At 38.4% G+C, this 72,089-nt stretch overlaps 1 protein-coding gene and 1 pseudogene across 1 annotated transcript; both read right to left on the reverse strand.

The window, feature by feature from the left end:
- Positions 1-9,937: 9,937 nt before the first annotated feature.
- LOC123927134 (sulfotransferase 1C4-like) lies at positions 9,938-27,604 on the reverse strand. The gene is made up of 7 exons (XM_045981654.1): positions 27,242-27,604; positions 24,229-24,354; positions 23,378-23,475; positions 22,750-22,876; positions 22,446-22,540; positions 12,282-12,462; positions 9,938-11,335 (listed from the first exon to the last, which is right to left on the reverse strand). The coding sequence occupies exons 1-7, from the start codon at positions 27,408-27,410 to the stop codon at positions 11,220-11,222; spliced, it is 912 nt and encodes a 303-aa protein (XP_045837610.1). The 5' UTR covers positions 27,411-27,604; the 3' UTR covers positions 9,938-11,219.
- A 19,110-nt stretch (positions 27,605-46,714) lies between these two features.
- Positions 46,715-47,700, reverse strand: LOC123927005 (annotated as a pseudogene).
- Positions 47,701-72,089: the final 24,389 nt, after the last annotated feature.

Genomic DNA, 72,089 nt, shown 5'->3' on the forward strand with positions numbered 1-72,089 from the left:
TGGAAATAAACTCATGTAGATACGGTTAACTAACATTTGACAATGAAGCCAAGAAAACTCAATAGGGAATGTATATTCTTTTCAATAAATGGCTTAGGGAAAACTGGATATCCACATGCAAAAGAATGAGATTGGACCCCTATCTTATACCACTCACAAACATTACCTTGAAATGGATTAAGCGCTTATACCTTAGATCTGAAACCATAAAATTCCTATGAAAAAATAGACAAAAAGCTCCTTGACATTGGTCTTGACAATGCTATTTAGGATACGACACCTGGAGCATAACCCAAATCAATAAATGGGACTACATTAAATTAAAAAGCTTCTGCACAGCAAAAGGAACAATTAACAAAATACAAAGGCAACCTACAGAATGGGAGACAATATTTGCAAAAGGTATATCTTATAAGGGGTTAATATCTAAAATATATAAGGAACTTATAGAACTCAACAATGAACAACACTAAACAAAACCAAACAAAGAATAAAACCCAAGTAATTCACAACTGAATACTGGCAAGAGGACTCGAATAGACATTTTTTTAAAGAAGACACACAAATGGCCAACAAGTACATGAAAAGGAGCTAAACTTCACCAATCATTAGAGAAATGCAAATCAAAACCACAATGATCACTTCATGTCTGTTAAAATACCCATTATCAGAAAGACAAGAGATAATGAATGCTGGTGAGGTTGTTTACAGCCGTTATGAAAAACAGTATCGAGGTCTCTCAAAAAATTAAAAATAGAACTATCATGGAGTCCTCTCATTTAAATAACAAGACAAATAAAAAAAAAGTTCTGCAATCACTGGGAAAAAAAACCAAAAAGAATTACCATACGATCCAGCAATTCCACTTTTGGGCATTTATCCAAAGGAAATGAAATTATTATCTGAAACAGATATCTGGTTCCCATTCTCATTGCAACATAATTTATAGAAGTCAAGGCATGAACACAGTCTAATTGTCCATCAACGGATAAGTGTAATATATATGTCATATGAATATTATATATTTATATTTTTTCCCCCACCACTGTCTCCCTACTCCCCTCCCTTCTGGCAACCCTCAGGTTGTTTTGTGAGATTAAGAGTCTCTTATGGTTTGTCTTCCTCCCGATCCCATCTTGTTTCATTTATTCTTTTCCTACCCTCCATACCCCCCACATTGCATGTCCACTTCCTCATATCAGGGAGATCATATGATAGTTGTCTTTCTCCAATTGACTTATTTTGCTAAGCATAATACCCTCTAGTTCCATCCATGTCATTGCAAATGGCAAGATTTCATTTCTTTTGATGGCTGCATAGTATTCCATTGTATATATATATACCACCTCTTCTTTATCCATTCATCTGCTGATGGACATCCAGGTTCTTTCCATAGTTTGACTATTGTGGACATTGATGCTATAAATATTCGGGTGCATGTTCCCCTTCAGATCACTACATTTTTATCTTTAGGGTAAATACCCAGTAGTGCAATTTCTGGGTAGCTCTATTTTCAGCTTTTTGAGGAACCTCCATGCTGTTTTCCAGAGTGGCTGCACCAGCTTGCATTTCCACCAACAATGTAGGAAGGTTCCTATTTCTCCACATCCTCGCCAGCATCTGTCATTTTCTGTCTTGTTAATTATAGCCATTCTTACTGGTGTGAGGTGGTATCTCACTGTGTTTTTGATTTGTATTTCCCTGATGCTGAGTGATATAGAGCACTCTTTCATGTGTCTGTTGGCCATCTCGATGTCTTCTTAAAAGAAATGTTTGTTCATGTCCTCTGCTCATTTCTTGATTGGATTGTTTGTTCTTTGGGTGTTGAGTTTGATAAGTTCTTTATAGATTTTGGGTACTAGCCCTTTATCTGATATGTTGTTTGCAATATCTTCTCCCATTCTGTCATTTGTCTTTTGATTTTGTTAACTGTTCCTTTGCTGTGCAAAAGCTTTTGATCTTGATGAAATCTCAATAGTTCATTTTTGCCCTTACTTCCCTTGCCTTTGCTGTTGTTCCTAGGAAGATGTTGCTACGGCTGAGGTCGAAGAGGTTGCTGCCTGCGTTCTCCTCAAGGATTTTGATGGATTCCTTTCTCACATTGAGGTCCTTCATCCATTTTGAGTCTATTTTCGTGTGTGGTGTAAGGAAGTGGTCCAATTTCATTTTTCTGCATGTGGCTGTCCAATTTTCCCAGCACTATTTATTGAAGAGGCTGTCTTTTTTCCATTGGACATTCTTTCCTGCTTTGTCGAAGATTAGTTGACCATAGAGTTGAAGGTCCATTTCTGTTCTCTCTCTTTGGTTCCATTGATCTATGTGTCTGTTTTTGTGCCATTACCATACTCTCTTGATGATGACAGCTTTGTAATAGAGCTTGAAGTCTGAAATTGTGATGCCACCAACTTTGGCTTTCTTTTTCAACATTCCTCTGGCTATTTGGGGTCTTTTCTGGTTCCATATAAATTTTAGGATTATTTGTTTCATTTCTTTGAAAAAAAAAGGATGGTATTTTGATAGGGATTTCATTAAATGTGTAGATTGCTTTAGGTAGCATAGACATTTTCACAATATTTGTTCTTCCAATCCAAGAGCATGGAACATTTTTCCATTTCTTTGTGTCTTCCTCAATTTCTTTCATGAGTACTTTATAGTTTTCTGAGTACAGATTTTTTGCCTCTTTGGTTAGGTTTATTCCTAGGTCTCTTATGATTTTCGGTGCAATTGTAAATGGAATCCACTCCTTAATTTCTCTTTCTTCTGTCTTGTTGGTGTAGAGAAATGCAACTGATTTCTGTGCATTGATTTTATATCCTGACAATTTATTGAATTCCTGTACAAGTTCTAGCAGATTTGGAGTGGAGTCTTTTGGGTTTTCCACATAATGTATCATATCATCTGCGAAGAGTGATAGTTTGACTTCTTCTTTGCCGATTTGGATGCATTTAATTTCTTTTTGTTGTCTGATTGTTGAGGCTAGGACTTCTAGTACTATGTTGAATAGTAGTGGTGATAACTGATATCCCTGCCATGTTCCTGACCTTAGCAGAAAAGCTCTCAGTTTTTCTCCATTTAGAATGACATTCACGGTGGGTTTTTCATAGATGACTTTGATGATATTGAGGTATGTGCTCTCTATCCCTACACTTTGAAGAGTTTTGATCAGGAAGGGATGCTGTACTTTGTCAAATGCTTTTTCAGCGTCTATTGAGAGTTTCATATGGTTCTTGTTCTTTTATCACATTGATTGATTTGTGGATGTTGAACCAACCTTGCAGCCCTGGAATAAATCCCACTTGGTCATGGTGAATAATCCTTTTAATGTACTGTTGGATCCTATTGGGTAGTATTTTGGTGAAAATTTTCGCATCTGTGTTCATCAAGGATATTGGTCTGTAATTCTCTTTTTCGGTGGGATCCTTGTCTGGTTTTGGGATCAAGGTGATGCTGGCCTCATAAAATGAGTTTGGAAGTTTCCCTTACATTTCTATTTTTGGAACAGTTTCAGGAGAATAGGAATTAGTTCTTCTTTAAATGTTTGGTAGAATTCCCCTGGGAAGCCGTCTGGCCCTGGGCTCTTGTTTGTTGGGAGATTTTTTGATGACTGCTTCAATCTCCTTACTAGTTATGGGTCTGTTCAGGTTTTCTATTTCTTTCTGGTTCAGTTATGATAGTTTATATGTCTCTAGGAATGCATCCATTTCTTCCAGATTGTCAAATTTGCTGGCATATAGTTGCTCATAATATGTTCTTATAATTGTTTATATTTTTTTGTTGTTGGTTGTGATCTCTCCTCTTTTATTCATGATTTTATTAATTTGCATCCTTTCTATTTTCTTTTTGATAAGTCTGGCAAGGGGTTTATCAATCTTACTAATTCTTTCAAAGAACCAGCTCCTAGTTTTGTTGATTTGTTCTATTGTTTTTTTGGTTTCTACTTCATTGATTTCTGCTCTGATCTTTATGATTTCTCCTGCTGGGTTTAGGCTTTCTTTGCTGTTCTTTCTCCAGCTCCTTTAGGTGTAGGTTTAAGTTGTGTATTTGAGACCTTTCTTGTTTCTTGAGAAATCCTTGTATCGCTATATATTTTCCTCTCAGGACTGCTTTTGCTGTGTCCCATAGATTTTGAACCATTGTATTTTCATTATCATTTGTTTCCATGAATTTTTTCTATTCTTCTTTAATTTCCTGGTTGACCCATTCATTTTTTTTTTTTTTTTTTTTTTTAGAGCTGAGATTCAACCTAGAGTTTCTGGATCCAGAGTCCAGCGCTTTTTTTTTTTTTTTAAGATTTTATTTATTTATTTGACAGAGAGAGATCACAAATAGTCAGAGAGTCAGGCAGAGAGAGAGAGAGAGAGAGAGAGGAGGAAGCCCGACGCGGGGCTCGATCCCAGGACCCTGAGATCATGACCTGAGCTGAAGGCAGCGGCTTAACCCACTGAGCCACCCAGGTGCCCCAACCCATTCATTTTTAGATGGATGCTCTTTAGTCTCCATGTATTTGGGTTCTTTCCAAATTTCCTCTTGTGATTGAGTTCTAGCTTCAGAGCATTGTGGTCTGAAAATATGCAGGGAATGATCCAAATTTTTTGATACCAGTTGAGACCTGATTTATGGCCCAGGGTGTGATCAATTCTGGAGAATATTCCATGTGCACTAGAGAAGAATATGTATCCTGTTGCTTTGGGATGGAATGTTCTGAAGATATCTGTGATGTCCATCTGGTTCAGTGCATCATTTAGGGCCTTTATTTTCTTGATGATCTTTAGCTTGAATGAACTGTGCATTTGAGTGAGGGGGGTGTTAAAGTCCCCTACTATTTTAGTATTATTGTCAATGTGTTTCTTCAATTTTGTTATTAATCGGTTTATATAGTTGGCTGCTCCCATGTAAGGGGCATAGATATTTAAAATTTTTAGATCTTCTTGTTGGAGAGAACCTTTGAGTATGATATAGTGTCCTTCCTCATGTCTCATTAATGTCTTTGGGTTAAAATCTAATTTATCTGATATAAGGTTTGCCACCGCAGCTTTCTTTTGATGTCCATTAGCATGATAAATTGTTTTCCACCCCTGACTTTAATTCTGGACGTGTCCTTGGGTCTAAAGTGAGTTTCTTGCAGACAGCACATTGACGGTTTTTTTTTTTTTTTAATCCATTCTGATACCCTGTGTCTTTTGATTGGGGCATTTAGCCCATTTACATTCAGAGTAAGTATTGAGAGATATGAATTTAGTGCCATTGTATTGCCTGTAAGGTGACCGTTACTGTATATTGTCTCTGTTCCTTTCTGGTCTACTACTTTTAGGTTCTCTCTTTGTTTAGAGGACCCCTTTCAATATTTCCTGTATGGCTGGTTTGGTGTTTAGAAACTCTTTTAGTTTTTGTTTGTCCGGGAAGCTTTTTATCTCTCTTCTGTTTTGACAGATAGCCTAGCTGGATATAGTATTCTTGGCTGCATATTTTTCTCATTTTGTGCTCTGAGTGTATCATGCCAGTTCTTTCTGGCCTGCCAGGTCTCTGTGGATAAGTCTGCTGCCAATCTAATATTTTTACCATTGTATGTTATAAGCTTCTTGTCCCGAGCTGCTTTCAGGATTTTCTCATTATCACTAAGACTTGTAAATTTTACTATTAGATAATGGGGTGGGGCCCTATTTTTATTGATTTTGAGGGGAGTTCTCTGTGCCTCATGGATTTTGATGCTTGTTCTGTTTGCCATGTTCAGGAAATTCTCTACTATAATTCTCTCCAATATACCTTCTGCTCCCTCTCTCTTTCTTCTTCTTCCAGAATTTCAGTTATTCTAATATTGTTTCATCTTATGGTATCACTTATGTCTCGAATTCTCCCCTCATGGTCCAGTAGTTGTTTGTCTCTCTTTTGCTCAGCATCTTTATTCTCTGTTATTTGGTCTTCTGTATCACTAATTCTCTCTTCTGCTTCATTTATCCTAACAGTAAGAGCCTCCATTTTTGATTGCACCTCATTAATAGCTTTTTTGATTTCAGCTTGGTTAGATTTTTAGTTCTTTTATTTCTCCAGAAAGGGCTTTTATTTCTCCAGACAGGGTTTCTCTCATATCTTCCATGCCTTTTTTGAGCCCAGCTAGCACCTTGAGAATCATCATTCTGAATTCTAGATCTGACATATTACCAATGTCCGTATTGTGTAGGTTCCTAGCCTTCGGTACTGCCTCTTGTTCTTTTTCTTGTGGCGAGTCTTTTCACCTTGTCGTTTTATCCAGTTAAGAATATATGAAGAAGTGAATAAAATGCTAAAAGGGTGGCAAAGACCCCAGGAAAATGTACGCTAACCAAATCAGAAGGGACACCAAATTGGGGGGAGAAAAAAGGGTTAAAAAAGAAGTTAAAAAAATTAAAAAATATAACATATATATATTTTAGACTGGTGAATAGGACAGAGTCACCTACTTGATTTTGGGTGTATTTTGGTCTCTTAGAACAAACTACCTCCCATAATTTTAAAGAAAGAAAAACATATATATATATATATATGTTATATATATATATATGTATGTTATATATATATATGTTTTATATATATATGTATGTTATATATATATATACACACACACACACATATGTATATATATATATATATATATATATATATATATATATATACAAAAAATAAGGGCAAACATGATGAAGGGATGGAATATGAGTGTAATGATGAAAATTTAAAAAAAATTCTAAGAAAGGAATTGATAAGATAAGTTAGTTGGAAAAAGAAAAAAAAAGAATGTGAAGAGAATTTGCTGAGGCTGGAGACTAGAAGAAAGCTCTGTGCTAGATTTAGGGTATATTTTGATCTATTAGAAGAAATTGTATCTCAAAAAATTTTCTTAGAAGAAAAAACCCTATATGTATACAAAAAATAAAGTTAGATACAATGAAGGATAAGATATGACTAAAATAATGAAGATTTAAAGAGATTTTTTAAAGAAAGGTATTATTAAGATAAACTAATTAAAAATGTTAAAAAAGGAAAGAGAAAAAGTTAAAGAATTAGAATAAGAATAAAATAAAATTAAAAAAATTTAATTAACTTTGCAGGGCTAAAGAATCATGGGAAGAAAGCCATGAATTCCATGCTTTGCTTTCTCTTCCTCTGGAATTCTGCTGTTCTCCTTGATCAGGGAACTTGGTCTTGGCTGGATGTTCTTGCTGATCTTCTGGAGGAGGGGCCTGTTGTAGTGATTCTCAAATGTCTTTGCCCGAGGCAGAATTGCAATGCCTTTGCCAGGGGCCGGGCTAAGTATTCTTCTCCAATTCATTCTTGGGACTTCCCTGAATGCTTTCCATAGATCTCTGGAGGCTGGGAATGAAAATGGCGGCCTCCCAATCTCCGGCCCAGAGGAGCTGAGAGCTTGGGGCCCCACTCCTTAGTGCACCCTCTGAGAAAATGGGCCAATCACTCCCATCTCCCTGGTCTCTGGCCATGCTCTGGGCTCATCTGGCCTGTGACCGAGCATTTCTGTCTCTGATGCACAGCCTTGCCTGGAGTCTCGAAACCCAGCAGATTCCTGCCTCCATAGGAGGAAGGTGAGTCTCCCTGAATCTACCACTTGTGGGGTCCCTGCCCAAAGAGCAGTGGCCCAAATGTGCTGCAGATCATAGTTTATGGTAACCTGAGGTGAGACCTCACTCCTTGGCTTTCTGTAGTTGCCTTCCGCACTCTGATACTTGGGAGCTCTGCCATACTCAGACACCCCCGATCTTCCATGACCCCATGAGACCTGAGACCACAGTGTCCCTGGGAAGGCTCCACCCCCACTTGGCCTCTGGAGTGATGTCCCTCTGTGGAACAGACTTCTTAAAGTTTGGATTTTGTGCTCTGTTGCTCCACCACTTGCCAGGAGCCAGCCCCTTCCCCACAGTCTATCTTCTGATCACCTCAGATTCACTTCTCTGCACATTCTACCTTTCAGAAAGTGGTTGATTTTCTGTTCCTAGAATTGCTGCTCTTCTCTTTGATCTCCTGTCAAGTTTGTAGGTGTTCAGAATGGTTTGATAGCTTTCTAGCTGAACTCCTGTGACCTGATGTCATTTCAGTCTGCTACTTTTCTGCCATCTTGCCTCTCTCCTTTAATATTTTCTTGATTCAAACCTAAACTTCCTCCACAGTTGTTAAAGGTTATTGCTCACATGTGCTAAAACAGAATGTGTGGGGTGGCTGGGTGGATCCATTGGTTAAGTGTCCAGCTCTTGATTTTGGCTCAGGTCATGATCTCAGGGTTGTGAGCTCAAATATCACACTGGGTGTGGAGTCTGCTTAAGATTCTTTCTCTCCTTGTGTCCTCCCCCCACACTCTCTCCCCCTCAAACAAAACAAAACATAACAAAACAACATAGAATGTGCATTCCATTGGTAGATTCTATATATCAGAAGGATTACGAAGCTTAAGTACCTTATTGTAATTTTATGCTGAAATGGAAATAATGCTGACTAGGTCTAGAATATAATATGCTAATCACTAGTTTTGAAAGACCAAAGGGGAGAGGCTAAGTTAAGGTGAGTTTGAGTTGGTTTGTTTGGAGATAGGGCTAAGTAACCAAAATATACAGATTGGGTTTGCTCGTCAAGATTATATAGGTAGTTTGGAGGCAAGTAAGAGGTAGAAACTTGAGTCCAAGGTGAAATGTCTAAGAGCCATGGGCTGAGCATAATCACCCTTCCCCTGAGTTGTCTATGTTAGGCAGAAGGGCAGGGTGTGGATTTTGGTGTCCTGGAGGATTGTTGGTATGTGAGGGAGAGCTGAACACAGTCACAGAAGGCACTGCATTCAGATAAGGGCCTGCAGAAATTTTACTTCATTTTAGGGGGAACCTTAGAGATATAAAGGCATAAAGGACAGATTTCAGACTGGACACATGAGGTGGATGCCAAGTGGGAGGCTGTTCTTGGCTTAGGACTCTGTCTACTTCAGAGCATGTAGTCAGTGGGAAAGCTATTCAGCAGACTATTGTTAAGCTTCACCTGATCATGTTGGGGAATGGCTGACAGTTTGATGCCAGTCTGGTTGGTTTTTGGATCAGGGTCTGAGTTGGGCAGCCTTTAGTTAGTGGTGATCATGATGAAACTGTGATGAGACTGTGTCAGGAACAGGAAGGGAAAAGCTCTATTTTAAGCAGTTAAAAAGGCAGATTTTGGAACCATTGGTGCTATGTTCGAAGCTAAATGCCAATATTTCTTATTTGAGTTAACTAATATCTCTGAAGTTTATTTATTTATTAAAAAAATTTATTTATTTATTAGAGAAAGAGCACAAACCAAGGCTATAGCAGGCAGAAGGAGAAGGAGGCCTTCTGCTGAGCAAGGAGCCTGATGTGGAACTTGATCTCAGGACCCTGGGACCATGAGCTGAGCTGAAGGCAGACACTTAACTGACTGAGCCACCCAGGCATCCCATATCTCTGAACTTTAGTTTTAGTTTTCTCTTTGGGATAATAATGCCATATTCAAAGGATGGTTGTAAAAATAAAATGTCTTATCCAATAAAACTTTCTCTGATGATAGAAATGTTTTATAATGTCCAAGTGATAGCTACTAGTCATATGTGGCTACTGTGCACTTGAAATTTAACTAGTAAAAACCAATAACTGAATTTTATTTAGTTTTAATTAATTTAAATAGCCACATTTAGCTAGTAGCTAGTATATTGGACAATAGCTATAAATGATAGCTATTATCAGGACTACTTAAAATATAAAAAGTTAGCTTTTTAGAATTTCCTTGACATTTTCTTTCAGTTACTTATTTTTGTGTTTGTCATATTTTGTTTGGTGTGCAATGAAATATATAACAATGTTTCTATCTTGGAGAAAAAAACAAATGAAAATTTTAATAAACATACAAGAGACCATACATGTAAGATATATAATATACTTTAATCTTAATCACAAAATAATTATACCAAGTGTAGAGGACTTCAGAAAAGCAAATGTTTGTGTTGTAATGAGCACTAGGTGTTATACACAGCTAATGAATCATTGAGCACTACATCAAAAACTAATGATGTACTATATGCTGGCTAACTGAACATAATAAAAAAAAAGAAAAGCAAATGCTCCCTTCAGCTCTCAGTATTTTCAGGATGAATGAACCACTTGCATTGGTCATTGAAGCATATTACATGTTTTGAACCGGTAGAAAGAAAAGAAAGGAAATTTCAGATGGCGAAAATAAAACTAGTAGAATAGGAACCTGCAAGATGTGATCAGAGCTCAGTGGGTAGGCTTATTTGCTGAAGTATGGAGGTGGTTTAGAAGGTGAAATTAAGCTAGGAAAGTGGTTTGGAAGATGATACCCACCATATCATATCAATATAGTTGCCTTTGAATTGATAGCTAAAAATTGTGGGATTTATCTTTCAGGCAGTAAAAATTAAGAATTACTGATGTATTTAGAGCCAAAGAGAAATATAATCAAAATCTTGTTTTAAGAAAGTAACCCTGGTAGATGTGGAAGAAACAGAGATATGAGTTAGGAAGCTTATACTAGTATGGACAAGAGGTAAAAGGTTTCTGAACTGGAAGGGTAGCCATACAAATGACACCCCAAGCAGGTAAAACTGACAGATAATGCTGTGGATGCATTGGAAGGAGTGAGTCAAGACTCAGTCATAGCATTGGCTGGAGTGAGAAAGAGACTTAAGTATAAAGGATGTGATAAGAGATAGGGATAGATGTATTATAGCAAGAATACCGAGGTGAATTGTAACGTTTCATGGAGAAACAAAGTGACTTGATGGTTACTTGACTACCAAGAAATTTCTAGGGGAAATAGTCACTATCTATATATTTTTGTGATGCATTGAAAAATCAGTCTGAACCAACACTTTGAAAACATTAGTTTTTTTTTAATATAAAGAATGAAGCACTTTTAATATGTCAACAAACACATGATCTGTAGAAAACTCAAATATAATGATAATCAACAATGACGCCATGATTATAATTAGTAACTCCAATTACTAGTTTGTAACTCCAGATTGTAACTAGTAACTCCAACTCTCTGCCTTGTCTCCAATCTCTGTTAGCTTTATCCCTAATTTTTTTAGAGTGAACAAAAGCAGACACAATAAACAACTAGTCTGAGAACTTGAATCCAGTATCATGTGGTCTGGGTAATAATTGATTATTACCAATAAGTTGGTAATAGACTAAAAAAATTTTTGGTTCTTTTCTTTTTTACGAGAATTGGAAGTGGAAAGTTATATTGGTATCAGCCATTTTCTTCTCGTAGTCTTCATTAAATCTCTCATTCTGAGCAACAGTAAAGTGATTCTTCCAGTCTCCAACTGTCCCTGAAATTGTCATGTGGGAGAGAGTCAGTTTAAATTTCTCTACTCTACTGTTTCTGTGTGAATTGTTCTACTCTACCTTTCAAGGAGCGCAATATTGGACAAAACATTTCTGTTGCTAACCTATCAATTTCATTCTGAAGGGAAGAAGAATTTCTTATCTGATTTGTGGGAGAGGGAGAGCCCATTATCTACTGATGCACATTAATGGGGGAAATAAAACTACCACAATTAAAACAGCAAGCCTGTGGGGATTTCTTGTCTTTTTCTCCTACCCTCTTTGGACATCAAAGCGTGGTAGGTGCTTATGCCTGTAGTTTCCATTTATAGGCCCACTGAGAGGGTCTTGTATGTGGGAGAATTCAAGGTAAATACCAAAAGTATTTTGGTTCTGAGTTCTGAGGAAGAAAACCAAAAAAGTAGACCCCCCATATTCTCCAATTGCAATCCTTGTTACCTTTCCACAGACTTTTTCTTCCCCCTTAGTGCTTACCATCCTCTGTTATCCTGGGTATAATTGTTTATTTTGTTTATGGCTATAATGTAACATTCATGAGGGTAGAAATTTCTGTGTTTTATTCACTGCTCTGAGCCTTACTTAGAACAGTGCCTGACACATATTAGCTCCTCAGTAAGTATTTTTGAATGAATAAATCTGATAGCATAGAGCCCTTATAAACACATTATAAAATGGATTCTTTGCCCCATCTGACTTAATTCAGTGTTTTCACCTTATCAGCCAGATCTCTGGAGAGAAAGGGAGGATAAGGAGTTGGATGTACACACCACACCTCACTCTCCAATGTTTTCATTTCATTCCTGGTTTTCTACTTCTTTTTCCAGAATTATTTATTATAGATCTTATTTTTCTTAGCCACAGAAAACGCCCTCAAATCTGTGAAATATTGGACAATTCTTTAGGATTCTGACCAAAAAAAAAAAAAAATACCTTTTCTCATGAATGGAGAAACAGAGTGGTTCATGATTGTCATAGGAATTGATGAATAGTTTGCCATTGGATTCTGCTTCATCACATCAAATGAAGTGTGAAGGACAATTTTATCTAGGACTTCATCATCTAGGTTTTTCCCAATAAATTCTGCCAACTTCTGAATTTCGTGCTTTGGATTCTTTGATGAGAGTCAAAAGAAAAGTGAAGATTTGATATAAGATAATTGGTTTAAAAATATTGAAATGAATTAATAACAGTAATCAGTAACATGTCATGAGTTAAAATTTAAACAAAAATCTTAGGGATAGAGGGGGGAGTCAAGATGGCGTGGAAGTAGGAGGAGGCACCATTTCAACCTGTACCCTAAAGTGAGCTGATTACCTACCAAAGAACTCCGACCACCCATGAAATCAGCCTGAGATCAGAATTATACACGTCTGGATCTCTACAGGAGCAGAAGACGCCAGTGGCAGGTAAAGCAGACTGGGAACGTCCGAAGATAAACAAAAGGGGGAGGGAGCCACCAGAGGTGACCGATCGGAAAGTAACACCCCAACACGAGAGTGCTCTGCGTCTGGGGACCAGCATTAACTTGGAGTCTGGTTGAAAGCCTCAAAAAACAAAGAGCAAAGGATCGCGGGGGGGTAATAGTGGGAACCTGGGCGGTTAGGGTCAGGGACCTAAGTCCCTGGACCCAGGACAGCCTCCCCTGGCGCGGAGCCAGAGAGAGTGCGGCGGAGAAATCAGGTCTCCGTCCCTGAGCGGCCACTGTATCTGAACACCAGCGTGCCCGAGAACGAGTGGGGTCTGGCTCCCGTGAGGGGCTGGGAGCCTGGCCAGACGGCAATCCTGAAACGCGCGCGTCCCACACCCTCCCTTGGGAAAGGTGCTCATAGGCGCTAGCCTGGAGCTCTGGCAGCCAGAAAAACCAGACATTCCCAGCCCGGGACAGCGGGAAAATCTCAGTGCGCGATCTCTGCTCGGAACCTCTCTGGCGGTCTGGAGCTGCCTAGACAGCCACCGCTGCCCTGGTTTTGGGTACAACGAGGAGCTCCTGCATCCCCAGGGACAGTGACTCAGAACCGACTCTGCCAGCAGCTTTTGCAAAACAGTCTGAGGCTTCTCTCTGAGAGGGAGGTTGGGGTGCTGTTTGCTCTCCTCTAAACCTCCAAAAACCATCAAAAGCTGTCAAGGCGAGAGAAAGCAGATGAAAGAACATAAAAACCCCCAGAGAACAAAAGGCTGAAAAAAAAACAGTTTCCTGAAAAAAAAAAAGAGCTCACCCCCTTGAGGGGAGCGGGAGGACCTAACTCAGGGAACATCATTGTCTGAAAACCCACGTGGCAGGCCCCTCCCCCAGAAAACCAACCAGGAAGGAAGAAGAAAAAAAAAAAAAAAGACTACAAGAGAACAATCACCACTACTTCATAAATACAACTTTTATTTTTAACTCTTTACCAATATTCTGGTTCTTTTTAAATTTTTTAACCTATTTTTTATACTTTTTATAATTTTTTAACCTATTTACCATCACACTGAGATGTCCAGTACATCAAATTCTTTAATAACCTTCTAACCTGAACTTTTTGATACATATACCCGTGTTTTTCTTTTGTTTTTCTATTTTTTTAATTCTTTTTAATTTTAACTTAGTTTAGTCTAGTTTATTCTTTTTTAATTTTTATTTTCTACTATACATATAGAGTTAAACTTCAAGGTAATCTCCTTTCCCCAATCAATGCTACCCCTATAAGCAAACCAGTTTCTAATCCCCCTGTAACTTAGGAAAGTTGAGTCCCTTAACAAAAACATCAAGATACCTTCAGGAAGAATCAAAATAACCTTCCTCACCCACACTGAGAATCTATAACCATTCTCCCAATTTTTCCTTCTGTCAGTGTTTCTGTGAATTTGTGTTTGTCCTAATAATATATAAACCTTATACTTGGGGTTCTTTCTGATGAGGTTCTTCCCTTTTTTTTGCTTATATATACATATTTTTTTCTCTTGTCATATACTTTTATCACTCTTTTTGTCTGTCTGTTTTTGTTTGTATACTCCACAAATCTTACCTTGTGGCCCATTTGGGCTGAGCCTTCTCTTTTATCTTCCCTTTTTTTCCTATCTCTCTCTCTCTTTTTTTTTTCCTTTTTTTTCCCTTTTTTTCCCTCTTTTCTTTCCCCCTTTTTTTTCTTTCTTCTTCTCTATTTCTTTTTCTTTTCTTTTTTCTCTCATTTGGGTGGGGAATCCTGATTGCACAGAAGCGTTCCAGGGTGAACATTGACTGCACCACAATCGATAAGTCCAGCTGCATCTGTTTAGTCATCTCTTACCAAAATGACTAGGAGGAGGAATACCCAACAGAAGAAAAATACAGAGGATGGGCCTTCTGCAACAGAGCTAATGGCTATCGACATAGACAATATGTCAGAAAAGGAATTCAGACTAACAATTATCCAGGAAATAGCTAGGTTGGAGAAAGCCATGGATGACCAAACAGAATTGATTAGGGCAGAACTGAAAGCCACCAGGGATGATGTTCACAATGTTAGGGCAGAACTGAAAGCCACCAGGGATGATGTTCAAAATGCTCTCAATGAGTTCCAATCCAATCTAAATTCTCTAAAAGCTAGGGTAACTGAGACAGAAGATAGAATTAGTGATCTGGAGGACAAACAGATAGAGAGAAAGGATCAGGAGGAAGCCTGGAACAAACAGCTCAGAAGCCACGAAAACAGAATCAGGGAAATAAACGATGCCATGAAACGTTCCAACGTCAGAATTATTGGAATCCCTGAAGGGGAAGAAAAAGAAAGAAGTCTAGAAGATATAGTGGAAGAAGTTGTCTATGAAAATTTTCCCAATCTCACGAATGGAAACAACGTTCATGTACTAGAGGCAGAAAGATTTCCTCCCAAGATTTTAGATTCTCGAAAGTCCTCACGGCACCTTATCGTTAAAATGGGGAATTATGTTTCAAGAGAGACCCTCTTAAAAGCAGCTAGGACAAAGAAGCTTCTTACATACAGAGGAAAGCCCATTAGAATAACGTCAGACCTTTCCACAGAGACCTGGAAAGCCAGGAAGGGCTGGCAAAATATATTCAGAGTACTAAATGAGAAGAACATGCAACCAAGAATACTCTATCCAGCAAGACTGACATTTAAAATGGAAGGAGAGATAAAGAGTTTCCAAGACCGGCAAGGCTTAAAAGACTATGCAACCACCAAACCGACACTGCAGGAAATATTAAGGGGGGTCCTATAAAAGAGAAAAAATCCTAAGAATATCATTGAACAGAAATATAGAAACAATCTATAGACAGAAAGACTTCAAAGGCAACACGATGTCAATAAAAACCTATCTCTCAATAATCACTCTCAATGTGAATGGCCTAAATGCGCCCATAAAACGACACAGGGTTGCAGATTGGATAAAACGACAGGACCCATCCATATGTTGTCTACAAGAGACCCATTTTGAACCTAAGGATACACCCAGACTGAAAGTGAAGGGATGGAGAAGCATCTTTCATGCCAATGGGCCTCAAAAGAAGGCCGGAGTAGCGATTCTCATATCAGATAAATTAGATTTTAAACTAAAGACTGTAGTCAGAGATACAGAAGGACACTACATAATTCTTAAAGGGACTATCCGACAAGACGATGTAACAATTGTGAATATCTATGCCCCCAATATGGGAGCACCCAATTACATAAGAAAACTATTAATCAAGATAAAGAGTCATATTGATATGAATACAATAATAGTAGGAGATCTTAATATGCCTCTCTCAGAAATAGACAGATCATCGAGGCAGAAAATTAATAAAGAAATAAGAGCATTGAATGAAACATTGGACCAGATGGACCTCATCGACGTATATAGAACATTCCACCCTAAAACAACAGAATACTCATTCTTCTCAAGTGCACATGGAACCTTCTCCAGAATAGACCACATACTGGGTCACAAAGCAGGACTCAACCGATACCAAAAGACTGACATTATTCCCTGCATATTCTCCGATCACAATGCTTTGAAACTGGAGCTCAATCACAAGGAAAAGTTCAGAAGGAACTCAAACACCTGGAAGCTAAAGACCACCTTGCTTAAGAATGCTTGGATCAACCAGGAGATCAAAGACGAACTTAAACAATTCATGGAAACCAATGAGAATGAAGACACCTCGGTCCAAAACCTATGGGATACAGCAAAGGCGGTTCTAAGGGGGAAATACATAGCCATCCAAGCCTCCCTCAAAAACATTGAAAAATCCAGAATACACCAGCTGTCTCTACACCTTGAAGAACTGGAGAATCAACAACAAATCAAACCAACTCCACATGCAAGAAGGGAAATAATCAAGATTAGAGCAGAGATCAATGAGGTAGAAACGAGAGATACAGTAGAACGTATCAATGAAACTAGAAGCTGGTTTTTTGAAAGAATCAATAAGATCGATAAACCATTGGCCACACTAATCCAAAAGAAAAGAGAGAAAGCCCAAATTAATAAAATTATGAATGAAAAGGGAGAGATCACAACTAACACCAAGGAAATAGAAACAATCATCAGAAATTATTACCAACAGTTATATGCCAATAAGCTAAGCAACCTAGATGAAATGGATGCATTCCTGGAAAGCTACAAACTCCCAAAATTGAACCAGGAAGAAATTGACAACCTGAATAGACCGATATCTAGCAATGAGATTGAAGCAGTGATCAAAAACCTCCCAAAAAACAAGAGCCCAGGACCTGACGGATTCCCTGGGGAATTCTACCAAACTTTCAAAGAAGAAATAACACCAATTCTCCTGAAGCTGTTCCAAAAAATTGAAGCAGAAGGAAAACTTCCAGACTCTTTTTATGAAGCCAGCATTACCCTGATCCCCAAACCAGGCAAAGACCCTACCAAAAAAGAGAATTTCAGACCAATATCACTGATGAATATGGATGCAAAGATTCTCAACAAGATCCTAGCAAACAGGATCCAGCAGCACATTAAAAAGATTATCCACCATGACCAGGTGGGATTCATCCCTGGGTTGCAAGGTTGGTTCAACATTCGCAAATCAATCAGTGTGATAGAACACATCAATAAGAGAAGAGAGAAGAACCACATGGTCCTCTCAATTGATGCAGAAAAAGCATTTGACAAAATCCAGCATCCGTTCCTGATGAAAACGCTTCAAAGTATAGGGATAGAGGGAACATTCCTGAACTTCATAAAATCTATCTATGAAAGACCCACAGCAAATATCATCCTCAATGGGAAAAAGCTTGCAGCCTTCCCGTTGAGATCAGGAACACGACAAGGATGCCCACTCTCACCACTCTTGTTCAACATAGTATTAGAAGTTCTAGCAACGGCAATCAGACAACAAAGAGAAATAAAAGGTATCCAAATTGGCAAGGAAGAAGTCAAACTCTCTCTCTTCGCAGATGACATGATTCTTTATATGGAAAACCCCAAAGTCTCCACCCCCAAACTACTAGAACTCATACAGCAATTCAGTAACGTGGCAGGATACAAAGTCAATGTACAGAAATCAGTGGCTTTTTTATACACCAACAATGAAAATACAGAAAGGGAAATTAGAGAATCGATTCCATTTACTATAGCACCAAGAACCATAAGATACCTGGGCATAAACCTAACCAAAGAAGTAAAGGACCTATACTCGAGGAACTACAGAACACTCATGAAAGAAATTGAAGAAGACACAAAAAGATGGAAGACTGTTCCATGCTCTTGGATTGGAAGAATAAACATTGTTAAAATGTCTATACTGCCTAGAGCAATCTATACTTTTAATGCCATTCCGATCAAAATTCCACCGATATTTTTCAAAGAGCTGGAGCAAATAATCCTAAAATTTGTATGGAGCCAGAAGAGACCCCGAATTGCTAAGGAAATGTTGAAAAACAAAAACAAAACTGGCGGCATCACGTTACCCGATTTCAAGCTTTACTACAAAGCTGTGATCACCAAGACAGCGTGGTACTGGCATAAAAACAGACACATAGACCAGTGGAATAGAGTGGAGAGCCCAGATATGGACCCTCAACTCTATGGTCAAATAATCTTCGACAAAACAGGAAAAAATATTCAATGGAAAAAAGACAGTCTCTTCAATAAATGGTGCTGGGAAAACTGGACAGCGATATGTAGAAGAATGAAACTCGACCATTCTCTTACACCGTACACAAAGATAAACTCGAAATGGATAAAAGACCTCAACGTGAGACAGGAATCTATCAGAATCCTAGAGGAGAACGTAGGCAGTAACCTCTTCGATATCAGCCACAGCAACTTCTTTCAAGATATGTCTCCAAAGGCCAAGGAAACAAAAGCAAAAATGAACTTTTGGGACTTCCTCAAGATCAAAAGCTTCTGCACAGCAAAGAAAACAGTCAACAAAACAAAGAGGCAATCCACGGAATGGGAGAAGATATTTGCAAATGAAAGTACAGACAAAAGGTTGATATCCAGGATCTATAAAGAACTTCTCAAACTCAACACACACAAAACAGATAATCATATCAAAAAATGGGCAGAAGATATGAACAGACACTTCTCCAACGAAGACATACAAATGGCTATCAGACACATGAAAAAATGTTCATCATCACTAGCCATCAGGGAGATTCAAATTAAAACCACATTGAGATACCACCTGACACCAGTTAGAATGGCCAAAATTAGCAAGACAGGAAACAACGTGTGTTGGAGAGGATGTGGAGAAAGAGGAACCCTCTTACACTGTTGGTGGGAATGCAAGTTAGTGCAGCCACTTTGGAGAACAGTGTGGAGATTCCTGAAGAAATTAAAAATAGAGCTTCCCTATGACCCTGCAATTGCACTGCTGGGTATTTACCCCAAAGATACAGATGTAGTGAAAAGAAGGGCCATTTGTACCCCAATGTTTATTGCAGCAATGGCTACGGTCGCCAAACTGTGGAAAGAACCAAGATGCCCTTCAACGGATGAATGGATAAGGAAGATGTGGTCCATATACACAATGGAGTATTATGCCTCCATCAGAAAGGACGAATACCCAAATTTGTAGCAACATGGACGGGACTGGAAGAAATTATGCTGAGCGAAATAAGTCAAGCAGAGAGAGTCAAGTATCATATGGTCTCACTTATTTGTGGAGCATAACAAATAACATGGAGGACATGGGGAGATGGAGAGGAGAGGGAGTTGAGGGAAACTGGAAGGGGAGATGAACCATGAGAGACTATGGACTCTGAAAAACAACTAGAGGGTTATGAAGGGGCGGCGGGGGAGTGGGGGGTTTGGGAGGTTGAGGGACCAGGTGGTGGGTAATGAGGAGGGCACGTACTGCATGGAGCACTGGGTGTGATGCCAAAACAATGAACACTGTTATGCTGTAAATAAACAAATAAAAATAAAAAAAAAAAAGAAAAAAGAAAAAAAAAATCTTAGGGATACCTGGATGACTCAGTCAGTTAAGCATCCAACTTTTGATTTTGGCTCAGGTCATGGTCTCAGGGTTGTGAGACTGAGTCCCATGTTGGGCTCCATGCTTTAGTGTGGAGTCTGCTTGAGATTTTCTCCTTCACCCTCTGCCCATCCCCCTGCTCTCACGCAATCTCTCTCTCTCTCAAATAAATAAATAAAATCTTAAAAAAAATCTCTCACAAGTACTCAATTTAACATGAGGACCCACACTGTTCTCTTTTTTATTAACTGGAATTACTAAGCTTTTCTTGCTCTAACATGTAAACAAAAACTTAGTGGTATTAGTGAAATATTTACTATAAAATAACATGCAGTGCATGGAGAATGCTTCACTAAGAGTTATGCCCAAGTGTCTTATTCAAGTCAGTTACGGGAGGAGTCTTGGTCTATTAGATGTCTTACAGGGAGAGTCCATAGACCGATGATAAGAAGAAAGACATTGCAGAAGCATAGGGTTAGACAATTTAAGGAGGCTCTCTCCTATTTCTGACATTGATAGAAATATTCCAGACCATCTTAGTCATGGAAATAAGTGGTCAGAAAAGAATGATAGATGACTATTTTGCACCCATGAGGTATTCAAGAGGCACCCATGGCTAGTAAGTCTACTACCCAGCATATCCAGGTGTTTATGCGTTCCTGAGAGTAGTTCAGTTCCAATGTTTCCTCATCAGAGGGACACACCACCCTGGGAAGCTGTGGCTATGGGAAGTCCCTTTCTCTGGAAGGAGTGTTAGGGGAGTGCACGTGGAAAGCTTTAGTCTGACAACTGTGTCTTCTGCTTTAAAAGTTTGGATGTCAAAAGTAGTACTTAATTTATTTGGCCTCACATGGACTAGGAATCAGCAAGAGTGGTGAGAATATTGTGCTTTGAGTGACTAGTCAGGGCACATTCCAGAGCATGATGACAGAAATACTTAAAAGGGCTCTAGGGACTCTGAGGTTAGAACTACAGTTCAATAAAATTTATTCCTGGAATTCATAATACATCAGGATGCACCTTGTTAAAAGACCGTCATTCCTGGTGACATAGCCTTACTTTCACACTGCTATGATACATACGATAGACAAGTATCACCTACATGGAGTTTTCTTATTCTGAGTTTAATAGCACCCTTCCTTCTGTGGCTTCCCCAGTTTGTCATATCTACCCACGAAAGGGAAACTCTCCCCTTATAGCATACAACTCCCTGCCATAATATTTCTTAACTGAGTATCTAAATCTAGAATTCTGTGAGTAGATAACTCTCAGCACTAAAATAGAGATATGTCTGACATTTTCTGTTTGAAAAAACCATAGAGTGGAATCTAAGCAACAACAACTAAAATCATAGATATGGAGAAGAGATTGACGTTGCCAGAAGTGGGGAGTGGGGGGTGGGCGAAATGGGTGAAGGTTGTCAAAAGGTACAAACTTCCAGTTATGAAATAGGTATATCCTTGGGATGTAATGTACAGCATGGTGACTATGGTTAATAATACTGTATTGTATATTTGACAGATGCTAAGAAAATAGATCTTAAAAAAAAAATCCTCATCAAAAGAAAAAAATTTTGTAACTATGTATTGGTGATAGATGTCAGCTGGACTTGTGTCATGTCATAATAAATCATGTCAAATAAATCATGTCATAATAAATAAAGTTACTAAATCATGTTGTACCTGTAACTAATCAAATATTAAATGTCTATTATATCTCAACTAAAAAAATGAAAAATTATTCTGTTTTACTCTTTTGATAGTCTGTAGAAACAACTCGATGAGGCCTAGCAGTGACTGAACTTAGGGGTTGTGCATCTAAACTAATGCGCCCACAAATCCCCTGGGCATCTTATAAAGTGCACATTCTGACTTAACAGGCCTGACATAGTCTCTTAGAGCCCCATGCAGCTAATCTGTGAAGCACCTTTTGAGTACCAAGACTTCCAAGTGATAAATTGAAGAACAAAGACTGTAATTTTTGTAGATCTCTGTATTTAGTTAAGTCACAGATAGTATTTAGCATATTATCATTTATACTATAATGATAGTATATCAGTATATATACTAAATATGCTATATAGTATAGTGATACTATATCACTGTATAGTAGCTCCCATGAACATCATCTTATTTAGTCCTCATTGTAGATCTTGGAAGAGTATATGTTACTATCTAGTTTTTGCATTTAGGGAAACTAAGTAAGTCTCTATGATGTTAAGTGTCTTCAGCAAGAATACACCAGTAGGTGGTAAAGCCAGAGCTTGAATTCAAGAATTTTGAATTTAAATCATTAGTATTTTCCATTATACTCTAATTTCTTAAATAATTTCTTGAGATTATGATGTTTCTCACATACTAATGAAAAAACCCAAAGTATACTAGAAATGTTTTCCTTTCTAAACAGAATTTTAGAATAGACATGAAAGGGGAAAAAAGGTATCACTCATATTTTGCCTATCTGGAAAAGGTATACCATATGGGATATGCGCTGGGGAGCCCCAGGATTAGAGATGAAACTATGTGATACATAAACTCATGATATGCCATGCGTGCTTCGATGAATGAACAGCAGCAGCCAATGAAATGCAGCATAATCTATTTCTTGTTTCAATCTGTGAGTCCCCAAGTGTGGTGCATACATTATGACCTAAATGTCTTACGGTCCATTAAAGCATTGCCCCTCACCTTCTTCAGGTCCTCATAGAAGAGGTAGAGAATGCGATGTTGGTCTTTGGCTTTCCACCATCCTTTCACATGGTCATGCCAAGAACCCCAGCACACTGCAAAGAGGGATGAAAAATGGTAATGAATCACAGAAGCCCAACAAACAAATATTCCACTGAAAGGAGAGTTCCTAAAGAGAGGAGAATATACTGATGATTTCTTCACAGTAAAGTAAGCAGAGCCCTGGCTGTTCTAAGGAAATGATTCTTTCCTTTTAGAGTGAGGATTTTGAGAAAAGGAAGAAACAAAAGCTGAATTCTCTTACCCTTCCCAGCCAGAAAACTCTCAAAATACTCTTCCCAGGTTCCTGGAGCAGGAAGGGCTTTATTCATTCTTTGGAAATGGTAATAAGACACCATATTGTCCTTTGGATTTCTTGCTACATAGATTATCTAAGAATGGCAGGAGGAGGGAAAAAAGCAAAAGTAGGATTAGACTTATACGTAGTTATTGCCCACACAAATTATGTTCAAGTGGATACATTCCATACAGATGAGATTTTCTGATGTGGTGTTCTCGTGATCTTGGTCTTTGTGGGACTTGAGAAGGAATCAGATCAATTTGCATATTGATTATTATGAAGAGATAGACTGTTCTTTAATAAGTGAAGTGGTTTTTTTAAAAAAGATTTTTTATTTATTTGTTTCTGAGAGAGAGAGAAAGAGAGGTGAGAGGCAGAGGGAAAGGAAGAGAATCTTAAGCAGACTCCATGCTGAGCATGGAGCTCCCAATGTGGAGCTTGATCTAAAGGCCCTGAGATCAGAACCTGAGCTGAAACCAAGAGTTAGATGCTTAGCTGACTGAGACACCCAGGCGCTCCAACAAGTAAAGTGTTTAAGAGGAAATTGAAGACCACTCCAAGGAGTAAACTGTGAATTCCTTTTTCTTTTTACCTTACAGTTTTTTTCTATGAAAGATGGTGGCAGCAGCTGGATGGGAAGATGTGTTTTCAGGGTCCGTGGTGAGGGCATTTCATTAGCTCGGTCCAAACCTGTAAAATTGATTTTTGATCACTTTCCACCATTTGTATTTGCTTCAAAATCTTGCTGCTTCAATTGTTACTATTTTAGGAACAATTGAATAATTCAAGTCACCTGTGCAAGCACTATAACTGTAAGTTTGACCTGAGAGAATATTTCTAGCCTATGAATGTTTTTTTTTAAAAGGTCTGGAACAGTTTTTAACCGTAACAAACAAAAAACTAGGTAAATAAGAATGTAAACAATTCATACTCTTCCACCATGAAATCACCTCACTTGGGCTCACCCTTATGGAATAAAATTAATTTCCTTTTTTTTTAAGATTTTATTTATTTATTTGACAGAGAGATCACAAGTAGGCAGAGCGGCAGGCAGAGAGAGAGGGGCAGACTCCCCGCTGAGCAGAGAGCCCGATTTAGGCAGAGGCTTAACCCACTGAGCCACCCAGGCGCCCCAGGAATAAAATTAATTTCTAATGGAGAATAAAAACTTAACATTTGTATAAGTAGTAACTCCATTAGAAAATGTCTGGAGTAAAAAAATGGCTAGACATAGTTAAAAAAAAATGCAAAGTCACAGAATTCATTAGTAATTGAATGCCTAGAATTTATTTTTTTCTAGTTTTTCAAGGTGTTTGTATTAATTCTGTCTTTTCTATTAATTTTTTTTCAGCTTGAATGCCTAGAATTTTGAGAGGGCTCTGTGGTAGTAAAAATCCTCGGTGTTTATTTAGGCCTTAGTCAAGTGTGGTTTTCGAAACTTACCAGATCCTACAGATGGGAGTATCCATTCGATGAAAGGAATTCGTATATGAGTAGGTGCTCGTTGACTTTTCTCAATATCGCCTTCATTTTGTATTAAGTCCACTATCTCCTGAGTCCATGTTGTTCCTTATTCCATTTGTAAGATGAAGATGCATAGACATTTAGTGTATTACATTTCTTTTTTTTTTTTTTAATTTATTTATTTGACAGAGAGAGAGGTCACAAGTAGGCAGAGAGGCAGGCAGAGAGAGAGGGAGAAACAGGCTCCCCACTGAGCAGAGAGCCCGATGCGGGGCTTGATCCCAGGACCCTGAGATCATGACCCGAGCCGAAGGCAGAGGCTTAAACCGCTGAGCCACCCAGACGCCCCAAGTGTATTACATTTCTTAAAATATGATTATACTTGTCAGAACACCTGTCTGAATTTTAAAGCTAGGTTTATATGAAATTTAGAAAACATCATTTTTTATTTATGTCTTGTGTTATCATAATGTGAATTTTTATACAAAGGCTGCAATTTGGAGTGGATATTATACTGGTAAATAGTTCACTTTTTTGCCTGTCATAACCATTAATTTGGATTGTTACCCGATTGATGTAGATGCCTTGTTCTAAGAAAGACAGAATGAAAGGTTTTTCTCACTTGATTATAATCTCCTGGAGAGTAATCACTATGTGGTTTTAGACTGTTTCCCAAGCACATAGTATGGGGCTGCCACATAGCAGGTATTTAACATGTGTTGGTTGAATGAACAAATGAATGATTAGTACCTGGCCTTGATATTAATCATTAGTACTTAGATTCCATTTTCAATGTTTCCTCAATTTTCCCCTTATCTCAGGGACTAGAAGGTTAAAAAATGTATTCCCTAGACGTCTTTACCACTAAGATTTTGAATACTATTTCGATACTGCTAATGAAATGCACTGGAAAGCAGAAGAGCGGTAGAGGGCATTCTTCCCGACGTAGGACACTAATGGTAGCTCCAATAGGGAGACAATTGGCCTACGCCATACCACATTTTGCTGCCTACTTCCTTGAACCCAAGAAGGTACTGGAGGAAGGGCCTCTTTCTCCAGCCTCAGTTTCTGTGTGCTGCCCGATTCTAGACTAATATAGTTCCTATCAGCTGAATCTTCAGACTTTGATGAAGAACTGTTGTACCAGATATTTTGACAAATCCATGTTGGGAAGATATTTGACACTTTTAGAATGGTTCTCTGAATCCTGGGTCTGGGCTGACCTTCCTGCAGTCTATGACACCAGCCCTCATTACAGTTGCCTTTTCTCATACTGTCAACTCAGTGCTTTTAGGCCTACAGGAAGGGCGTAAGTCAGGGAACAATGAAAAAAATTACTTTTTATGTCCTAGACGAGTTAGGTCTCTAATAATTTCTGGCACCAACTCTTTCATAGCAGGGTAAAGGACCATTATTTCTTTAGCTATCTAGTCAAAGAGAGAGCTGTTTACACTGATTTGATGTAGTCACTGAATTTACAGCTCTTTAGAGCTAGCTAATTTTGGGGCAGGCTGACGTGTTGCTAGAGGTTTGGAGATGAGCAGAATGACTTCTCAATTCATCCTCTAGAAGTCAGTGATTTTAGAATATATTTTTCTCTTGGCTCATTCCCAGAGTATTTAATTATTCTTTTAAAAATGTAGGTATAAACCACATTTTTCATCTATGTTTATTTCTTCTTCCCATTAATAAATATAACCTTTATTAATGGGTAAGGTTTTAGTGATGATTAAATGTTACATTAGCTGGAAAGCTTTTTGAGTGTGTTGTTTGGATCATTCAAGTCCTATTAATTCTAACCCATGAAAACTTTAAACAAACCAAGTCTTATTGCTCACATTTGGCAGGTGGAGAAAATATTAATTTTTAAAGATTATACTTAAATGATGTAACCATGTACTGAAGTGATGATAAAGTAGAATTGTGGATAAAATTAAAACTGTGAGATGTGATTCTCACCAGTGATGACTTTTATATTCACATTAGGAAAGTTTAATCCTGAACAGGCTCCTGATGAGTAAGATTAGAAAATTAGGAACAATACGAAAGTGATGGATAAATGAGAGTCTAAAGCTGCCTTCTGCTGGCAGAGTCTTCTATCAGCATCATTAGAGATAAAGACTCAAAAGAGGTTTGAACATACAATCTAAGAAAATGCTTAGGTTTAGATTTTTTGGTGTGTGTGCACAAGTGTGTGTTTCAATATGAACATCTGTGTGTGTGTATGTGGAGTTATTGATAGGGAGCTTGGTTTTGCAAAGACCAAATGTAGATGCAATCTGGCTATAAATTGAATAGTATATTTTTAGAATACATGCAGATATGCACAAGTATCTGCAGAGAACTATTTCTCCCTGGTCATCCTAAAATTTTTATGGTACAGTGGCTGGACTCAAGAAATCTAACTTCTACAGCAACTTCTGTTAAACTGATTACTGAAACAAGGAAATAGGTTCCCAACATACCACAAAGGAAGATAGAAATCAAAAGAGTAATTCTTAGACCCTGAATTGGGAGATTTTGAGGGCTTCTGGAGGCTGCTGAGGTGAAATCAGCATTGTAGGAGCAAAGCGCCCCTAATTCGTCACCTTTTGGGGAAATCGCCTTTTTAGCTTACACACCGACAAAGCAGCGTTGTTTTTTTTTTTTCTTTTTGTTTTTTTGTTTTTTTTTTGGACAGGATCTGCACTAACAGCCTGCATTGGGAACAAACAAATCAACAATCTAGTCTGTTACTTCTTGGCTGTTTGAGTCACTCCTGGGAAAGTAAAAAAATATGTACATTATAAGAAGAATTAAATTCTTAAAATTTTGTGCATTATTTTAGTATTTTTTCCTGTAGTTTCAGTTTCCACAAGTGTTTTCACTTCGCCATATCACTCTGTCCAGTAAACAATTTTCCAACCCAGATCAGTTTCTTTATTTCACTACTAATATTTTCCCCACTCACCTTCCTAACTCTCTTCTTCACCACCCCCCTCCTTCCACCTACCTGCTTTAGGATAGGTGGCAATAAGCAGATCATCGGACTTGGCTTGGAAGTTCCAGATCTGGTCCCATATGTCACAGGTAGGCGTGGGTTGCAGAATCCCCTTCACATAGTCGACAGTTAGGCGCTCTGTTCCATCAAACGTATCATACTTTGTTTTGTTTAAGGCCATTAGTGTCAGAAATGAGAGTCCTGCTCCAGATAAAATGTTACTGCTCAATCAGCACAAAGCTGAAGTCTATTTATCGAACAGACAATGCAAAGCAGACTGCAAGTTCTTCCTGTACAGCCTGGGGAGGGCTGGCAGTCGAAGGGGAAAGTAGCTACAGGTCTGCCAGCCCAAGTTCCAGGAAGCTCGGGGCTACTATTTAGGCCTTTGTACCGAGGCGCTTTCTTAATGAGCTCCAGTGCTCCTCCCAGCCAGGCTATGACGTAATACCAGAGGCCCTCCCAAATCCTGGCTGCCGGGTCAGGCTCGTGTTCATCCTGCTCTTCTGTGTCAGTTTAACAGGAGTTAGTGCCGTGTTGTTTATGTTTTTCATCTTTGTGTTCGTAAAATAATTCACAGATATTCATTGTTTCTTCTGTTAATTTGAAGCTTATTAAAAAGTTACAGAGAGGGGCGCCTGGGTGGCTCAGTGGGTTAAAGCCTCTGCCTTCAGCTCTGGTCATGATCTCAGGGTCCTGGGATCAAGCCCCTCATCGGGCTCTCTGCTCAGCGGGGAGCCTGCTTCCTCTTGTCTCTCTACCTGCCTCTCCGCCTACTTGTGATCTCTGTCTGTCAAATAAATAAATAAAAATAAAATCTTAAAAAGTTACAGAGAATTGGCTCATGGAATTAGATAGCAATATAGAATAACTTCCCTGAAAGGTTGAAGGGAAATTTGTCGGCTCTTGGCAAGAAGGTCCTAGATTTGAATCTCTTAGGACAAATATCTGGAAGGGTCAGTGTTGTTATTTTTAAGAGTAAAATAAAATATTCTCTATTACAGAAGGTTCTCTTCCTTTTGTAGGCTGTACAGTGTCAGTATCAAAACAGGCATGTCTCATTTAAAGCAAAAAAGTTGCAGACAACTCCTTGCTTTTTCCTTTGAACCGTTTCTGGTTCCCTCTTGAATTTTCTTCTCCTCTTTCACCCATTACTTCTTCTCTGCTGGCCACCTCTAGAACAAGGCTAGATTCCTTTTAGTTTTTTTTTTTTTTAAGATTTATTTTAGAGAGAGAAAAATAGAGTGAGCACGTGCACATGAGTGGGGGGAGGGGCAGAGGGAGAGAATCTCAAGCAGACTCCCTGCAGCACGCAGAGATCTCAGGACCTTGAGACCACGACCTGAGCCGAAATCAAAAGTTGGATGCTTGGGTGCCTGGGTGGCTCAGTGGGTTAAAGCCTCTGCCTTTGGCTCAGGTCATGATCCCCGGGTTCTGGGATCGAGCCCCGCATCGGGCTCTCTGCTCTGCGGACAGCCTGCTTCCTCCTCTCTCTCTCTGCCTGCTTCTCTGCCTACTTGTAATCTCTGTCTGTCAAATAAATAAATAAATAAAATCTTTAAAAAATAAAGTTGGATGCTTAACCCACTGAGCCACCCAGGCCCCTCTCCTTTTAGTTTTTAACTGCTAAATATTATAGGTCACCCACCTAGTTTTCCTGTGTCTTACTGTGATGTAATAAAGAATGTATCAGGTCTTTGTTTCTGGTTCCTTACACAGAGTTTCAAAAACTCTTGGAAGTTCCTGAGTGATTGGAGTATCTTTCATTATTCATAATGAGTCCCTTTAGACTATTCCTGAGTTTATGCTAATGAGGTTACTCCTGGTGGGCCCCTTAGATAGTTTCAGAGGACGGGCTGACCTCACCAGAGAGATCAAGGAGGTATTCGAGGGTTGGAACTTTCAGTCCCATATGCAACCTCCAGCGAAAAGGAAGGGGCTAAAGACCGAGTCCAATCATGTGGCCAATGACAGAAGACCCCAGCAAAACTGTTCACGGAAGCTCAGTGGAGCTTCCTGGTTGGTGAACACATTGATGTGCTTGGAAGGTGATATATCCAGAGCCCATGGGGAGTAGGCAAAGCAGCTTTGTGTTCCGTCTCTGTCAAGAACTTGCCTTGGGCACCTCTTATTTGGCCTGATCTGTATTTTTTTTTAATTAAATTTATTTATTTATTTTCAGCGTAACAGTACTCTTTTTTTTTTTTTTTTAGAATAAAACTCTAACTCTCACTGTGCTTTCAGTGAGTTCTGTAAATCACTCATTCTAGTGAATTGTTGAACCTAAGGGGTCATGGGAAACTCAAATTTATAGCTGGTTTGTCAGAAGTGCAGATGGCCTCCAAGACTTGTGGCTGGCATCTAAAGTGGAGGCAGTTTTGTGAATAACTTTGTCCTTAATTTGGGGTCTGCACTAACTCTAAGTAGTTAGTGTCAAAACAATTGAATTGTAGAACACTCAATGGGTGTCAGAGAATTATTGTTGGAATATCTTTCTTGCTCTAGGCTTTTTCAGAATCCATTCTGTTTTGGGCAATCAGAATGCTTAAAACTCTTAAAGCTTAAGAGTTTAAACTTAAAACTCTTAAAACTCTTAAAACTCTTCCCAGCCAAACCTTCCCAGCGTCCCAGAAGGGCCTTCATCTCCTACGGGACTGCAGCCAGGAAGGCCTTTGTTCTCATCCTGGCAGGCCCCCAGCTCCCTCCTGTGTCGAAGCTGCATTTCTTCTATTGATACTGCCTTGGCTATTGCCTGTTTGCTTCTTGTTTGGTTTTTAAGCTTCCCCCAAGTCTCTTTTTTTAATGTCTTCCTTCAATGTATCCTTTCTGGAGAGGATTTCTCTGAATTTCAGTGTTGTCTGAACTAGGTCCCTTCTATTTCCTTACTTGTGGCACCTTCCTTTCCTTTAGAATGGCCATCAGAATTTAGTCTTGCTTATTTACTTGTTAAGGTTTTCTGCCTCCTATCCTGTACTCTTTGATGTGTGAAACAGGGCCTGGGCTCTGTCTTGTCTTCTCACTCCAAGCCAGCTCTATGCCTGTTGCCTAGTATGCCACTATTTCTTGAGATAAAGAGTGAGTACACCTAAGTAGAAAATGGGAGAAATGAGTTCTGTGAGTCATCATTGTTTTGAGGATTAAGTATGCCCAGTGGCTATCACTTGGTAATCTGCAGACAGAAGTCAGGAGTCGGACTGCTTGTATTTGAATCCTGTGTCAACTCCTGGTAGATGTAGGCCTACGGACTTTTCACACACTGAGCACCAAAGATGAAGTTATACCCTTTCTCCTCCAATTCTTCCTCAAAGTACTACTACAGCATATGACTACTATTTCTACTTCCTCTTCTTCTGACTCTGTTACTGTTTTTTTTCTGGGTTGGAATGGAAATTCCAACTCTCCGTGCACTTGCTGGATGTCCCAGTTGCAAACCTGAGTAACTCATTCAGGCCACAAATGTGATCCATTTGAAAAAATTATGACTGGAACTTCTAGTATGTTTTTCTTAGGAAAAGTCAGAGTGTAGGTTATTCTCCTTAAATAGATTCTTTTTTAGTGTTTTTACAAAAAGAATCTGTCTAAAATATATTTTGGTTCAGTAAATTGTTTTAAAAGACAACTATTGGAAAGTGAGCTGAGTTTGTACTGAATAAAATTTAATTGGAATTGTGTTTACTCCTGAGTCACTATTTAGCTTAGGTTCATTAAAAACGCCTCATTTGATATTCAAGGCTTCAAAGCAAACCATGAGGAAGGAACAACAAAGCCATAATCAATAAAAACTTGAACATCCAGTCTGTGCTGGGATTGAGAAGCATCTGTGGTTTACCCATAACTTGTTTCCATTCTACCTTATCCTGTTTAGATTGCTCTTTATTATTATTATTTTTTTAAAGTAGGCTCCATACCCTACATGGAGCCTAATGTGGGGCTTGAACTCACAATCCCGAGATCAAGGTCTGGGCTGAGATAAAGAGACACTTAACCCACTGAGTCACCAAGGCACTCCTCTATTTATATTTCTTTATGGCTATTTATAATACTCTGTTCCAGAAGTAAGTAAGGAAAAAAAATTAATCTGAAATGAATTGTGTTAATACTTGCTACTTTGATCAACTCCAGAGAGGTTGGGGTTGAGTATGAACTCTAAGTGAAGTAAGGATGTAGGAAATCTTTAAACTCAGATAATTCTTTAAAATATACATCCAAGAATTCTTTATATTCTTGGAAAAATAAGTGGTGTTAAAACACAGAACACCCAGTTACATTTGAATTTCAGATAAATAATGAAGAATTTTCAGTTTAGGTATATCCCATGCAATATTTGGGATGTACTTAAAAAATTATTTGTTGTTTCTCTGAAATACAAATGTAACTGGAGGTTCTATATTTTATTTGGAAACTCTAGGTAGGTAAGAAGATGCTAGCTAAATCTAACTTCAAAACAGAAAAACTCTGGAACCTTAAGGAGTGAGATTAGAAAGATGACTGAATGAGAAAGCCCTTCAGAATTCCACATAAACTGAGTGAACTCCCTCCAGACTCTTTTCCATTGGTTCGTGGGCAAATGTGTACTGTTTGCACTTCCCAGTTATTAGCATCTTTGCAGTCTCTACTTCTAGGCCTGGAGAGTTACTCAGCTTGTTTTGTGGAGATGGCACTACTTCATGGGTGACTATGGGTAAGGAAATGACACACAAAGATTTTCAGTATGAAAAGCAGTGAATAAACAGAAACTGGTATAAGTCCAGTGTGTTAGGTGAGACTTCTATGTATGCTTGGCCCTGGTCTATCCTTATTAGTGTTGAGGGAATTAGGGGCAAGGAGAGATAGTAGGCACATGGGGGCCTGTTCATACTGTGTTTCATGAGAAGCTTACTTCATTGTGCTACAGCGTATCACAATATAGTGTATTCTCCAATATCCAGTTTACTCAAATAAAACAAGAAAGAAAAGGATTTTGGTGCCAAAAAAGGAGTCTTTGAGCTCTCAGCATTGATGAAGAAAGGAAAAGATAGCAGGTAAGCAGCTGTAGCTAACATGTTAGGAATTCTGATTGACTGGTAAGGTCCCTAAAGGGGAAGACTCACCCTTGTCTCTGACACTGTGAGAACCACAAGGAGACCTCCTTCTCTAAACAGGGGGCTGCTTTTGCTTTTTCAGTGTTCCTAGGTCCTGAGGCAGTTTCCTTTTTTTCTGTGACGCAAACACAACCTACCTCTGTTTCCAGCAAGTGGAGAGTGTGGGGGATGTACTCTCCCTGCCTTCTCCTCCTTACTCATTTGAAAACAAACACACAGACCCTTTCTCTTTTCCAAGCTTTAATGTTCATTGCTAGAAAGAAACACAAGGTTAAGAAAAGATAGCCTGCCTTTGGCTCAAGTCATGATCTCAGGGTCCTGAGGGAGCCTGCTTCCCCCTCTCTCTCTGCCTGCTCTCTGACTACTTGTGGTCTCTGTCTGTCAAATAAATAAATAAAATCTTAAAAAAAAAAAAGAAAAGAAAAAGATAGCCAGTGAGGGTTTATAGAATTTGTAATTTTATGGTCTCTGTTTCCTGACTTCCCTGCAGTGTCTCTCTAAACCTTCATGTGTCTCTGGACCAGAATTTAGCTGCTTTCAGAAAATAGAAGATCAGAGGAGGTAGCAGTCAGCATTAACAATGAGCAGAAAGGATGGAGACAGAGCAGGAGACTTTGGCCGTTGATGAAGATAGCCTCACAGATGAAGAGGGGAAGAGGAATTCCCATTTACTAAGTGCTTTCCATTTGTAGGATCTTGTGACTGCCTCAGTGGAAAGACACCGTCTCTGCTTTCAGGGAATTTGCAGTCTAATACAGAGATAGATATGCAATAAAGCAATTAGAATATAGTATGATACTTACTTTAGTAGGGGTACGGACACAGTGTTCTACAGCATTGGAGAAGGAGCGCTGAAATCAGACTAGTTTTGGGAGAGATCTTCCGGAATAGAGAAGACATTTAAACCGAGGCCTAAAGGATGAATTGAGGTTGGCCACGTGACTGAGAGAGGAAGTAGTCTAGGTAGAGGAGCTTGCAGGTGCAAAGGCACAGAGAGGTAAGGTGTTTTCAGGGGGAAGTGGGCTGGAGGGTAGGAGGTGTGTGTTGCAAGACCTTAGATGTTGCAAAGGAGCTCAAGTTAGATAAAGAGGATATGTAGATAAAAAGGAGGATAAAGATAAAGTTTTCAGGGTGGCAGTAAATGTCATATTTAATCCTTTGAGGTAAGAAGTTGTGTCTCGAATTTAGGTGGAAACTTGGAGAAGTAAAATAAAGGCCTCAAATTCAGAAGGTAATAAATGGTAAAGTGAGGATTCTGTTCCATTTGTGTTCGACTGCAGAGTCCAGGCACCTTCCATTTCACAGAGTACTACAGTCTGGAGATGATGGATATGGGAGAAAGTGATTTTTAAGCACCCGTGCCCTTCTAAAAGTAGTTAGTAATATTTACTAACACACAGGTTAGTGTTGGGTCTGGCTGTCACTGCCTCTAGGAAGACAAGCAAGGTCATTTAGCCCTCTGGTCCATACTGCCAGCCTCCAGGGCCCTAGCATGGCAAGTTATAGTTATAACAGTGAAGTCAACTGCACATTTTAGAAAGGCTTAAAATGAAAATCAATATTTACATGTTAACTCCCGACTCTCTGGAGTATTTGCTTAGAGTGAATGAATTATTTGAGGAAGGGCCTGTATAACCTGTATATTGGTTGGAGGCACTATTTAGCAATAAAATGAAAGTCTTTGCAAAACGTGGCCACAAAAAGTCCTTAAAGGTTGGAATAGTTGATTCAAGTCACACATGCTATATGATGAGTATAGGTTGGAGTCACCAATAGTAGCATTTTAATCCCTGGAAAGATATTGTGAATATTTTACCATTGATACAACCAGGCCATGTGAAGCAGGAGGAATGTGTCAAAACTCAAGACCTCTGTGGAATTCACTCTTCCCTTGGGTTCCCAAAGTTTGAAATTGTAGACTCTTAGCAACAACTCTCTGGCTGGTGGTAATTGGTTTGGATCTCAAACCACAGGGAGCTTTATTGAATGAATATAAACTGTTGTATGTGAATCCAAAACATATGGATCATCTTTACACTTGTGCACGGGTCTAGGCAAGTCTTCAGTGCTCTTGCAAAGAAAGGAATGCCAAAAAAGTTGCTAATATTACTCATAAAAATATTAATCTCATGCTGGAAATATAGTATCCCTAGTTTTTATCAGAACTATATAGCAGAATCAATGAAAATTTGTTTACCACTTTTTATTTTTGCATCATTTACAAGTACTTCATCTATTATGACACAATTCTATCAATAGGCACTGAACATAATTAATTTGAAATGTTTCAATACTTGCTCAAATACCAAACCAAGTACTTTATTCATTCCTCTCCCTTCCTCTTCTCTTCTCTCTCCCTTTCTCTTCCTGCTACTTCTGTTCTTTCAGTACTTCTTGTCTCTGAAATGGATGAATCACCTCTTGGGCCTTTGTACTGAACTGACGATGTTGGGATGTTTACCTGTCCAGATGTCTCCTGTTGCTGGTCTCATAGCAACGAGGTGAGGTAAAAATTAATAGGGTGTTTTTGGGGACTGTTTGAGTCCCAGGTATATCTCATTATCTCCTCAGTCATGTCTTACTACTTGAGAGAATATGTAGGGAACTGGGAGAGCAATAATTAATGGCTAAATAAGAGGTAATGTGGCAGAGACCTGGTAATAGTATCTCACATTTGTGTAGTGCTTTGCATCATCTCTGTTTTCCCACATATCCACATGAGGATACGCTAGCGTAGGTCTCGGGGGGGGGGGGGGCAGCAGAATATGGTAACCTAAGGGGAATTCTAAATGATGGATGTCCTTGATGGAGGATACAGGCAAGGAAAACTATTCCTCTACCTCACCACTTTCCACTGGTTATGATGAGACTGATGGATGTCAGATTCCGATTATCTGATGAGATCTTATTGTCCATGCCTACCATCCATCCAGTGTCCACACCTATCATCCACGCATTTTCTCTAGTAAGACGTTTTGCGATAGTCCCAGGAAACATGCAAAGTGTAAAGGTGGAAGGACCTCATAAAGGGTAGAAAGAATTGAAGTAATGGTTCATGGCACACTATCATCACTGGTCGATGCAAGGCCCCTCTCTCTTATTTTTATCCTTGTACCTCATTCCCATTGCCCTCCTCCTGTAGAATCCATGACATTTAACATGTATCTGTGATTTGTAAGTGTTCTTGCAAAATGAATATTTCTGGTTTGAGTATGTTTTTTAAAAAAACTTTTTTTCCTCAAGCACAATATTTTAGAGATATCTCTATACTTCTTTGTGTAAATCTACTGCTTGTAATTAATTATTTTCTGATATCCCTGAATGTGTGTCACCACATTTTACCATATTTAAATTCCTGGCACTGGGCACCCAGATAACCTTCAGCTCCTAGCCAGCAAAAAAAAAAAAAAAAAAAAAAAAAAAAAAAAATTACAAGAAACATGAACATAAATAACCTTATACACATTCCTTTACAGAATTGCTTAAGTGTGTATTTGGGATATATTAACAGGTGGAATTTCTGGGTTAAACAATGTTTGTTTTCTTAATTTTAATAGGCATTGCTAACTTGATTTTCTGGATAGCTGCACATGTGTATGCTTCATCAGCAATATGGTATTTGACTTTCTAATTTTGGCTTGCTTAATAGATATGAAGTAGTATGTCATTGTTTTTACTTGTATTGAATCTTTAGAAGATTTATTTATTTGAGAGAGAGAGAGTGCAAGCAAGGGGAAGGGCAGAGGGAGAGGGAGAGAGATCATCTTCAAGAAGACTTCCTGCTGAATGTGGAGCCCACATAGGGCTTGTTCCCAGGACCCTGAGATCATGACCTGAGCTGAAGCCAAGAGTCAGGCGCTTAACTGACTGAGCCACCCAGGCACCCCATAGCTTCAGTTTTTAAGAAGTTTCTCAGGATGCTTTAATTTTCTTTTCTTTTCTTTTTAAAAAAGATTTTATTTATTTGACACACACACACACACACACACAGAGATCACAAGTAGGCAGAGAGGCAAGCAGTGGGAGAAGGGGAAGCAGGCTCCCTGTTGAGCAGAGAGCCTGATTTGGGGCTCTATCCCAGGACCCTGAGATCTTGACCTGAGTGGAAGGCAGAGGCTTAACCCACTGAGCCACCCAGGCACACCTAATTTTATTTTCTATATGACAAAAAGAGAAACTTCTTATTTTTCTTATTTCAAAAATAAATTACATTGGTTAAGAAAAATGTAGAAAAATATGAGCATACACACAAGTCAGAAAGAAAAGTTGAAAATAAGGGTTTATTTTTGAAGCCCTTATAGCAAAAAAGCTGCTAGAGGAAGCAGTCTCCTCCTGACCACCCAACAGCTCTGGGAGTTTGAAGGGGAAGAGAAATGACACTCAAGGGATGCTGCTCTGTCTGTGGGTATTTTCTTTTCTTTTCTTTCTTTTTTTTTTTTTAAGGTTATTTATTTATTTATTTGACAGACAGAGATCACAAGTAGGCAGAGAGGCAGGCAGAGAGAGAGAGAGAGAGAGAGGAGGAAGCAGGCTCCCCACTGAGCAGAGACCCCGATGTGGGGCTCGATCGCAGGACCCTGGGATCATGACCGGAGCCGAAGGCAGAGGCTTTAACACACTGAGCCACCCAGGTGCCCCTGTCTGTGGGTATTTTCATCAAGGGCTCACTGCAGCATGGCTTGTGGACTGCCCGGTGACTTGAAGGATACTGACATGGGTGGTCTGGATAGCTGTTACTGATTGTCACTCTTTAGGGGTGATGTCACTATAGTGACACACTAAAGGGTGTCACTCTTTAGGCAATGATGATCCCTAGGCAAAACATAAGAAAGACCAGTGCAAAAAGATTAACAGTTTTCCTCTACCAGCTCTCCCCTGTCCTTGCTTCCTCTAGCCACCCTCTGCTCCAGGCTGCCACCAATCCTGAACTCTCGCCCCAACTGAAGTTAGCAATGAGTGTCCTCAGGGTTTCTCAGGACTGTAGAGTTTGTCCCTGTAATGCACACACCCTTTCACTTCAGTTTTCTGCAGAACTGGTATTGAGGGAAGTAGCAGGCAATCTATCAGGAACCAGACACCTTTGGGGATAATTCTTAAGCTAATGACCTAAGGAATTCATGGAAAAACAAGACTATAACTGCTATTAGGCTCAACAATAACAAGCACTTGGCAAGTCTACAAACATGTTCTTAGTAAATGGTGTTAGGTCTACATATTTTTAAATAAGGACATTAAGATGTGGTTTTGAATTTCCAGTTTAGATACTTTCCGTCTGTGAGGCCTCAGAAAAATTATTTAATCTTCTGAGCCTCAGTGTCCTTATCTGTAAAATGGGAATAATATTACCTGTCTCATGTATTGCTGGAGATTCAAAATGTATTTGAACTTAGACATATTTAAACACCATAGTGTCTGACACATAGACTCCCTATATTAGAATTCCTTTTATGTTTGGTGTAGAGTATATTCTTCTTCTTTCTTTAGAGATGGAGCCCTCACCCTATGGACTGCTTTCTGTAGATTCCTTGATTTTCACAGTAGGCTTGGCCACTCTAAGTTTACTGGGATATCTGGCTTTTATAAGGCATCATCCTTTTATTTTTCTTTGTTGTCTGATTGCTGTTGCTAGGACTTCTCATACTATGTTGAACAAGAGTGGTGAGAATGGGGATCCTTGGCGTGTTCCTGATCTCAACGGGAAGGCTGTGAGCTTTATCCCATTGAGGATCTTTCATAGATAGATTTTATGAAGTTCAGGAATGTTCCCTCTATCCCTATACTTTGAAGCGTTTTAATCAGGAACAGATGCTGGATGTTGTCAAATGCTTTTTCTGCATCAATTGAGAGGACCATGTGGTTCTTCTCTCTTCTCTTATTGATTTGTTCTATCACATTGATTGATTTGCAAATGTTGAACCAACCTTGTAACCCAGGGATGAATCCCACCTGGTCATGGTGGATAATCTTTTAATGTATTGTTGGATCCTGTTTGCTAGGATCTTGTTGAGAATCTTAGCATCCATATTCATCAGTGATATTGGTCTGAAATTCTCCTTTATGGTGGGGTCTTTGCCTGGTTTGGGGATCAGCATAGTGCTGGCTTCATAAAAAGAGTCTGGAAATTTTCCTTCTGCTTCAATTTTTTGAAACAGCTTCAGGAGAATAGGTGTTGTTTCTTCTTTGAAAGTTTGATAGAATTCCCCAGGGAATCTGTCAGGTCATCATCCATATTCCAAGTTTATTCCCAGGACTTTCTTAGACTACTATGAGATAAGGTCTTTAGCAGGCATTCTGTTAAATTCTTGAGTTCATCCTCAAGTTGAAGTGAATGTTCAGTTGTTATTAATTTATATCATCAAGTCTGGCTTATGTCCAAGGCTAGAAGAATGAACATTTAAACCAGCAGAGACAAAGTCTCTGAGGAAAATTTTCTTTCCATGAAGCATCTGCTGCTGTCCTACCCCTAACACTGGGAAAAGGACTCAGGGAGGTCGGGAAGCCGATCCTACCATATGAGCAGAAAATGGCTACTGTATTCCTTTTGTTTTTGATTATTATTTCTTCTTCTTCTTATTATTTCTTAAATTATTATTATTTCTTAAAAATATTTCTTAAAAAGCATAACAAAAGGCTATATGGGTTATTAATTGTACTGAAAACCAAATGTTCTTCAACTGTATTGTAGCCGGTCAGTGTGAATAAGGAGGTTGTCTTTATGACTGGTCTTGATATCTAATTTTACTTCTGAGAGCTCTCTGCAGAAAGACAGAGAAGTACCAGCCACTTTTTTTCCACAGTTTTCATTAAATTATTCATTCTGAACCACTAAGTAGTGATTTTTTCCCCCTAACCTCCAGTGGTACTTAAAACATGCCAACAAATGATACTTAAATGTGAAAATACATGTATAGAAATACCTGAAGAATGTATTCCAAAATGTTAAAGCTACTTCTGGGAGGTGGGATGATATATAATTTAATGGACTTCTGGAATTTTCTGTAATAAGTATGGATTATTTTATAATAAGAAAGTTATTTAAAAGTTAAAACAGTTTATGATTAATTATAATAGAAAACTATTTCAAAGTATCTTGAAAGTTGATTTCTCCTAACACCTTAGTGAGAAAGGAGAAGAATTATTGTTAGACAATTTGAAAGACTGTCTTTCATAAGAAAGTCAGGCAGCATCTGTATATAATAATAATAATAATATGATGATGATGATGATGATGATGAACATCAAGAAACATGGCCCAGGGATGTTCTGTAACTTGGACTTAATAAACATATGAGAGATCAGAAGAGCCTGGTATTCTGACTCCTACCTCCATGTTGATTGTATTTATTTATAGAGGGCACAGTTCTAAACTCTTTACACGGAATAACTCATTGATTCTCCACACACCTGCTCGAGGTAGATACCGATATTCTCGCCATATTACAGATGACACAACAGAGGAACAGAGAGGTTGAGTAACTTGTCCACGGTTATATCCCCTGTCAGTGGCAGAGCTGGGATTTTAGTATAAAAGTTTGGCTTCAAGGACAAGAGACTGCAAAATAGAAAAAGATCATGTAATAGATGTAATAGATAATGTAATGTAATAGATAATGTAATGTAATGTAATAATGTAATAGATAATAGAAAAAGATATATGTAAAATGGCATTATATTTAGTGTGCTTTACATGAGTTTTTGAGAGCTACAGGTTGAAAAGTTACGGTTTGTATTTACAATTTAATTGACACTTAAAATTATGAAGTGTTTATTATATGTGAATTATGTTTTCAGGTAGTGAGGAAACAAGAAGAAGTATGGTCGGGGCGCCTGGGTGGCTCAGTGGGTTAAAGCCTCTGCCTTCGGCTCAGGTCATGATCCCAGCGTCCTGGGATCTGGCCACATGGGGCTCTCTGCTCAGCGGGGAGCCTGCTTCCTCCTCTCTCTGCCTGCCTCTCTGCCTACTTGTGATCTCTGTCTGTCAAATAAATAAATAAAAATCTTTAAAAAAAAAAGAAGCATGGTCAGTTGTGCTGCCCTTGTGAAACTCAGAATGTAGTGCAGGAAGGTAGCAGTGGAAACAATGAACATCATGTAATAAACACTGAATATTAAATGATATATTAAGTATGTGATCTTATCCAGAGACATAGAATAACCACAAAGCAAAGAGTTTTTGGAGTTCTCACTTTAAATTTCTTGGTAGATATGGAATTAACTAAAAATAAAAATCACATATAGTTTAGAAAAGCACTTTATAATTTCAGAAATGGTAAAGTATATATGTTAATTTTTACAATAAGAAGGATAGGGCAAAAAAATAATGGTAAGCCTGCTGTGAGTTTGTTCCTCGATACGGAAAATTTAGGTTTTCTATATACTGGGGAAGTTTTGAAACAATCTATTTTACATTGCTTCGGAAAAAGTAAAATTCTGACCTACTTTTTTGTCAGTGGATACTGTATGAGGGTTTTAGGTAAAAAAGGTAGAATGTCATTGTGATCTTTCAGGTGGTAAAAAAGGCTGAAGGGATTGTGCTCGGTGATTGGAACTGGTATACCAAACCAACACCTTGGGAAGGGCAATGCCTTAAGTTACATTAGCTATGAGCACTGTGATATTTGCCGACATTTTATTTCTTTCCTTGCCCGAATTCCACATCCACATGGAAAGACATGTCAAGCATAACACAGCAACTAATGTAGCAGCTGATCTTGTCTTTTCTTGTGGGCACTAGCTGACAGATTTGACTCAGTCTTGTGCTGTTTGGAGTATGATGAATCCTTGCTCTTGTCAATGGAGAACAATTGTATTGAATGTACCAGATAATTCTTGGAGAGGGAAGATTGGTGGTGTAAGTAGTCCTCACTCACCTGATTTGTAGGTTCCCTGGAGCATGTCAGATCCCATGTCTATTAAAAATACTAATTACCCATCAGATTTTTCAAACGGTTAATATAATTTCCTAAATAAAATAGAAAGTGAGTACAAAAAGTAGGACTCCATTTTGGGAAGAAAAATGACCTATAAGATATTTGAAACTTTAGGTTATATTTTATTATTTACAAAATAATGAAGCATACACATGGAGTGAACAAAATTTAATAACAGAACCTTAGAATTCTATGATAAATCTGCATATTTTAAAGTTTGAAATTTGTAGTTTTAGAACAATAAAGTAGAAGTGAAGAGAATGATCTCCAGGGTCTCTTCTACTTTAAAATTCTGTTGCTGTGTGATATGAGTAAAATTCTGGAACAAATTAACTGAAGGACTGGACAAGATGGTGATTGTTTTAGGAAACATTTAGTTCCTGGCTGGATGGCAGTTTACCAAGAAAAGCTAGGGATACTAGGTCATGTGGAGATCATTCTTGGTTACATAGCCATCTTAGATTAATTCACAGCCTAAATATGGTGCTGGAAAGAAAATTGGCTTGGCATCTTATAGGGATTCTGAAATTCTTTCCAGGGAGAATCTAAGTATTAGGTATATTTTTCTGCCCAAACTTATACCACAATGATGGAGATAATAGTCATATGGGGAATGCATTTTCAGGGTCATTGGGAAGGCAATGCATTTATTCAAAAGCTGCAAAAATGGGTTTGGGCTGTTGCTCCTTAATCTGCTAGCAGAATGTGAACATTTTAGAATTAATTGAATGATTCCCAGCCATTCTGGCATCCCTTGGGTCATTCTTCTTATATGTATTGTAAGATACTTTATTTGTGAGGCCTTCAGATAAAAATAAAATTATGTAAAGAAAACCTTGGGATTTGCATGTGAAATATTTAATAGGTTTATTTAGAAATGTAAAAAGCCTACTGTTTTTTAGTTATTTCCATCCTAGCTAAGTAAAATATATTTATAAATCCCCTGGAGAAAACAAAGTTTTTATCTATTATCTATCTATCATCTATTGCCTATCATCTATCATCTATTATCTATCATCTATCATCTACCATGTATCTATTATCTAGCATGTATCTATCTACTATCATCTATTTATAATGTGTCTATCATCATCATTATCTATCTCTGTGTCCATCGTTTATTTTTTATTTGAGTAAAGTTCACAGACTGACAGCCTATTGCCAAATCACGTCATGAGATACACTTTTGGACTTTTAAAAAAAATTATCAATTAAAAATTTGGAAAATTTCACAGAAAATCTTGGATTTTCATTTCCTCTAGAAAAAATGTCCCATTTTCAACAACAGCAACAACAACAAAAAAGAAAGGTATGCAGAGAAATAATAAAGAATGACTTATACATGTTAGGTCTGTTATTAAATGAAATGAGACTGAGACAAAGTGAAAGTTATTTAAAATTTTATTTTATGACAAGTATTAGAAGTCAGACTGATTGGCTAGGGGAATGAGACTGAAACAAAGTTAAAGTTATGCAAAGTTTTATTCTATGCCAAGCATTAAAAGTCAGACTGATCAGCCAGGGCCGTCTCTGAAGAGAGCAACCACCCCCAGCTTTCAGGCTCAAGAATCAACTGACTGGTCAGGGCCACCTCCGAGAGAGCGACCCCTCCCCATCTTACAGACTCAAGAATTGATTGACTGAGCAGTCAGGGCTGCCTCCGAAGACAGCGACCCCTCCCAGCCTCACAGACTAACTTTTATAGAGCAAAAGTCTGGCCACACATAGGTGGCCAATGAGACTGTAACATTGCATAGTCATGTTAGGCCACATGCAGGTGGCCAATTGAATTACAATTTACCGTATAGTAGTTGTTTGACCTAACCTATCACTCTGGTCAGAATTGGCGTTCAGGTTTGGCGCCAAAAAGGCGGGGTTTACATTTTTTGGTGGTTAGGGAGACAATATGTGTGCTTTTTACTAATTGGATGTCTCCATCTGGCTTGACTCGTCCTTGTATTCTGGCCTCTGTTATCAGGAACTGGCCGACCTGGCCTTGTATTCTGGTCTCTGTTATTAGGAACTAGCTGACCATATTTTACTGGTTTCCCAGACTTACTTCTAAGTAAGTTTCTTGGGGGGGGGGCAGGGTCAGTTTAATTTTACTGCACAAACAACAAAATGGCTTTTAACCAAGATGGAGTTGCTCTGGCTAAATAGGCCCTTACAATACACTTGAAAAAAACAACCAATGCCAACTGTCACTATAAACCCAGATGTTGGATTTACTAGACAAACACTTGTAATCAGCTGTTTTAAATATGTTTGAAGAGCTAAGGGGTCACTGAATCCCTTAGATGCAGGGGTCAATAACCTAACTGTAGGAGCTGAAATTGTAAAACTCTTAGAAGGAAATAAATGTAAATCTTTGTGGCCTTAGATTAGGCAGTGATATTTTTAAGATTTTATTTTTAGAGAACGAGAGAGAGCACAAGTGAGGAGAGAAGCCCATTCCCCACTGAGAAGGTAGCCTGACATGAGACACAATCCCAGGACCCCAAGATCATGACCTGAGCCAAAGGCAGATGCTTAACTGATTGAGCCATCCAAGCACCCCTAGGCAATGACTTCTTTTTTATTTTTATTTTTATTTATTTTTAAAATTTCTTTTCAGTGTTCCAGAATTCATTGTTTATGTACCACACCCAGTGCTCCATGCAATATGTGCCCTCCACAATACCCACCACCAGGCTCACCCAACCTCCCACCCCCTGCCCCTCCAAAACCCTCAGCTATTCCTCGGAGTCCACAGTCTCTCATGGTTCATCTCCCCCTCCAATTCCCCCCAACTCCCTCTCCTCTCCATCTCTCCATGTCCTCGGTATTATTCCTTATGCTCCACAAATAAGCAAAACCATATGATAATTGACTGTCTTTGCTTGACTTATTTCTCAGCATAATCTCTTCTAATCTCTTGATTTATTTCACTCAGCATAATCTCTTTGATACAAAAGTTGGGTATTCATCCTTTCTGATGGAGACATAATACTCCATAATATATATGGACCACATCTTCCTTATCTATTTGTCCGTTGAAGGGCATCTTGGTTCTTTCCACAGTTTGGTGACTGTAGCCATTGCTGCTATGAACATTGGAGTACAGATGGCCCTTCTTTTCACTGGATCTGTATCTTTGGGGTAAATACCCAGTAGTGTGATTGCAGGGTCATAGGGAAGCTCTATTTTTACTTTCTTAAGGAATCTCCACACTGTTTTCCAAAGTGGCTACACCAATGTGCATTCCCACTAACAGTGTAACATCTTCTCCAACACGTGTTGTTTACTGTCTTGCTAATTTTGGCCATTCTAACTGGTGTAAGGTGGTATCTCAATTTGGTTTGATTTGAATCCCCTGATGGCTAATGATGATGAACGTTTTTTCATGTGTCTGCTAGCCATTTGTATGTCTTCTTTGGAGAAGGGTCTGTTCATGTCCTCTCCCCATTTTTTGATGTGATTATCTGTTTTGTGTGTGTTGAGTATGAGGAGTTCTTTATAGATTTTGGATATCAGCCCTTTGTCTATACTGGCATTTGCGAATATCTTCTCCCATTCTGTGGGTTGCCTCTTTGTTTTGTTGACTGTTTCCTTTGCTGTGCAGAAGCTTTTGATCTTGATGAAGTCCTAAAAGTTCATTTTCGCATTTGTTTCCTTTACTTTTGGAGACATATCTTGAAAGAAGTTGCTGTGGCTGATGTTGAAGAGGTTACTGCCTATGTTCTCCTCTAGGATTCTGATGGATTCCTGCCTCACGTTGAAGTCTTTTGTCTATTTCGAGTTTATCTTTGTGTATGATGTAAGAGAATGGTTGATTTCATTCTTCCACAACATAACTGTCCAATTTTCCCAGCACCATTTATTCAAGTATTTATTGCACTATTGGGTATTTACCCCAAAGATACAGATGTAGTGAAAAGAAGGGCCATCTGTACCCACATGTTTACAGCAGTAATGGCCACAGTCGCCAAACTGTGGAAAGAACCAAGATGCCTTTCAACAGATAAACAGATAAAGAAGACACGGTCCATATATATACAATGGAGTATTACATGTCCATCAGAAAGGATGAATACCCAACTTTTGTATCAACATGGACAGGACTGGAAGAGATTATGCTGAGTGAAATTAGTCAAGTAGAGAGACTCAATTATATAGTTTTGCTTATTTGTGGAGCATAAGGAATAACATGGAGGACATGGGGAGATGGAGAGGACAAGTGAGTTGGGTGAAATTGGAGGGGGAGACGAACCATGAGAGACTGTGGACTCTGAGAAACAAACTGAGGGTTTTGGAGGGGAGGATGGTGGGAGGCTGGGTGAGCCTGGTGGTAGGTATCATGGAGGGCATGTATTGCATGGAGCACTGGGTGTGGTGCATAAACAATGAATTCTGAAACACTGAGAAGAAATAAAAAAAATTAAAAAAAATTCTAATTAAAATTATCTTAAGCATTTATTTATTTATTTTTTAAAGTTTTTTTTTTTGTTTTATTTATTTGACAGAGAGAGATCACAAGTAGGCAGAGAGGCAGGCAGAGAGAGAGGAGGAAGAAGGCTCCCTGCTGAGCAGAGAGCCCATGTGGGGCTCGATCCCAGGACCCTGAGATCATGACCTGAGCCGAAGGCAGAGGCTTAAACCACCGAGGCATTTAAATGATAAGTAAAAATAAAAATACCATAAGAAATGTACCCTTTATTATCTTGCACAGTAACAAACATACTGATCTGCCCCTCTCTCTCTCTCTCTCTGCCTGCCTTTCTATCTACTTGTGATCTCTCTCTGTCAAATAAAATAAAATAAAAAATCTTTAAAAAAATTTAGTACTCTGAAAAACAACTAGAGGGTTATGAAGGGGCGGCGGGGGGGGTGGGGGGCTTGGGAGGTTGAGGAACCAGGTGGTGGGTAATAGGGAGGGCACGTACTGCATGGAGCACTGGGTGTGATGCCAAAACAATGAACACTGTTATGCTGTAAATAAACAAATAAAAATAAATAAATTAAAAAAAAATTTAGTATGATTTGGTCAATTTGGAATTGAGAGAATTCACTTGCCTTTGCCATCCAATTAAACCTCTTACTGGTCCAAGAGGAATTATAAAGTTGTCCTTCCTTTTGGTGAATCTGTTTTTTTTTTTTTTTTAAAGACACATTTATTCAGCGTCATGATCAGACTATTACATTTAGCAATCAACAGCATGGGTGCAAAAAAAAAATCTACATTAAAACCCTTTGTTGGAATGCTTTACACTTTCCACAGAACAGAAACTAAAATAACCTGTTATACAATTAGTCACAAATACAGTCCTCGAGTTTTTTTTGCCCATACACATGAGTATTGTCTAAAACATGTCTTCTTTGTAGCAGCTAGGCCCTGCCACCACTGTGCTTGGCTGAGTTCACAAATCTGTTGTAACCTGTAGCTTCCCTGTCACTTCTCTGGCTCTCCTCTCCTGCTAAGCTTTGTTTCCTGGCAGTAATTAAAACCTTCTGCCACTGCCGTAGCTACTGCTGCTGCTGGAACCACCATAGCCACCTTGGTTTCGTGGTTTGGCGAAGTATTGGCCTCCACCACCATAAGGGCCAGAGCTTCTGCCTCCAAAATTGCCTCCTTTCATGGGTCCAAAATTTGAGGACTGATTGTTGTAATTGCCAAAATCATTATAGCTTCCGCCACCTCCAAAGTTGCTTCCATCATTACCAAATCCGTTCTAGCCGTCCCCACTGCTACCGTATCCACCACCACCACCTCGACTGCCACCAAAGCCACCTCGACCACTGAAGTTTCCTTCGCGACCAAAGTTGTCATTCCCAACAAAACCACCTCCACGACCACCACCAAAGTTTCCAGAACCACTTGGACCTCTTTGGCTGGATGAAGCACGAGCCATCTCTTGCTTAGAGAGCACTTTCCTTACTTCACAGTTGTGGCCATTCACAGTATGGTATTTTTGAATGACAATCTTGTCTACAGAATCATAGTCATCAAATGTTACAAAAGCAAAACCCCTCTTTTTTCCACTGCCTCGGTCAGTCATGATCTCAATCACTTCGATTTTCCCATACTGTTCAAAATAATCTCTTAGATGATGTTCTTCAGTGTCTTCTTTAATGCCACCAACAAAAATCTTTTTCACAGTTAAGTGGGCACCAGGTCTTTGAGAATCTTCTCTTGAGACAGCCCTCTTTGGTTCCACAACGCTTCCATCCACCTTGTGTGGCCTTGCGTTCATGGCGGCATCCACCTCCTCCACAGTGGCATATGTGACAAACCCAAAGCCTCTGGAGCGCTTGGTGTTTGGATCTCTCATGACCACACAGTCCGTAAGTGTTCCCCATGGCTCAAAATGGCTCCTCAGACTCTCATCGGTTGTTTCAAAGCTCAGACCTCCGATGAAGAGCTTCCGCAGCTGTTCAGGCTCTTTGGGAGACTCTGACTTAGACATGACGGCGGTGGGAGGGGAGACTTCAATGATGCTTACTTGGCGGCGTCCGCGGTGAATCTGTTTTTGACAGAGTTTGTTAGCTGGACATAAATGAGGAGGGATCAAATGACACAATTTGGGAATATAGATCTGGCTTGAAAGGTCTATACTAAATTTCAAGGTAAAGGTTACTATTATAGGTTACAATATGACCATGAGAAGTTTAATTAGCATAGGTTCCTATAGTCTTGGGGTAGAAATCTGATAATAGAAGTCTAATGTATACTACCAAGGATAATAATATGTGCAATGTGCTAAATTTCCTATGTGTTCTCTATATGCATTATAAGGTATCCTTATTCTTTTAGAATCTAGACATAGTGCCCATGGATCTACTGTTACTTTTTAAATAGCTAAGTATGAATTAAAAAGTATAAGTTGGGAGTATAATAAATGATCAATTTTTTTACTTATTTTTATTTAAAAATATTGTCACTCAATTGTCTTCATGTGGATGTGCTGTGACAATGTCTATCCCTAAAGTAGCATCATTACCCATGGCTGAAACTATATATTTAGTATTCCATATGGTACATTCATCTCTATAATTTTAAAATGTTATTTCTGTTTTCCCAAATTTTTGAATTTAATATTTTACTTCCTGATCTTGGTTTTCACCAGTCATCTATTGATTCTTCATGTGTTCTGTTCCATAAATAGAGCACAATTTTCCTCCAATTGGCAATTTTTTTAATATATTGTTAATGTAAAAAATGTTTTTAAACATTTTTTAAACATGACCATGCTCTTGGCCCCATTCAGTGGTGGTTTTATCTACATTATACTTTGTCCATCCCAATGCTTATATTAATTTAGAGATTCCTGTTTCGTCACTAGAGTAGCAATCTGCCTATGGTTCACACTTGTAATATCTGTATGTTGTGTTCTACTCAAGAACATGTTGTTTGCATGGAAGTAGAGACAGTTTGTAGTTTATTTTGAGTATTTTTTTGAGGAATCAATAAGTGTCTTATTAATAGATGGGTTGTTATGCTGACTGTTTAATGTGGGTATTGTCCCCATCATTTTCATCATTGTCATAATAAAAATCGTCATCATCATCATCATCATCATCATGGTTCCCCATCTTATCCAATGCCAAAGTCCACTGACGTAGCTAAGTGATATAATACTTTGCATGGTATCTCTAAATATCTATTGTATATCTCATTAGTTTCTCTGGTTCTCTATATATCATTAGCATTACCATTCTTGGTCCTGCCATCTGATAAAATGAGCATCCTGCAAGGGTAAAGACCATTGCTTTTCTACAAATGCACCTTTTGGGTCAGTTTATAGAGAGCACATATAATCTCTTATTTGTATATATTTAGTATGTCTGGTCATATTCTACCATATTCTACTATGGTGGATGAAAATTTCTTCTTATGCACATTTAATCCTTTCAGAACATGGGATATTAAGTTGATGATAATACACTTATCTGCATAATGATTTAAGCATCTTTCTTAATTTATCCTTATTAGTATGTGTATATGCAGGCAATTTTGTAATTTCTTGCAGTCTTCCTTGACCTTTTGCTAATGCCAAATATTTGTCTTTATATTGTATAATATCTTGATCTACTGATAAGGACAGAGGTATTGCTGCCAGAGTTAACTTGAAATGTTTCAGTTACAGATGAAGTATGTTTTAGAACTGGGGCATGTAGGCTTTTTCCTATTAAACATAGGGTAATTTACAATTTAAGCAATACACAAATCTGGGGATACCAAATGGGTGGATAACTAGTAATTCAGATTCTGAAAAAGAAAGAGCAGCAAGTTGCCTCAGTATATGAGTGACCATGAGGTTTGCAAAGTGTCTTGGCTGTCCAAGTGCCCTTTCTGTATGTTCTTCAGCTGCTCTATGCAATAGTGTGCTAAAACAGTTACTAGATCAGGAATCAGATATAGGTTGTCTTTGTCTTCACAGAGTCCTTGCCATGTGTCTAATGCTACACTTAATTCAGTATGCCATTATAGAGGTAACAGAACTTGGTTGACTTGGTATATACACTGAGTTACAATACCAAGAGTCAATTACTAGGTCAGGCCAATATTTGTCCTCTCAGTTGGTATCTTAGAAGGGGCATTTAAGATCCACATTGATTCTCATGGAGGAGAATTGAAGTGGAACTTTCTGCTACTTCATCAACTTCCTTATGTATTCAGTTTCTCCTTTGATTGAAGGTTTCCCAGATAGTAGGTGGTACCAATGGCAAACAGTAGGGTGGAGAGGTTGGACTTAGTGGTTCTGGTGATGTTGGTGATGCTGGTGAGTACTTGGTTGCATTTAGATGACAAAGATGGTGATCCATGGAGGAAACAGAGGATGTCATAGACAGTGAAGTTGTATCTGGACTACAAAGTAGTGTTCCAGTTTGCAACTATGGCACACTGCTGTTGTTGGAGCTGTTGGAGCCATAGCTACCATGAGTATGGACCCAATATTGAGCAATAAGAAAATAGTATGGGCAGGAGGCAACATGACACAATGACCCATTTGCACTATTTATAGAGTTCAAGATGCATAGTGGATTCATGCCTGCAAAGTAAAGATAGTCTTCTATATATTTCTAGTTCTTGCCACTCAAGGAACTCTATCAGTGCTATGGTCATTATTGCCCCTATTGCCCCAAGCATAAACATCTTGCAATATGCTAGGCTAAATGTTAGGCATCTAGTGTTGATACAATAAAAATGGTGTTCTGCATGCCTGAAATTTTTATAGGGTCATTATAGTACTTTCATTAATTTGATGTAATATACCTTTTCCTTTGATTACTCAGTAGGTTATATTAATTAATAATATAATATATTAATTAATATATATATATATGATGTCATTATGTTTTTTGAATTAGTACTTTTAATTTAGATTCTGGGGTGTTCTCAGTGTTAATTCTTATTTCTGTGAGGGCCTGCAAAATTAATTCAATAGGAGTTTTCCCATCTTTGGAATAACCATGGTTTTGAGATCTTGCTGTCTCCCAGATTGCTTTAGTCCTAGCTTTCATATCCAGACTGCTAGTAAGCAATCTAAGCTTTTGCTTGAGTAAGGAACTACAACTTTCAATTTATCCAGAGGCATTTGAGTTATAGGGTAAGTAGAACTTCCACACGATGCCCTGTTCTTTGGTCCATTCTTGCATTAGCTGTCAGTTCCCTGATCTGATTCAATGGGATACCATAGCAAGAAATCCAGATCTTGAATATCTCATGTTTATATATATACTTTTTTTCCTGCAAGAATAGGGTAATCCTGTTCCTGACTATGTATCTACAATCATGCATGCATATACTTTCTTCTTTGATATAGACAAGTGTCCTATAGGATCACTTTGTGTAATTTAGAAGCATCTGTCAGCTTTGACCCAATTTGAAGTACTCATTAATAGCCTTCAAGCTTTAATCTTTCAGTAATTCTCACATGTCTTAATTTGAAATTGGAGGCATTTGGTGGGTATGGGCATGTTTCTTTTCTCTATGTTTTAGTGCTCTCTGTGCCAGCATGACCTGTTGGTGATGTGCCTGTGCAATTATCCTATCAATCGGCATATTTGTTTGTGCAGGTTTTATGTTTCATTATCCGTCTTGTTTACATATGGTTATATTTTGAATTGGTTTTGTCCTTGTGCAAGAATTATTGTTTTTTAAGATAAATTTTAGATATCCTTTCCTCTTTAATTTTTCTAGTGAGTTTGTCTGCCTGGTTTTGGGGAGTTCATTAAAAAAATCAAAAGATTCAGAGATGAGAGGAAGATGGCCATGGAGTAGGAAGACTGTGGGCTCACCTTGTCCCATGAACACAACTAGTTAACTATCAAATCATCCTAGAAATGGACCTGAAGACCAACAGAAATTTAGTTACTTCGTAGTTGTCCTTCTGATGTGCAGAAACTTGTATGATGAATATGGAGATGTCAGCTAGTGCTATTTTCTGCCACATATCTTTACACTGTATGTCCTTATTTCCTATTTTCCAGTCATTTTTCCACCATGTTTCTTACCAAAGAACTATTCCATTGGCTACTGCTCATGAGTCTGAGAAAAGATATATCTCATTCTGATTTCCCTTAACAGACTGTTCAGTCACCAATTTTTTGGGTGTTAGTTCAGAATATTTGCTGATTCTCCCATGCCTGAGCTGTTAGGGTCAGACCATCATTAGTTCTCAAGGCTGCAGCCTGGCAACATACTCTGGATGGTGTCAGGGAGGCTGATTCATCTGTAAACTCTGCATTTTTGAGTGTTGTAGACCAGAATGGTCCCCATTGCCCAACTACACAAGCTCAAATGGACTTACCTCTGGGAAATTTTGGAAAGTCCACTATTGGTATTGCCAAAATTTTCTGTTAATGCAGAGGGCGGACCATCCATTCATATATTCCGCTTAGAAACATACCATTTTCATGTTAGGAGTGTAAGGTCAGGTGTAGTTCCCCTCTGTCAGAAGTCCATTTTACCCATTCTAGAATAGGCTGTGGAGTTTAATTATAATTGACTTGTTTTCTATAATGGGTCTGTATTTTATAGGGCCTCCTAGAATGCCCAGATGAGCCTTTCCTTTAAGATTTAATTGTCTGTGTGTGTGTGTGTGTGTGTGTGTGTGTGTGTGTGTGTTAGAAAGAGAGAGAGAAAGAGAGAGAGAACAGGGGACAGAGGAGAGGGAGAGGGACAAGCACACTCTGCGCTGAGCCTGGAGTCTGATGGGGGGCTTGATCTCACAAACCTGAGATCATGACATGAGCCAAAATCAAGAGCTGGACACTTAACCAACTGGGCCACCCAGGTGCCCCCAGATGAGCCTTTCTATTGGTCAATATCTATTCTCAGACCATGGAAATTTCTCAGTCCAAAATTCAATGGGTAAATTTGGGGTCACGTGGTGTTTTTGTTCATGGTGACCATGTTGCAAACCATTGCGAATATCAACATTCTAATTTAAATTCAGAGTCTTCATTAGCTAGTGCCAATGTATTAAAAATTCTGACAGCATTTTTCAAAAAGTAAAGGCTGACTCTTGAGCCTCTGTCCATTTAAATACCTTACTCTTTCTAGTTACTTCATAAATTGGTTTTAACATAATCCCCATATGTGGTATGTGCTATTTGCAATATTCAAGCAATCTTATGACTTGCTGGGCTTCTAAATTGAACTAGCAGCATATCCTTGTATCATTATTACTCGGGATGCTGCAACTAATGTCGTAATATAGGATTTAGATAGGATATATTCTTGCCAACCACAAACTCTGAGGTAGGGTCATATATTCTGTTAAATGTAACTGCTTCAGTGTTGCAGGGACAGCGTTTAGCTATGGAGCTCTGAAGACTGTTTCCACACTCGAATCTTGGCTCTTCCAGAAATTAGGAGTTTGGGCTGTTTTCTGAGCTTAACATGTTGACAACTAATTTAAAGTTTTTTTTTTTTTTAAAGACAACACAACATATCTGCAAGCCATATTCAATTATTAATTTTTTTTTTAACCAAGTAAATGCAAGGATCTAATTGGCCTTATTATGCAATTCATGAATTGGGTAGCATCCTATCTAGCAAGTAGAGGGGAGCTATGTTGAGCTGCAGAAAGGGAAAGGTTTTTAAGGCAAGAGAGGACAAAAACAAAAAAAAAGAAAGAATTTTATTAGCAAGGAGTATATTGTTTAAGTAAGGTGGTCACCCTCCTAAGAGGGAAGTGTCTCCCAGGAGATTGCCTCCAGGAAATTCCATCTGACTAGTTTAAGGTTACATTCCTGAGGGTATTGAAACTGCAGTTGTGTTATATTAGATCTTGCTTTAACATCTGGCGTTAACGTAATTGACTCAATTATGTGTTTGTGTTTTTTTCTTTTTAACAATCACCCCTTTTGATAAGACTCAATTTAACTGAGAGATGTAATCAACATTTAAGGTATTAGCAGCACCTTCAGTACTGTTCTGTAGTTCTTACTGCTTTTGTTGATCCTTCGGTGGTATTCACAGGTCACGACATTTTTGTTTAATCTCGGTGATAATCACAAGTTACAAGTTCAGGTTCACAATTTTTGAGTCAGTTCTTTTCATTCATTTTTTGATGTTTCATTCTCTAGGAGATCCTCTGCTTGGTGTTTAGCCCCTGTGAACATACATTTAAAGCTTTTGAGAGAATATAGCACACCAGTGAGATAATTATGAGTATTAATAAGGAGGATAATTTCCCACATTTAGAGAACACTCTGGAGACATGATTCTCAAGACCCAAATCAATAAAAATCAAAGAAAGACCCTATGAAAGGAGTCATCTTTTTACGTCAAATGGCTTATTTGATTGTATATAATTGAGCTTCAACTTCGCCAAAAGTGTTAATTTAGGTATATCAGGTAGTGTTGGCTATAACACAATTGCCAACTTGCTCAGCTAAGATAATCATGAGGTATTTTATTATCAAGAAAAACTTCAGTCAGAGAATCTAAGGCTCTTTGGGTAGTCATTGTCTTAGCAATGGATTTTGCAGTATCTTCAAGAGTTAAGAGGAGTTCCTGATCATATTCTCATTTGCATTTAATCCTAACCAGAGAAGTAGGACCCTGACAAAGGAAGTAAATCTTGAGTCATAAATGACTCCTGGTAGATCTCCTTTAATTTGATGATGTAAATCTAGGAGTTGACTAATGAGATGTCTTAGTTTGCTTATGAAAAGTTAGAGGCATAGTTAAATAGCCTAAGTGGCATTGCCTTGCTGTGTGCCAGCTATCTAGGTATTTATAACTTCAAAAGAATTATAACCAACACAAAGACAAACTCTGCCATGGCATAAACCATTTCCAGTAAGGTGGCATTGTTAATGGACAGAGAGAAGTTTTTCATGAGAAATCCAGTAGCCTGATGGGCAAATGTTACCCCCTTTAGCAGTGGCCTGGGACATATGGATAATAGTGTTATCTTTCCAGGCCATTGTCAGAACAAAGGAAAGGGAAGAAGAAAGGATTTTGTGTTTAAAGTATGAAATCTTGATCCAGTATCTCTGATGGAAGCAATCTACCCTGATGTCAGTTACTTCTCTTACTAGTCAGTCTGATTGGGAAATCTCTAACACTTGTATGGGACCAAAGCTCAGGTGGAACTTTTTTCAAATGTGAGATGCACATCCAAACTTTAAGTCGCTGAAGTTTGACTGACATCTGGGTAGTGAAGAAGACCTGGCCTAGTCCCTTACAAAGAGATTCAAAGGTAGGCTTTTTGAAAGTCCAAATTCTGAAGGGAACAGGTATGGAGAAAAAATTAATGTTTCAATTTATTCACAAAGGTATATTTTATCAAATTTCTCTAAATCAGTTAGCTTAAGACAAAAGGATTTTTAAATCTAAAAAAAAAAATTTAAAAGTCAGCAATGTTTCAAGCAAAAAAATCATAAAAATGAAAAACATCCTCCACAGTGCACTTAGTCCCATGTTATTAATTATTGTTCTGTTCAAATTGAGTCTTTCCACTAGTTTGAGAAATTCTTACTCAGTTCAGTTCTATGATATTAAGATGACCAGAAACCTATATTTGTCAAGTCCGTTCTATTAATCTCCTCTGAAGATGAAACACATTTGCAAAATCATCAGAGTAAAACAATAACTGTAAATGACAAAAGACTTAAAAATGGAATGGATAAGGATCTGTTTAGAGTTAATTGTAATGCAATTGATGAGGAAATTTTGTTATTTCTGTGATACACAGGACCTCGAGGTAATAATATAGTGGGACATATCAGATTTCTAGGAGTTTCTTAAAATTTCAGGAACACTTATTTTAATACATATATCTACATGAATATAATCAAAGAAAGCTTAGTATTGCTTACTTGACATTATTTTCCATGTGATTTAACATACCAAATAAGCCTAACTAGTTTAATATTTCTCTTTTATGAGGTACACAAAATTTTTGATATGTTCAAGAGACCCCCTAGAATAATTCAAAGTTAGAATTTGGTTTTGGGGAGTTCATTAAAAAAAATCAAAAGATTCAGAGATGAGAGGATGATGGCCATGGAGTAGGAAGACTGTGGGCTCACCTTGTCCCATGAACACAACTAGTTAACTATCAAATCATCCTAAATACCCCAGAAATGGACCTGAAGACCAACAGAACAAACTCCACAACTAAAGAGAGAGAAGAGGTCACATCAAAGAAGGTAGGAAGTGTGGACACAGGATTTAAGGGAGGAACATCATGGGCTCTCTGAAGGGGAGGGAGTTCTGGTCACAGAGAAGGATGAGAGAGACAAAAGAGGACACAGGGGAACACACAGGAGAACATTTACCCAAAGCTATTAGCTTGGAAAATGAGAAGGGCTGAATATCATGAGTTCTTGCAACCAGCAGGGCTTATAACTGAAGTTTTAAAGATTAGGGGGATTGGCTGGGATAGAATCTGGAGGGCACTGTGCTTCATCTGGAGAGAAGGCATGCAAAGCACCCATGGTCAGATGGCATGGAAACAGTACTCTGAAGAACACCTGAGGCACACAAAGTGGAGATTTGCTCTTCTCAGAGTGTGTCCCTAAAAGACAACATTCATGGAGACACCTTTCTGGGAACAAAGGAGTTGGCTGGCACTATTCACCACCCCCCATCCCTTAGTATGAACACAGAGCTACCTGCAGGAAGCTGCACAGCACAGACACTTGCTGCCTAACTTGCTAACATCAAGTCCCACCTTCCTGCACTCTGATGGAACTGTCTTTCTCAGTCACACTTGGTTCAGCCCCAGTGCAGCAGGCCCTTTCCCCAGAAGACCAGCATAAACCCTTGCCCACACCATATCTCCTGACCAGAGAGTTCTTCAGGGCCTTAGTTATGACGGAGGTAGTGACAGGTCTAGTTTTATAAGCAGACCAGAGCACACCTCATTAAAATGCACATTCAGGCCAGGAACCATACACTGCCCACAGCAGGCAAGGAAAGCATCTGCAGCAGACTGTTGTGAAGGATAGAGCAGCCAAAAAATAGCAGCAGAGTGCATACAGCACACACCAGAGACACTACCTGATGCATTGGGCCCTGGGCACTACATGGCCTCTTCATTAAACCATTACTTTCAGGAGCAGAAAACATAATTGGCATTTCTTACACACAGAAGAAGGCAGAAACTTAGGCAAAATGCAAGAATGGAGGACTTTATCCCAAATTAAAGAACAAGATAAGACCATGACCAGATATCTAAACAAACAGATAATAGGTAATATGTCTGATGGAGAATTTAAAGCAACAGTTTTAAGGATACTCATGGAATTTGAGAAAAGAATAGAAAACATCAGTGAGACTCTTACCACAGAGATAAAAGAGTTAAAAAAGTATCAATTAAAGATGAAGAGTTCAGGGGCACCTGGGTGGCTCAGTGGGTTAAAGCCTCTGCCTTCGGCTCAGGTCATGATCCCGGGGTCCTGGGATCGAGCCCCACATTGGGCTCTCTGCTCTGTGGGGAGCCTCCTTCCTCCTCTCTCTCTGCCTGCCTCTCTGCCTACATGTGATTTCTCTCTGTCAAATTAAAAAAAAAAAGATGAAGAGTTCAATAAAGTAGATTAGGAACAGGCTTGATGCAAGAAGAGCAGGCAAGAAGCAGAAGAATGAATTAGAGACCCAGAAGACAAAGTAATGGAAAACAACAAAGCTGAACAAAAGAAAGAAGATTATGCACATGAGAACAGACTTAGGGAAATTAGTGACTCCACCAAATGTAATAACTTTCATAATAAAGGAGTTCCAGAAGAAGTGGAGGGGAAAAAGGGAGCAGAAAATTTATTTGAAGAAATAATAGCTGAAACTTCCCTAATCCAGGGAAGGAAACAGACATCTAGGTCTAGGTGGCACAGAGAACTCCCATCAAAAACAACAAAACAGGTCAACACCAAAACATACTGTAATTAAAATAGCAAAATACAGAGATAAAGGAAAAAAAATGCTTAAAAGCATAAAGACAAAAAAGTCCTTAACTTACAAGAGAAATCCCATAAGTCTAGCTGGACATTTCTCAACAGAAACATGGCAAGCCAGAAAGAAGTAACACAATATATTCAAAGTGCTGAATGGAAAAATTCTGCCCCCAAGAATACTCTATCTAGCAACACTATCATTCAGATAGGAGAGATAAAGAGCTCCCCAAGCGAAAACTAAAGGAAACTGTTACTACTAAAACAGCCCTGAAACAAATATTAGAAGGGACTCTTTGAGTGGAAAGGACAGACCAAAAGTAAGAAAGACAAGAAAGGATCAGAGAAATTCTTCAGAAACAACCATAAAACAAGTAATAAAATGACAGTAAATACATATCTATCAATAATTACTTTGAATGTAAATGGCTAAATACTCCAAACAAAAGAAATAGGGTGTCAGAGTGGATAAAACAAGACCCATCCATATGCTGCTTACAAGAGACTCATTTTAGAAATAAAGACACCCACAGATTGAAATTGAGAAGATGGAGAAAAATCTATCATGCAAATGGATGTCACAAGAAACCTGGAGAAGCAATACTGTAAAACAAAGACTGTAACAGGAGACAAAGGAGGATACTATATAATAATAATAAAGGGGACAATCCAAGAAGAAGACCTAAAAATTGTAAATATTTGTGCACCCAACATAGAAGCACCCAAATATATAAAACAATTAACAGCAAACATAAAGAAACTCATTGCTAATAATATAATAGTATAGGGAACTTTAATACCTCCCCTTACATTAATGGACATATCTTCTAAACAGAAAATCAACAAGGAAACAATGGCTTTGAATGACACACCAGATATATTCAGAACAATACATTCCAAACAGCAGAATACACTTTCTTTTCAAGTATACATGGAATATTCTCCCAAAGAGATCACATATTAATCCAGAAAACAAACCGCAACAAATTCAAAAAGAATGAAGTTGTACCATGTATATTTTCTGACCACAATGCTATAAAACTTAAGTCAACCACAAGAAAAAAATCTGGAAAGACCACGAATACATGGAGGTTAGATAACATGCTACTAAACAGTGAATGGACCAACCCAGAAATCAAGGAAGAAATTAAAAAAATATGTGGAAATAAACAAAAATGAAAACCCAATGGCCCAAAATCTTTGGGATGCAGCAAAAGTTTTCTAAGTGGGACAGAATGGGAGAAGATATTCACAAATGACAGTACAGACAAAAGGTTGATATCCAGGATCTATAAAGAACTTCTCAAACTCAACACACACAAAACAGATAAACATGTCAAAAAATGGGCAGAAGACATGAACAGACACTTCTCCAATGAAGACATACAAAGGGCTATCAGACACATGAAAAAATGTTCATCATCACTAGCCATCAGGGAAATTCAAATTAAAACCACATTGAGATACCACCTTACACCAGTTAGAATGGTCAAAATTAACAAGACAGGGAACAACGTGTGTTGGAGAGGATGTGGAGAAAGAGGAACCCTCTTACACTGTTGGTTGGAATGCAAATTGGTGCAGCCACTTTGGAAAACAGTGTGGAGATTCCTTAAGAAATTAAAAACAGAGCTTCCCTATGACCCTGCAATTGCACTGCTGGGTATTTACCCCAAAGCTACAGATGTAGTGAAAAGAAGAGCCATCTGTACACCAATGTTTATAGCAGCAATGGCCACAGTCACCAAACTGTGGAAAGAACCAAGATGCCCTTCAGTGGACAAATGGATAAGGAAGATGTGGTCCATATACACAATGGAGTATTATGCTTCCATCAGAAAGGATGAATACGCAACTTTTGTAGCAACATGGATGGGACTGGAAGAGATTATGCTGAGTGAAATAAGTCAAGCAGAGAGAGTCAAGTATTATATGGTTTCACTTATTTGTGGAGCATAACAAATAACATGGAGGACATGGGGAGATGGAGAGGAGAAGGGAGTTGAGGGAAATTGGAAGGGGAGTTGAACCATGAGAGACTATGGACTCTGAAAAACAACCTGAGGGTTTTGAAGGGGCGGGAGGTGGGAGGTTGGGGGAGTCAGGTGGTGGGTATTACAGAGGGCACGCATTGCATGGAACACTGGGTGTGGTGCATAAACAATGAATTCTTTTACACTGGAAAGAAATAAGGAAAAAAGTTTTCTAAGTGGGAAGTATATAGCAATACAGGTGTACCTCAAGAAGCAAGAAAAATCTCAAATAAACAACCCAACCCTACACCTAAAAGAGCTAGAAAAAGAACAACAAATGAAGCCTGAAGCCAACAAAAGGGAGGAAATAATAAACATTAGAGCAGATGTAAAAGTATAGAATCTAAACAAACAAACAAAAAGACCAATACAACAGAGCAATGAAACCAGGAGCTGGTTCTTTGAAAAAATTCATAAAATTGATAAGCTTCTAGCCAGACTTATCAAAAAGAAAATAGGACCTAAATAAAGAAAATTGCAAATGAGAGAGGGGAAATAACAATGAACACTGCAGAAATACAATCATAAGAGAATATTATGAAAAACTATATGCCAACAAAATGGACAACCTGAAAGAAATGGATAAATTCCTAGAAAAATACAAACTACCAAAACTGAAACAGGAAGAAATAAAAAATTTAAATAGACCAATAACCAGCAAATACATCGAGTCAGTAGTAAAAAATTCCCAATACACAGAAATCCAGGATCAGATGGCTTCACAGATGAGTTCTACCAATCATTTAAAGAAGAGTTAATACCCATTGTTCACAAATCATTCTAAAAAATAGAAAAGGAAAAAAAACACCCAAATTTATTCTATGAGGCCAGCATTGCCTTGATAATACCAGAACTACTAAAAAGGAGAACCATACGCCAATATTCCTGATGAACATAGATGGAAAAATTCTCAATAAAGTACTAGCAAACCAAATTCAACAAATACACTAAAATTAATTCACCACCATCACGTGGGATTTGTTCCTCAGTTGCAAGTGTAGTTCAGTATTCACAAATCAATCAACATGACACATCGCATTAGTGAAAGAAAAGAACCATATGATCCTTTCAATAGAAACAGAAAAGGCATTTGACAAAGTACAATATCCATTCATGATAAAACCCCTCAACAATGTAGGGATAGAGGGAACATACCTCAGCATAATAGAGCCATATACTAAAGACTCACAGCTAATATCATTCTCAGTGAGGAAAAAAAAAAAAAACCCAAAAACAAACAAAGAAAAAAAAGGAGAGCTTTTCCTCTATATCGGGAACAAGACAGGGATGTCCACTCTTACCACCTTTATTAACATAGTAGTGGAAGTCTTCGCCACAGCAATCAGACTACAAAAGAAAGAAAAGGCATCCAAATTAGCAAAGAAGTCAGACTCTCACTATTTGCAGATGACACAATACTTTATGTAGAAAACCCAAAGGACTCCAACAGAACACTACTAGAACTGATAACGAATTCAGTGAAGTCTCAGGATACAAAAGAAATGTACAGAAATCTGTTGCATTCTATACACCGATCATGAAGCAGCAGAAAGAACAATTAAGGAACCAATTCCATTTACAACTACACCAAAAACCATGAGATACTGAGGAATGTACCTAACCAAAGAGGTGAAAGACCTGCTCTCTGAAAGCTATAAAACACTGATAAAAGAAATTGAAGATGACACAAAGAAATGAAAAGACATTCTATGCTCATGGATTGGAAGAACAATATTATTAAAATGTCTATGTTACCCAAAGCAGTCTACACACTTAATGCAATCCCATCAAAATACAAAAAGCACTTTCACAGAGCTAGAACAAACAAACCTAAAATTTGTATGGAACTAACCGCAAAAGACCCCAAATAGCCAAAGCAACTTGAAAAAGAAAAGCAAAGTCAGAGGCATTACATTTCTAGACTTCAAATTATATTACGAAGCTGTGGTCATCAAGACAGAATGGTATTGGCACAAAAACAGACACAGAGATCAATAGAACAGAATAGAAAACACAGAAATGAACCCACAACTATACGGCCAGTTAATCTTTGACAAAGCAAGAAACAATATCCAATGGAAAAAGACTGTCTCTTTAACAAATGGTGTTGGGAAAAATGGACAGCAACATGCAAAAGAATGAAACTAGACATTTTTCCTTACACCATGCACAAAAATAAACTAAAAAATGGGTTAAAGACCTAAATGTGAGACCGGAAGCCATAAGAGTTCTAGAAGAGAACACAGGCAGTAAATTTTTTGACATTGGCCATAGCAACTTCTTTCCTAAATATGTCTTTTGAGGCAGGGAAACAAAAGCAAAAATAAACTATTGAGACTATGTTATAGTAAAAATTTTCCACACAATGAAGGGAATAATCAACAGAACCAAAAGGCAATGTATGAAATGGGAGAGGATTCGCGAATGTCATATCTTTTTTTAAAAAATATTTTATTTATTTATTCGACAGACAGAAATTGCAAGTAGGCAGTGAGGCAGGCAGAGAGAGAAGGAGGAAGCAGGCTCCCTGCCAACCAGAGAGCATGATGTGGAGCTTGATCCCAGGACCCTGAGATCATGACCTGAGCTGAAGGCAGAGGCTTAACCCACTGAGCCATCCAGGCACCCCTCAAACGTCATATCTTATAAAGGGTTAGTATCCAAAATATATAAAGAACTTCTAATAATCAACACCCCCAAAATAAGTCATTCAATTACAAAAATGAGTAGACATTTTCCCAAAGGAGACCTCCAGATGGCCAACAGACCCATGAAAATATGCTCAACATTCCTGATCATCAGGGAACTGCAAAGCAAAACCATCATGAGATATCATCTCACAATTGTCAGAAATGTTAAAATCACCAACACAAGGAACACAGGTATCGGCAAAGATGTGCAGAAAGGGGAATACTCGTGCGCTGTTGGTGTGAATGCAAAGTGGTGCAGCCACTCTGGAAAACAGTATGAAGTTTTCTCAAAAAGTTAAAAATAGATCTACCCTATGACTCAGCAATTGCACTACTAGGAATTTATCCAAAGAGTACAAATATTAATTCAAAAGGATACATGCACCCTAGTCTTTATAGTAGCATCATCTACAATAGGCAAATTGTTGGGAAACAGCCCAAGTATCCATTGATTGATGAATGGATAGAAAAGATGTGAAATATTACCGAGCCATCAAAGAGAATAAAATCTTGCTATTTGCAATGACATGGATGGAGCTAGAAAATATCATGCTAAGTGAAATAAGTCAGTCAGAAAAAGACAAATACCATATGATCTCACAAAAAACAAACAAGCAAAGGGAATGAAAGAGAGAGAAGCAAACTGAGAAATGGACTTTTAATATAAAGAACAATCTGATGGTTACCAGAGGGTAGGTGGTGTGGGTTGGGTTAAATAGGTGATTGGGATTGAAGGTACACTTGTCATGAGCACAGGGTAAGATATGGAAGTGCTGAATCTCTCTATATTGTACCTTCAAACATTTGATTAGGATCACAGTTCATTATGATGCCTAATATCTATTTGACCAAAGTGACAACAAAAGATTTTAAAGAAAAATATGGGAGGTTACATAGTTGTGAGCAAAACTTAACTCTTTTAATAGTATGAAGACTAAGTTTTTTGACGTGCTCATAGACCTGATGAAGAAGAAAACACAGAATCTTTGTTTTATTTTATTAAAGGTTAAAATAAAGCCTTTATTTACATTTATATAGAAGCAAGCCAATAATCTAAGAGAACTTTGTTCTTTTAACAGAGAGAAAACCAAATTCTAATTTTGTACCAGTATAATTTTGATATTAAATCTTATTAACTTAATAAAATTTATACAGCTGTAGCCAGGCCTGCCCATACATTAAATTCCTTTTAAAAGGTTCCTCTTGGGGCACCTGGGTGGCTCAGTTGGTTAAGCCACTGCCTTCAGCTCAGGTCATGATCCTGGAGCCCCAGGATTGAGTTCCCCATCTGGGTCCCAGCTCCACAAGGAGACTTCTTCTCCCTCTGACCTTCTCCCCTCTCATCCTCTCTCTCTCTCCCAAATAAATAATAAAATCTTAAAAAAAAAAGGTTCCTCTCCCATAAACTTTTAAGACCTTCTTCTCTTTTCTTTTTTTCCATTTTCCATTTATATTTTGTCCTGTATTCTTCTTACCTCAAATAAGTAACCTCACTTTAGATTAAAATTACTTTATTTTTCCCCCCAACCAAAATAGTATTTCCATTCCTCATATCTTCTTTTACTAAAAGCACATATCCTACTTTTTTGGTATATGGAGTTGTTTCCTTTATGAGTTTGAGTCACTTTAACCACATATCTAATTAGAATTGTTAACCTTGAGAAACTTTAATTTCTATTGAAAACTAAGCAGTAAGCAATTGCAAAAGGTGTTATGTGAGCATTCTTTATATTGACAAATTTATCAATATTTTTCATAATTTCTAGATTTTTTTATACTGCAACCTTTCAATGAGACACACAAAAATGGACCCAAATATATCTTTTTAAAAAAAATTTTTTTTTATTTATTTGACAGAGAGAAATCACAACTAGGCAGAGAGGCAGGCAGAGAGAGAGGAGGAAGCAGGCTCCCTGCGGAGCAGAGAGCCCGATGGGGGGCTCGATCCCAGGACCCCGGGATCATGACCTGAGCCGAAGGCAGAGGCTTTAACACACTGAGCCACCCAGGCGCCCCTGGACCCAAATATATCTTTAGTTTTTCTGTAATAAGGAAGCCAGAGTGTATAAATCTATCTTTAGTATTCTGTTTCACTATTTTATCTTATTTAGAAATGATATTCAATGAACTGGAACTGAGCTTAACCCATCACTTAACTTGGCAAAACTTTAAGGTTTCAGGTTACCAAAAAGATTTTAGAAATTCTTTTTTTTTTTTTTTTGAAGATTTATTTGTTTACTTGACAGAGAAGGAGAGATCACAAGTAGGCAAAGAGGCAGAGAGAGAGAGAGAGGAAGAGAGAGAGGGGGAAGCAGACTCCTTGCTGAGCAGAGAGCCCGATGTGGAGCTCAATCCCAGGACCCTGAGATCATGACCTGAGCCAAAGGCAGAGGCTTAACCCACTGAGTCACCCAGGTGCCCCTCTTTTTTTAATTTTTTTTTTTTTTTTAAATTTGAAAGAGAGTGTAGGATGGGTGGGGGAGTGTGTGGCAGAGAGAGAGGGAGAAACAGACTCACCCCTGAGCAGGGACCCAGACATGGGACTGGATACTAGGACTCTGAGATCATGACCTGAGCAGAAGGCAGATGCAGACGCATAACTGACTGAGCCATCCAGGCACCCCAATGCTATTTTCAAATAAAAGTTTTATTATACCTAATTATTGGTGACAAATTTTGTAAAAGGTATAACATGAGCTTATTTTGGTAAAATTAGGTAGAATAAAATATTATATTTAATGATAACTCTAAAAACATGCCTATTTTAGCAAACACTTGAATTTGTTTTAATATCAAGTATTTTCCTAGATCATGTGAACCTGAAATTCATTTAGCTTATATTTCTATTTTATTTTTGAGAAATTTTATCAATACTAAATTTACATATAAGCACTTAATTTTTTTAACCCAGTAAACTCTATTGTAAATTAATTTTAGCAATATCACCCGAAGGTAGAAAATGCCATATATCCATGAAAGACATTTTTAACATAGAGACAGATGCAGAGACCTTTCAGTTATTAATTATTGTGGAGAAGATTTTTGAGATTTATTTCCTTGGAAGAAATCTTAAGGAGGCGGGGATCTAGAATTTGGGCAGTTGAGCCCTTCTGGAATTTATTTATATTTGAAAAAGTCTTTTTTCCTTTTTTCCTCTTCAGTCTCAGGAGATTGTAGGCTGTGTTTACATTTCAAACATCCTAAGATTTATAACTTTAAGAAACAGAATGAGTGCAAGTTTCTTCAAGGACTTTGGTTTACAAAGGCTAATAATTTACAAGTCATTTGGATCAACAGGGAAAGTTTTCAGATTGGTAAAGGAATAGGTAAACTTTGAAATGTCTCTAGAGCAGCATTTATAATTTTATAAGGGTTTGCAAGATAAGGACTGCTGCTTTTAATTCCTCAAAGCATTGAGTTGTAGCCTGGGACTGACAAACCCATCTATCTATGTTAGTTTTTTTTTTTTTTCTTTTTAAGTTTTAGTTTTCACCTGGATGTCTATGGGAATAATGTAGTAGTTTAACAGAAATCTCTGAGTCTTGTCAAGTGTGGGAGGGTCTCATAAGGAATCCTCCTGCAGAGATAGATATGCGGGTATGTGTAAGGTCATTAACTTGGAAGCTTGTTCATGGTCACGCAAAAGCAATTCAGATGGATAACTAGAATGAATGTTCAGATAAAGGAGGCCCCACTGGTTGGTCACTTAAATGTAATAAAGCTTAGGATGGTACTTTAGTCCCTGGCTAAGCTGGTTTTACCTGTTAATTAATTAATTATTAAGATTTTATTTATTTCTTAAGATTTTATTTATTTATTTGACAGACAGAGATCACAAGTAGGCAGAAAGGCAGGCAGAGAGAGAGGGAGGGAAGCAGGCTCCCCGCTGAGCTGAGAGCCCGAAGTGGGCCTTGATCCTAGGACCCTGAGATCAGGACCCACGCGGAAGGCAGAGGCTTAACCCACTGAGCCACCCAGGCATCCCACCTGTTAATAATTTAGTTTGCTACTTTAATATCCCATTTTTTTCCTTTCTACCAGCCTTACTGCTTGTGAATGAAAACTCTATCCATTTTCATGTTCTTTTACACAGTTTAGCATGTCATTACTTTTGAAATGTGACTCCCCAATGATTGTTTAGTTGATGAGGGAATCTATACATTGTATTTAGCTTCTCCAATCCCTAATAGTGACAGCCTTGTTTTCATGCAGCAGCAGAAAGCATAAGTTAGGCCAGATGCAGAGTCCACACAGACCAAGGCATACTTAGAACCCTCACTCAGAGGGGAGGGATCAAGAAAATCAATTTGCCAATCCCTCACCAGCTGGGAAGTCCAGGGGATAGTTTGGAGTCTATCAGCAGTTGCCTTAGGTATTGTTTAGAACATGTAGGAAGGACATGTTGTTACAATATTAGCCAAGCCGCTGTGCTTCAAGGGCAATCTGGCATGCTTGGCAGTATGCCATGCTACTTGGGCACTGTCGTGGCATCTCTTCTTTTGCACCCAATCTGCAGTATCTACTGAAGGTTCAGTAGCTAAGCCTTGTACCTGAGCCAAGGTATCAAGTTCCAGATTGCCAAGGGGTTTCAGTGTTTTTTGAGCTGGGAAATGAAAAACACAGAGGACTGCCTCAGGCTCTTGCAAATCGACCCACTTGTCTCTCCACATATCCTGACTCCCTGCAGGCTTACTCATAATCGTCCACCGGTTGGCTGGGCATTGTTATCTGATTCATAGAGTTAATCCCTTTAGAATAGTTTAGCTATCAGTGTGAAGGGTTAATGGCTAGGGCTTCAGAGTAATCTCAGCTAGACCATTCTGAGCTCTGTCTGATATGGTTTGAAGTGGGGGGTTCAGAGCTGATGGCCAAGAAAGAATTCTCAAGATGTCTTCAGTGCAAAAAAGGTGGTTTTATTAAAGCCCGGGTACAGGACCCATGGGTGGAAAGAGCTGCACTGGGATTCTGAAGAGTGGCTGATTAAATACTTTCAAATTGGGAGAGGGTTAATGGATAGCATAAGTCTCTAAAGAATTTAGGAAGCAAGGTTTCCAGGACCTTGAGGGGGCTAGCTCTTGTTAGGAAAAGGTCATTTATTACTATCTAGGAAAACCCTAGTCATGAGACCCTTCAGATATATATGTGTGTCATATGCTTGGAGGATGATTCCCAACATGTATCTTGTGGGTTAGAGATAAAGGAAGTTCCAAAGGAATTTTTGTATGTTAAAGTAGATTCTGGAACTGGGCGGGGGGGTGGGGTGGGGAGGCAAAAAATGGGATAATGTTAAGATAAGATTGCCTTTTGCCCTTAACAAAGTAACAGCAAGAGACAGCTGAGTTCCTAGACGAAGGTCCCTCTGCCTATCTCAAGGACTTGGCAATGGGCTGTATGTAGTACGGAAATTTAACTTTTTTTTTTGCTTTTGTTTCCCACATCAAGTCCACTGGCTGCTGGACTGGCTGCTATGTGAGAGCCCTTCCCTGGAGGAGTGCTGAATACACTGCTAGGAGCAGTTGCTCTATGGGGATTTATCAGACTTTTGCACTCTTCCAGAACTAGGACCAAAATCCAAGAGACATTCTCCCCTTCTCTTGTCTCTGCCACAGTGCCTATTCCATACCTCATAACTTCTCGAGTCAGAGACATAAGTAACTCAAATGGTAGCCCTGTTTAGGAGGTGCCCTGAGCTTCAATTTACTTTACTATTTTTTGCCTTATTAAAGGCAGATTGCTGCTCTTATCCCCAGTCTTCTTTATCAGGCAGCATAAGGGATGGAGGCACTGTGCCAGTGGGGAATAAAAGTCTTCCTAAATCCCCAAATCCTTAAAAGCAGCTCTTTCACATTTTTAGGGGTTGGGTAGGTTATACATTGTCAATCACAGCTTTTGGGACAACAGGAGTCTTACCTGACCAGATGATACCCAAAACCTCATGGTAGTGCCTGAGCCTTGAATTTTCTATGGTTTCATTGCTTATCCTCTCCCTCACAGATGCTCTAGGGAAGCCTGCAGGCTGTCCTGCAGCTGAGGCAATTCTTTACATGTTAACATTGTAACATCAGTAAAATGGGTCTGTTTTACTGATCTGGGGAGGGAGAATAAGGGCAAGTCCCCAGCTACCATCCAATAACATATTGTAGGGCTAGGCAGGTAGCCTTGAGGAAGAACTTGAAAGTTTCATCACTGTTCCTTCTGATGTGGAGAAAAAGGAAAAAGAAATATAGCTAAAATTAAATTTCCTCATAACTTGCAGCCTATAGACAAATACTGAGACAGGCAGAATATGACATTCCTCCAGGAACTCCCAACTCTCTCAATGTTAATGCCTTGCTAGAGGAAAAAATAATCTTGGATTGACCATAGCCAGGCCTCCAGGTCCTGTAAGTCTTCTTTAACATGTGAAAATCCTTTTGGAAACTTCCTTTGTTTCTACATTTCCCCAACTTAAAAGTCTATAATCAATCACTCCTCACAATGTAGAGCAGCTCTTTCTGCCCATGGGTCTTCTCCTGTGATATATTAGAAACACCCCCCCACCTTTTTTTCTGGTACTGAAAACATCTCAAGAATTCTTCATTGGCTGTTTACTCTCAGACTCCACATCAAATTATGTCACCTTCCACCTGAAGGCAAATTGACCCTAGTTATCAGAAACCTGTACTTGTCAAAGTCTTTTCCATGAATCTTCTTGAAGTAAAAAACTTTTGCAGGAATGCCTTTTCTTTTTCTTTGCCAAAACATCATAATAAAACAATGACATCTGCAAAAGACTTTTTTTTTGATTTAATTAATTTATTTTTTCAGCGTAACAGTATTCATTGTTTTTGCACAACACCCAGTGCTCCGTGCAAAAGACTTTAAAATGGCCCTGGTTACTCACCTTTGTGGTCAACTAATCTTTGACAAAGCAGGGAAGAATGTCCAATGGAAAAAGACAGTCCCTTCAACAAATGGTGTTGGGAAAATTGGACAGCCACATGAATAAAAACAAAACTGGACCATTCCCTTACACCACACACAATAGACTCAAAATGGATGCAGGACCTCAATTTGAGAAAGGAATCCATCAAAATCCTTGAGGAGAACACAGGCAGCAACCTCTTTGACCTCAGTCACAGCAACTTCTTCCTAGAAACATTGCCAAAGTCAAGGGAAGCAAGGGCAAAAATGAACTATTGGGACTTCATCAAGATCAAAAGCTTTTGCACAGTAAAGGAAACAGTTAACAAAACTAAAAGACAACTGATAGAATAGCAGAAGATATTTGCAAACAACATGTCAGATAAAGGGCTAGTATCCAAAATCTAGAAAGAACTTATCAAACTCAACACCCAAAGAACAATAATCCAATCAAGAAATGGGCAGAGGGCATGAACAGACATTTCTGCAAAGAAGACATCCAGATGGCCAACAGACACATGAAAAAGTGCTCCACGTCACTTGGCATCAGGGAAACACAAATCAAAACCACAATGAGATACCACCTCACACCAGTCAAAATGGCTAAAATTAACAAGTCAGGAAACAACAGATGCTGGTGAGGATGCGGAGAAAGGGGAACCCTCCTACACTGTTGGTGGGAATGCAAGCTGATGCAGGCACTCTTGAAAACAGCATGGAGGTTCCTCAAAAAGCTGAAAATAGAGCTACCCTACGACCCAGCAATCACACTACTGGGTGTTTACCCTAAAGATACAAATGTAGTGATCTGAAGGGGCATGGGCACCCAAATGTTTATAGCATCAATGTTCACAATAGTCAAACTATGGAAAGAACCTAGATGTCAATCAACAGATGAATGGATAAAGAAGTGAGATATATATATATATATATATATATATATACTATGCAGCCTTCAAAAGAAATGAAATCTTGCCATTTGTGATGACGTGAATGGAACTAAAGGGTATTATGTTGAGCGAAATAAGTCAGAGAAAGACAATTATCATATGATCTCCTTGATATGAAGAAGTTGAGAGGCAAAGTGGGGAGTTTGGGGGATAAGGAAGGAAAAAATGAAACAAAATGGGATCAGGAGGAGACAAACCATAGGAGACTCTTAATCTCACAAAACAAACTGAGGGGGGCTGGAGAGAGGGGGTTAGGGAGAGGGTGGTTGGGTTATGGACATTAGGGAGGGTATGTGCTATGGTGAGTGCTGTGAAGTGTGTAAACCTGGCGATTCACAGAACTGTACCACTGGGGCTAATAATACATTATATGTTTATAAAAAATAAAAAATTAAAAAAAGGTGTTCCTGTTTAAAGATCTTATGAGAGTTCATTATAATGCAATTGACAAGGGATACCATTATGCCAGGACATTTAAGATTTTAGGAATTTCATACAAATATATTCTAAAAGAAGTTTAGCATCACTTTTTTTTGTTTGTTTTTGTTTTTTTGTTTTTTTTTATTTTATTATTTTTTAAATTTATTTTCAGTGTAACAGTATTCATTGTTTTTGCACCACACCCAGTGCTCCATGCAGTACGTGCCCTCCCTATTACCCACCACTTGGTTCCCCAACCTCCCACCCCCCGCCCTTTCACAACCCTCAGGTTGTTTTTCAGAGTCCATAGTCTCTCATGGTTCATCTCCCTGCATCACTTTTTATTAGACAATGCTTCCCATGAAATTTAACATATATAAAAAGTTACATTATTGTAACAAAGTTAGCTCTTTTAATAGTGAAGACCCAGTTTTCTCAAGTAATCAAAAATATGATAAAAACAAAACACAGAATCTTTTTTTTTAGACAGATTACATAAAAGGTAAAGAAAAACATTTGTTTACAATTTCTTATTAAGAACAGGCCAATAATCTCAGAAAAATATATATACATTTTTAAACAGGGAGAAATCCAAATTTTAATTTTTGCCAGTATACTTTTGATATAATTCTTTTTCTTTTCTTTTTAACTTCCATAAATCTTTTCAAATTGTAGCTTGACCACATATAAAATTCCTTTCTCAACATTTCTCTTCCACAAAACTTCTGAGATTTTCTATATCCATTCAGCTTTCATTTCAAAACTCTAGCCATGAATCTGGTACCCACTCCTATGGCTAAAACTATTCACTGTGATCTGTGATCTATGGAGGCTATGGACTGGATTTCTGGGTATGGGAACTCCTACAGCAGTCAGTATTTTATTTTATTATTCTTATTTTTAAAATATTTTATTTTTGTTAAAGTAATGTCTACACTCAATGTGGAGCTTGAACTCAGAACCCCGAGATCAAGAGTCATATGCTTCATTGAATGAATTAGCCAGGCACCTCTATAGCAGTCTGTTTTTATTTTATTTTCTTTTCCATTTTATTTATTTTGTTTTATTTAGTTTTTATTTTATTTTAAAATTTTTTATCTTTATTCAAAAGATGGAAGTAGGATATCTAGAACTTTTTTATTATATGTTTTTCTTCAACTAGAATGAATGAATATGTATATATGTATATATAAACATATAATGTATTATATATGTATATATATATATATAAACATATAATGTATTTTATATAATGTATTATTTGCTTCAGGGGTATAGGTCTGTGAATCATCAATCTTACACAATTCATAACATTCACCACAGCACATACCCTTCCCAATGTCTATAACCCAGCCACCCTATCCCCCATCCCCGAAACCTTCAGTTTGTTTCCTGAGATTAAGTGTCTCCTATGGTTTGTCTCCCTCCTGATCTCATCCCATTTCATTTTCTCCCTCCACCCCCATAGCCCCG

This window comes from Meles meles, chromosome 16, assembly GCF_922984935.1.
Source record: "Meles meles chromosome 16, mMelMel3.1 paternal haplotype, whole genome shotgun sequence".
Classification (NCBI taxonomy): Eukaryota; Metazoa; Chordata; class Mammalia; order Carnivora; family Mustelidae; genus Meles; species Meles meles.

Bases quoted from the DNA above. Each gene is read 5' to 3' on its own strand.
- LOC123927134 (XM_045981654.1), bottom strand. From the start codon at position 27,410: ATGGCCTTAAACAAAACAAAGTATGATACGTTTGATGGAACAGAGCGC. The intron at 22,877-23,377 runs GTAAAAAGAAAA...TGCCATTCTTAG, and splicing joins TCATAGAAAAAAACTGTAAG to ATAATCTATGTAGCAAGAAA. The intron at 11,336-12,281 runs GTATTTTTTTTT...TGACAATTTCAG, and splicing joins TTCTCCATTCATGAGAAAAG to GGACAGTTGGAGACTGGAAG.